The sequence below is a fragment of the Leptosomus discolor genome, chromosome 15 (genome assembly GCF_034619465.1).
Source record: "Leptosomus discolor isolate bLepDis1 chromosome 15, bLepDis1.hap2, whole genome shotgun sequence".
Lineage (NCBI taxonomy): Eukaryota > Metazoa > Chordata > Aves > Leptosomiformes > Leptosomidae > Leptosomus > Leptosomus discolor.
This window is the reverse complement of record NC_141405.1, coordinates 3,491,771-3,563,859: the sequence shown is the minus strand read 5'-3', so window position 1 is coordinate 3,563,859 and position 72,089 is coordinate 3,491,771.

The window sequence follows — 72,089 nt, the reverse complement described above, 5'->3', positions numbered from 1 at the left end:
ACTTTCATGTGGCTTTAATTGTAACTTATTAAACCTATCAAGGCATGATCCTTAATCAAGCACTTTTTTGTTTTCCTCTGTAGCACACAACATTAGCTGTGTTCATAGTCATTATTACCAGTAAGGGAAAATAAAAGGAGCTTGTTGAAAACAGGGAACAACCTATTGATCTCTGGCATTCGGCTGCTATCAGGCTGCCAGTTAACTACACAGTAGCTCACGATGGGGATGAAACGCTGAAATGCAGCGCTTGCTTCTCCCGGGATATGAAGAGAGAGGAATGAAAGGAAAAACAGTCTGGGAACAGGGGTGTTGGCAGCGGCGGCAGAGCGGAACGTGATGAGCTGCCGTTTCTGTGCCTGCCCCTTGTCCACCCCCCAGCCCGTGCACCCTCTCCCCAGACCCACTTGCTCCTCTGGGAACTTGTTCAACCCCTTCTCCACGGCTTAGTTTCATGCACATTGTTTGCCAGATTAATTAAGCAGAATGTGCACTCATTTTCTTCCTTTGCCCGTTGCCATTAACCTGTTTCAATGCAAAGTGTTCCCTGGTTCAGTGTAAAACATACACATCTTCAGTGCTTTTGGGTCTGTCTGCAGCTGACCTGCTTTGACATTGCTCCACTGCCCTCTTCAGATCTACACCAGTTTAACCTACTGCAGGATCTGGCTTTTGTTCCGAGGAAGCCTAAAACAACAGATTAAAATCAGTACAAATATCACACAGAGAGTGATATATCACATCTAATGAGTAAAAACACTGAGGTTTATGAGTAATTCCTGCCTGCAGTTAGCCTAATATATGTGTTGCAATTTTGCTCTCAAATCTCAGGTAAAACCTTACCCATGGTTGAACATTTACTGCAAGAAAAAAATGCGATGGTAGAGGCAGCAATGGGATGTCCGTGCTGCCAGCTCTGTTGAATTCATCCCAAGTTTAATGACATTTCATAGGTGAGTTTCAACTTTCCATTAAAAGGAAAAGCAGGTTTTTTAGTCTGTATAGAGAAGCAAGGCATGAAAACAGAGTCTTTAAAAAAAAAATGCAAGTGTTTCACAATTCCGAACACGGTTCTCAAGTTTCAGCTGACTTGCGAAGCCAACGCCATCCTCGGAGGGAGCCTGCTCCGATTCTTGTTCCTTGCTGTATTAGGAAGGCACTTTCCGTGAACAGGCATGGGAAACCTCCAAATCCAACATCCACCTCATGTATTCTACATGTTTTAAAACGATTATGTAAAATAAAAAAAAAAACAAACCACTCATATTTGAGGCAATTAGCCCCAAAATGACAAACTGCATTACAGACACACAGAGCTCATGGATTACCTCTGCTCTAGCTGGGAAGGGGACATACGAAAAAGAGCTACCTGGGTGGGAATAATAAACATTTGGCTCCTCACTTCATTTTCATTCCTTCTTCCATTTCACGGACGAGTGGTTTCCATGGGCCTGGGAGCGGAGACACCTCCCATGGCGGCAGTGTCACCAAGCAGTGGTGGGGCAGCGCTTGCTTACACCTCCCCACGACGCCTGTGCCAACCCTGTAGCCACCCAAACACACCCTGAAGAAGGTAACCACTACATGGCAAAGTCTCCAGTCCCAGCAAAAGGCCCAACCACCCTTTTCTGCTTCTATTTAGAAGAAAAATCTCCTGCTGGTCAGGATGGTGGTGGGGTCTTTACTGGATATTATGGCCACAAGCCAGTAAAGCACTGCTTGCTGTTGCCTTCCAGTGAAGCAAGAGAGCTGGCAACCCTGTGTTGAAAGCTTCCCAAATTACCTTCTTCAACATCTGTACAGGTCTGGCTCGCTGAATGCTCCCTTGCTCCTGCTTGGGCAGGGGTGATTTACAGTTACCCACCATCCTGGCACGCTCTCCATGCTCTTCCCCACTGCTAGGAGGTTCTGATGCCCCCAGACCCATCTGATGGCAGCACCTGGGTGGGATGGGAATACTTCTTTCCAAGCAGTTCCTCCTCACAGATATGCTCTGCGCATACATGTCTGGCAAGAAGCTTAGCCATTTATTTTTCCTCTCAGTAGGCATGTTTGGAGCTGTGGGTGGCCTCTCCTGTTTAAAATAAAGAAGCCAGGAGGAAGCTTTGTTCTCTGCAGACTGAAAAACAGAGCATCTGTCCTGTACTATGCAGGATAAGAAAGTAGCAGAGCTTGGTCTGCTATACAGCTCCCCACCTTAATTTTTTTTTGCTTGGTTCAAAGGAAACAGGAACACAAGGCAAAAAGAAGGTGAAAACAACCTTGCAGAAGGACAGGCTTAGTTGCTCCGTGTGAAGAAAATGCTGTGATTCTGGATAGTCAACATACAGAAACTCCAGTTTCTACAGACGATCACAAGTTCAAAATATCTGATACCAGCTCACAGCTGCTGAAAGGTCTTGAGCCATGTTTTATTGTATTAAGATTGCCAGAGCTATCAGCCCGGTTAGGTTATAAGAGGCATATCTGCAGGGCCACGTAAGGCAGGACATGCTTCATCTTTAGTCACTTTATATTAAAGGTGATCGTGTTAAAGCTTTGCTCCCAGTTTGCCTCCACTTTTACCTATTCGAGGCATGAAGTAGCTGCTCTAATCATGGCTTCTAGCTCATTAAAAAGACGTGCAAAGGAAGCAGAGCTAGAACAGGATTATTTTATTTTATTTTATTTTTAAATTCAGGGCCTCCTAACATATTGCAAAACCATCTTGGCAAACTTGAAGACACCAAATTCTCTGAAAAATTACTCTAAGCAGCCCAGCCCAGTCCATTAGTCGTGGGCGTACGTACAAGGGCATTACAACACAAAGCATGAAGGACTACGTCACCTCATCGATCCTCCCAGCACAGGACAGGTTGGTTTTCTGCCTTCCCTTTCACCATTCTATACCTTTTAATCTCATAATAAATATTCCCCTTCTGCAATGGAAATTTGTCCACTGTAGGGACATTTATGACTTGTCATCGGATGTTGGACCAACGTAAACACATCAGGAGCAAGCACGCGCATCTCAACCTTTTCACTCACAATTCTTTCTGACATAAATGACTCCTGGATGTTTCTGGTCCGGCATGCCACATCCTGACAACATAAGAAACAGGGTATAGTACCACTAGCCCTTGATTTACATAGTGTTCGTTATATCACTGCTTAACTCAGCTCTGTGCATCCAGCATAAACCCCATTTTTCTCTCCGAAACTTGGCTAAGGAAAGGTAGGAGATGCTTCATTATTGCATGTCTTTAAGTGGAAGAAGAGCCTATTTTTAAACTGGTATTTTGCAGGTCATTAATCCACAACCTGGATGTGAGCCTTTAGCTGTTGACCTCCCCAGTGACCAGGTTATTTACTGCATATGACGAATGACTATTATTCACAGTTGTTTTCAAAAGACGTTGCAAATTTAATAGACATTATGGAGCGTTGTAGCAGCCTTCATGAAACCCAGTGGCTTGTATCCTTAATCCACCCTGAAAGATATACGGGGCACTTTAACAGTGACTCACGCCAGGGTAATAGAATGATTATGTAATGCCCTTAACATGTGATGCATATTATTCTTATTATTTCTTGGATACTTCAGCCTAATAACTCCACATGGTATTAATATTGAGCAATTATCCAAGAGTATTTGAACTGCGTAACATCCACAGAAAATCTGCAAGACTCTTATTGATAGTTCCCGTATCAAGCCCATGTCCATGATTAGCACTAACAACTGGGCAGAACTGAGCTTTTAGGACCAACTTGTAAATTAGATATAAGAGAAAGTATTTGAAGCACATGTAAGTATATCCTGCAACAAATGAACATGGTTTCATTAAATCAAGTCTTAGAAGTGACTTTCTGGCAGTACTGGTTATCGATACAAACAGATAAAAGAGGATGAATGCTGATCCGTACGGACATTGAAATTACTGAGTAGTGATCCCACCAGCTCAGTACCTGGTCCCTCAAAGCAGCCATTTCAGAGGGAGGGGGGAAACTGGAAGCAGGGAGATAAGGAATCACCAGCCCAAGATTAAATTTCCAGTGAAAGGAACCAGGAGGAAATTTATGCACACAAATGTTAGCCCCGAGATCAATTCTCCCTCGTTTTCCACGTCTTCAATTACACCTTCTCCATCTCCATGTCTGTAGGTATTACACAGACCCAGGATGTCTTTACTAGTGTTGTAATAAACCACCGTACTACGCAAGAGACACTTCACCGCCTATCTTGAGACAGAGTGAATTAAAGAGGACATGACAATGAACAGAAGGTCCCCCCAAATGATAATTCTCAGCATAAGTTTCCATGGCTTAATCTGTGTTTTGGGTTAACAGGGAAGAGCTCCATGGTGGCGTGTTGTTTTAGTGGTTGGAGTATGACATAAAGTAAACCCCATAAGTTCAAAGTGTCTAGCTGTTTACGGGAATCCCACCACCCGAGAACTGGCAGGAGCATCCTGGATTACTCATCTGCATTAACTCTTTGGATAAACATTTTCCTGTTGAGTGTAAGGTCGAGCTGCACATTCCCTGACAAAAACCCATGTTCAAAAATAAACACAACATATATCTGAATTATGGGCTTATTTCATACCAAAAAAAAAAAAAAAAAAAGATATATTTACACAAGGGTAGCTCATCATGACATGCTCATTTTCCAAACTAGCAAGTTCTCCTCCTGTGAAGGGATCTGGGAAGAATAATTCTGACAAAACAGAGATCTAAATATTAATGAGTGACAGCCCTTCCAGAAGCAAGAACAGCGTTAAGCCATGCCAGCTACGTGAGATGCGAGTTTGAGGATGGCTTTGTAACTCTTGATCTGCGTGGAAGGCGAAGGAGCTGGCAGACCTGCCAGGTTTGCTGCTGTGCTGCTTCTGAGGCCTGAACTGGGAAAGCGATCTAACGCTCTAATGACAGAAACACCTACGTCTCCCACATATACCATAATAAATTATTGGCATCAATTGAATTTCCATGATGTCAAGTAAGTGTGAAGGAAAACAGACTGCAGCTGAATGGAGGACAGGAGCATGGAGCAAAACCACAGGAAGGCACAGTCGAGCGGTTGGGTTTTTTTTGTTTTCCCCAAAGAAGGAGGCGGCACATTTAAAAGTAAGAATTGAAACAGAAACACAGCTCTCAATGACGACTGTTCAGAGATTCTACTTAAGAGCAGCCCTGCAAGCCCACCACATTTTATCCTGTGTTATTGCTGTAACCATCTGGCACTGAAGGTTAAAGCAAGGTAAGGGTGCATTTATGGTAAATAATAGTCGCAGCAAAATAAATATCAGGGTAATTGTATTTCAGGTCTGGAAATATCTCTATCCTACAAACTGCATTTAAAGGCAACTCATCAACAATTTAGACCCTGCCAAAATGCAACACAGCAATGCAAGCAAACACCCTCTAGCTCCTGCTTCCTCTAAGCCTCTCCCCTTCTTTAACAAGAGATGCTGGCTGCGGACACCAAAAGTTTTACTGCTCTATATATACTTGCTGTCATTTTAAGTCAACTTTGCTAGCTCATAATTAGCAGAATCCCTGATAATATCATCAGGCAGAAACAAAATCCATCATCCTGCTAAATGGGCAGCATCCTGGCCTCACACAGGCCTTTCCACCTCGATCTACCCTCCCTGCTTCTATTTATGCACCCCAGTTTAGGCGTCAGTTGTTAACTAAACACCTGCAAGTGACCTTGACCTTGGCTCACTACAGCCCTTAACCCTTTCGCTTCCAGAGGTGACCCACCCACAGGCTTCCTGCCATGTCTCCTTACGCATCCTCCAGCCCCAAGTGCCAGAGTCGGCATTGGATGTCAAAAATGTGACAAACTTGTTACACACTTCATTTTAAACACACAGGGTTAGGAACCTTTGGGACTAAGAGGGGAAGCCTTGCTTTTATGCAAAAACCATTTCATTTCCACAATATGCAGAAAGATTTTATGCAAATAATCATTTCACTTCTGAACCTCTTGCCTGCAGCACGTGCTGCGGATGACGGACGAGGGGGAAGGTTTGCCTTGCGGTCCTGTGGTCGGCCCCAGCAGACGATAGCTGCAGACAGACATCCTTTTCCAGATTCCCATGTGCCAGGGGAATGGATTACTTCCCCCAGCTGCCTCCTCCTTCCCCTGCCAACAGTTACCATTTTCTGTCACAACAGCTGCTCATAGAAATAAACCCTTCTTACACTGATATTTTCAGGGGCATTTTTGCTGGAAGAGGCTGGGGAGTGCTCACTCAAGCAGTTGTGCTGGGGATGATGAGGGCCAGCCTGGAGGCAGCGCCCAGGAGCATCTCCATCAGCTCACTTGTGCCTGAAGGACCTCAGCCCCCAGGCTGAAGAGGACTCCCCTTCTCCATGGCTCAGTTTCCACATTTGCAAGAAACGAACGCAGCAACGTGCATCCCTCGCCACGCCCCTGCATGGTTTGTGCAAACTGCCTGAGCTCCAGCAGACAGCCAAGAGTTTCTAAAGCAGCAACAAATTTGTGGTGTCGGGCCAGAGATACCTTAAAGACAACTGATACTTAAGGGGTGGATATTCTTAAAAATTTGGCAAGGCATCATTAAACTTCTTGGCTTTGGGAACATGCTGAAAATGATCAGCATCTCAAATGCTGGTCACACCATCTTCTTCTGGGCATAACAGAATTAAAATAAAAAAGAAGTTCAAATACAACTGGAAAAAATAGTCTTATCTTACTGTTGCAACTAATAAGTATTATGTCTAACCTTCAGCTAGAAATGAGATGACAGATAGCCCAGCAAGGCCAAATGAGTTTGGTTTTTTTTCATATTGATTTAAAGCAGAGAAGCCACATTTGGTAGTTCATCAATTCCAGTGGAAACCAGGGATCATGGAACGAAAAGATATTAATCACTGTGGATTAGAGAACCCAAGGCTTCTATTAATTTTCCTGTCCAGTTTCGTTATCTTCTCAGATTTTCCTGTCATTTCTTTTAGACTTTCCTTGTAAATTTTGCATTTAAAGCTGTAAGAAGGCCATTAGAAGATGGCAGGAGTCCTGTACTTTTCTCGTAATGAATTCTCAAGTTACATCAGGTTTTCCTATGCCAAACAAACTGAAGCCACACACAATTATACTTCAGCTGCACTGAATAGACATTCTTCAGTGGGATCTTCTATTTTTAATTCAGCTACTGCAATAAACTGGCTAAGGATTCTGGGCTTTACAGCCCCTTGTTATTTTGTATAAAAATAAAACATTAGGAACAGCTGCAGTGTAAACACGTCCCTGGTACATTATTCATGCAAATAACAATTTTGGTTTTGTTCTAATTGGGAATATAAGAGTTAGGGCACTCTGGAAGTGCTTGCTTTCCACCGATCCAGCCTGTGCAGTTTTTGCTGGTGTTGTACACACCACAGCTTCCCCCTAGGAAGCTCCGTTCGTTTGGTGTCCTTAAATGCATCATAAGCAGAGGTGGTGGAGGTTGGCACAAGGAGAAGACTGCCTTTTCATTTCCCTCTCATGTAGAATAAAAAAAATAATTTGTTAGCCTAAGAAATCTAATCTGGGAAGCGGAATTTCTTCCCTCTTATTTGCAGGGCAAATGGGTGCAGTTATTCCCTTCTGCCTGGGCAGCTGCTGCTCCAGCAAAAACTGAGGAGCTATAACATCTGATGGGGCTGAAGCAGAAGTTACCATCCATTACCCCCATCCAAAGATGACTTCGATAAGTTAGAAGAATGAATTTCACAAGTTTCTAAAGAGAATAGCACTTCTTAGACTTTTCTTACAGGGTCACCATAGTCACGCAAGCATGAGATGAGTAACGTCTTTTAGGCTTAGTCCATGTCCTGAGCAGTCTCATGGCAGATGCTCTAGTGAACATCAATTCAAACCTGAAGCATCCACCTACCTACCCGTGGATGGGTAGGACTACTCAGCCCCAGGTGGAGACAGAAATCCTCCATTACCGCACCAAAACTGCACCAAACAGACCATTTGTTTCTGTCACAACTCCTTGGATTTTATATTATAACAACATGAATTTTCCCCTCCCACCACCCCCCTTACTAATTGAGTCAACTCAGGTCACGTTCATTTAGTCATATTCACTAAAACTGAGCTTCCCATCTCAATAAACACTTGAATACAGTCCATCGATGTCAAGAGCTGGGCCTTGGGCTGGCCAGCAGCATTCCCCTGGGTACACTGACTTCAACTCCCTGCTGTTCAATTTAATGCAAATACTGGTTTTGCAAAGTGGCATGTTCTGGTTGGGCAGCCCTCTAAATGGAGAAAATACTCTATAAAAATTGGAATTATTGTTAGAGATGTTATTACATTTAAACTTTCATACCATTCCATTTGCAGGTTCTACTGAGTATGGCAAAATCAACACATTTTGTTATTTTTCTGTTGTTGTTTTTACTGTAGTTTCGCAACTCAGCAGCTTATAATAAACAGTGGTTTGAGGGAACCTCTGTTTGCAGGACAGAGTGTCTTATTCATCAGTCAGGCAATAGACAACTTTTTACCTTTATTTTATTCTCCTATAGCCAGGAACAGAATCCATTAACAATGTTCAGGCTGGTGACAACCCTTATTTTTCTTGAGAAGTAAAGAGGGATCCAAAACTAGTAACTAACTTACATATGAGGGAGGAAGAGGAGAAGAAAGTAGGAGACGTAGGAAGCATTTCTTTGATTTTATGTGAGAAGTTTGCGCTTCTTAGCGGGAAGCTACTCACTGCTACTGCACTGCAGTATGCCAAAATTATTCAGGAAAAGCTTATCTTCAGATTCCCTAAGTCCTATTTTAAAGTTTTTAAACACATCCACGCTGTCACTTGTTTCATTCACTGCTGAATAACCTCCCCATTTCTATACCTTTTCCCCCCTATCCACAAAGTGAGCATATAATATATTACAGGTTGATTTCCTTTGATATACCCACCACTTACGCAGCGCTCTTTGTAAGCCCTTTTACCCTGCTCCCAAGCCGTCTATTAAACAGCTCCCAGGCAGACCACGGAGCTGGGCAGCAGGATATCTTTGCAATAAGTCTTAAATTGAAAGCTCTGCTACGTCTCCCCACTGTGAGGGCCTGCTGAGATAGGCTTCTTTTAATATTGCCTTAATAGGCTCTTCAAACTCAGTTAATTAAGTTCAGTATATCTAGACAGATTTTCATTGCCTGCAGAGACCATGTGTCTTGGCAAATGGGAGCCTATTCCTGCAACAGTTATTATCAATAGAGGTTTAGAGAAAGTGATTATAGCACTCGTGAGAAAATGTAATCACCTTCTATGATTTTGCTGGCTCTGCACATTTCTGATGAAGATTGTGTACTGCCTGATCCAAGAAAGAGCCCAACCTGGAGCCACAGCCAGCGAGCCTGCTGGGGCCGATGGAGCTGGAAAAATGCATCTTCAGAGGCCAGACCTGGGACCTACAGGGAAATGCTGCTCTTGCTCCTCACATACCCTTAAAGACATGAGCTGCTGGGGCTGTTAATCACTCAATTAGGCCCTAATTATCAACACCCGCTGCATCAAAAGACCTCCCATGGCCAGGGAAAGGTTGCAGCCATTCACTTTGACAGGTGATCCCTTCCCCATGCACAATGGCCACAAAGGGCTTGGTGCGGGGGCTCTGGGGGCTGCCCGGGGGCTCCGGGCAGAGGATCAAAGCCAGGGAAACAGCTGATTGCAGACTGGCTGTGCTTCCTCTGTCCCAGCAAGATGTAGCACGGTTTTATCGATTATTCACCCAGCACTGGGGCTAAAATGAAAGTCCTGGCCTCGGGCAATAGGGCAGGAGGGATGGGGAGTCTACTTCTGCCACTGGCGAGGCAAAGGCAGGCTGAGATTTTGGTGAGCTGGGTCAAAAATCCCTGATGTAAAAAGTATTCACTGCCTCCAAAGTGACCTCTGCAGGTCAGATTCCTCTCTAATTATAACAGTCTCTAATACTGAAAACTGGCATTGAGGCGAGACTTTTCCAGCAGCTTGGGTTATACTGAATATAACCCTATTACCAGGAAGAAGCTTGCTGGAGGGTGCTCTATCTCTTCTAGTACAGGCACGTATACAGAGTAGTAGAAAACAAAGACAAAAGGAAAAATCTGGGCTGGAATTCCCTACTTTGAACAAGATACAAATATAAATACCATCCCTTCAAACACTGCAAGTTAACACTAAGAGCTGGGAAGAGACACCTTTTCTTTCCTTCAGATGTAAATATACAGAAGCTGCCTGCTCCTTCCTTAGTGTTAAATAAAATTTTTTGCACATATTTTGGAATCTTTTGTCCCTCCTTGAAGTTCTCCAATGTAAAGATCACATTTACTAGCTTCTATATTTCCTGACAGGGCTAGAAGATCTTATTATCCATCACTTTGTGTTAAATATAGTTTAATAACACTCAGTCTGTAATGATGGTTCAATTTAGCTAAAATTGAATTAATTATTTCATGAAATTTGTGCTTTTGTAGAGTAATGAAGCTCTTGGAGGGAAACGTCAATGCATCACAAGACTAAATGGTGATCAGGTTGGAGCAAGAATGTTCCAACATTTACAAGGGTGTAAATAGGCAGTGGAAAACTGCTTCCAATAATCTGGCATTATAGGATGCTACAATAATACAATAATTCTCTCAGCCTTTCCAGTCCCAGTCTCATTTCCTGGGTTTTAACATTACTTTGGGTTATATAGGCATGCAGTGAGTCAGCCTGTATCAATTTTCCTAATCCTCACAAAATGTTGATAATTTGTTCAGCTGTTCTTTTTTAACAGAGTGACAGAACAAATGCGTAAGTAGATTTTTAGGTTAGTTTTCTTCTAACAGTTTCAAATTGGCATCCAGTTGAAAGCTTGTGACAAGGAATTTTAATTCCAGTACCCATAGTAAAGGCATTTGATGGCATACTTCTTATCCTCAATAACATGATAAGGGTTGAGATGGAGAAAAAAGGATACTCAAGTCGCCTTAGGGTTCCCTGAATTTGAATTCCTAAACTGCTGCCCAGCTTCAGTCCTCCGTGAGTGGAATAGGAATTAGTCAGCACGGACTAGTATGTGCCGTTTCACACTTCTGACACTCATTTCCAAGGAGGTGAAATGTTGCAGATGAGGGTCATAACAGGACTCCAGCATTCCCAGTGCGGTGTTCAGGAATCCTCACTTCAACCACTGCTACTAAAAGTACAGGGGAATAAAATCCTCAATGGTTATGAAGGAGCAATCCAGAGAGAGAAGAAATGCACCCTCCAGCTCTAGATCTCCAGCTTCTGTACACTTTTTCACCTGCATAATCTTGCTGTCACATGCTAGCTGAAGGTACAACATGCAATCCCTTCCATCCTTCTAGGATTTCTCGTCTAGGTCTGCAAGCAAGTAGTCCGTAAGTGACAGTTTATTTAAAAGAGTATGTAAGAGGTAGTGTATATATTTATAAGTCATATTTATAAGTCTAAGATGCAATAGATTCCTACAGAGAAACTCCTAAGCTGGAAACCCTGAATCTTCCAAAGCCTGAGAATAGTGTCGGCATATCTTACAGATGCGTCATCCATCCTTTCACCACCTAGGATTAAATCTAATCGAAAGTGACGTTCAAGAGAATCCTCGTAGCCAGTTATTTGTTTTCGTAATACAGGCCAGAAGATTTTACCTGCTGATTCCTTATTGCAATTTTGCAAAATATTACAAAATAGTACCTTATGTTCTTCCAAGAGTCCTAGCATTATGTCTTTATGTGAAAGAGTAATGAGTGGATCTGTACTGGAGGAGCTCAAGGGTGAAGAGGTTTAATAGACTCACTTTTTCCTCTAAAGATGTATGTTAGAAATTTTTGAAGCGTGAATAAAATAAATTTACAAAGGTGGCAAAACTGTTTCGAAGAGGAAGAAGATCTGGTCAAAACTGCTGGTTGCCATTCAGATCTAATCAGCTCCCAACTTTTGTCATCTATGCACTTGGATGCCAGAACTCCTAACAGCCCTGTTCACCCTCAGAACTCTTAACAGCCTCAGCTTTACTCACTCCCTTAACTTTAAGAAATACACCCCCCACACACAGACACATACTTTAAGAACTAAAAAAGGTTCCACATGCATCTATCTGGAGGAGCACAGAGGAAGTCTCTTTAAAAAAAAGGTATTTTGCATAGATTTTCATCCCTTGAGCAACTGATGCACTTTTGCAGACTCAGACTAAAAGAGCTGAATTCCAGTCATGACTTCAGGGAACTGGATTTTGGAAAGACCTCTTACAGACAAAATGTACAACTTTCACCGTGGCATTCTTGAAATCCTGGGCCCCTTTAAGTGGAGCACAGAAATCCTGCCAGCTTCAGAGAAGCCAAGACATCTTCCTTAATGACCATAATTTCACGTGCAATCATGGCAATTGTGTGCAGGTGACCAGCTACGTTTTCATGCCCAATTGTAAATGTTGCACAAATCTAGCAGACCGCAATCACAGTGATAGTTGCCTTGAGGTGTAAAATCAAAACCTGACAATATTTGATTGTCCAGACTCCTACATATTTAATGGAGTAAAAATGAATTAAGGTCTCCAAATCTCTGCTTTCATAGCTCAGTATGTCACAGAAAACAATCCTGCAGAAAGCATTCTGTGGTGACTACGCTTCTCATTAACCAGCTACAGGAACCTCACCTCCCTACTGCACAGGACAGCAGAGCTATAAAAGGTCCTTGTGAACACAGGTTATGTACACTAGTTTGAAAACAGGTCCCCAGGAGCTGTGGGGAGAAAGTTCTCCAGCTCCTTGCCTTGAAAAGGCCACTCTGTTGTGTTTAGCAGGCTTTTTCTGTCCCGTTCATAGCTGAGCTTTTAAGGAAAAAGCACGGAATTTAATTCTTCTCTAGGTGAAAGCAGAACAAAGGGCTTGGATATCAGTAGGATCATCCCATTGTTCATGAAAAGAAATATTTGACCTAGAATGAGGATGGGATGCTTGTGTCCCTCAGTGCTCTGTGCTGAACAGTGGCTTTCCTTCAGGTGAGCAGGGCCGGCTTCCCAATGCTGCACCTTGGTCACAATTTACCACTGACGGTTTGCAGTGGAGCTCTTCAATATATCCATAAAGACTAAAGCAATGTACTTCTCCACCCTAGTTAAGACTGGTCCAAAGATGCAATATGCCTCTGTAGACATATGTATGGTGTCATTAACTGAAAGCACAAGATGTGGCAGAGGAGGATGCACAGGGTAGCCAATGGGGCAGGCAATACACGGGAGCAAGAGAGGGGCTCTCCTACAGATGGGACTTAAGGGCTGAGGAACAGCTTGTGACACAGAAACAAGAAAGGTGACTTGGATTCAAACACAAACTCTTGACTCACAGACTAAGCAAGGGAAAAAGTAGTACGTGATTACAGAATGACTAACTCTGGTCTCCGCTGAGCTCTGTGGCTTGGACACTTTGCTAAAGATTTTGTTGTAAGCTGACATTTTTTGCTCTGATTAATCCTTTCCAGTCCCTGGTCTCAGCTGACTCGGCTGAGCCCATTGGAAGCCATTGTTCAGCTCTCTGAACTTTATCTCTTTTTAGTGCTTAAATAGAAGACCCCTTCTCCCCCCACCTCATCCTTCTTGCTAAAAGCCTGTTTGTAAGAATCATAATGAAACTCCAGGTGGCCTGGTGATTTCGAAGTAATCCCCTCAGGGATTTGAAGCACTTGGTTATGCCTCATGCATTGTAACAACCCATGGATGTGATTTTCCTCTTTCTTTCCGCTGTGCTGCGTGATTTAATAAGTGCAGGGCATTAGATGCTAAAGGAGTACTAAAAAAACCAAAAAGTTACAAAATCAAAACAATCCCTTCAAGCACAACAAACTCTGCAGTGTGTGCATATGGACAGTATATCCAGTGGTTCCCCACTGAACATTATATTATCTTCTGAGCCAGCCTCCGCTGAAGAGAACAGCAGATAGCTCTAGAGCGAAGTCCTAATCCAAGCTCCAATACCCAGGCACCCTATCAGGGGCTACATCTGGTCCCAATTGTTCTTTCTCTCTGTCATGTACTGAAACATCTCCCTGGCTGCGCCGCCAAGTCCGAGTACCTTCGAGCTTGGGAAATGGAGAGTCCGGTCTGAAACATTTCACCTGGGCCCCCTCTCTAAAGAAAACAGCAGAAGAGGAACAGAGCGAAATGAGTTTTCAAGGCTGAAATAAAAAGGGGTTTCAGTGTACTTGATGAGTTTCCAGAGGTCTGTTTGCCACATGTGTAAAAGGCCAAGTCAAGCACAACAGATGGGAAAAGCTTGGGAAGGCAACTGCAAGATTATGAGGCTGGGGATGTCACCAGGCTGCCACTGCTACCTGGACACTCCCAGTAACTCATTTCCTAACCTGTGCTCTGGCACCAGAACCTGTTCAGCCTTCAAGTAAAGGCAAGAAAGGTGAGGGAGCCTTTTGCTAAAGACTCCTGAGATCAGTCAATACATTAGCTGAGAGCTTACCCCAGTTTATTAAGTTATTTTGGATATTTCCATGGATTACTGAGAATTGTTAATATTGTTAACAGAACAAAAATATGAGAACTGAAAACAGGGTGCAACTGAGGAGAGGTGGGGCTTAACTACTAACTCTTAATTAGCAATAGCAAAATAGGACCTACATTGCCCTATGCTCTACAACTTGCCATTGTGACCCGTCTCCCCTTAAACATCTGGTGCCGGTCACTGTCAGATGTGGACTACCCGTCTGACGGGATTACACATGTAATTCATTACAGTCATCCTCATCTTCCTCGCAGTGCGTTCCTGGGGTGCAGAGCATTGTGCTCGATTGGTTCCACCAGAAAGGAATTTTCATGGGAGAGCCAGAATGAATAAATTACCAGCAAATTGCTATTGGCAGGGTGAGATCGGGAGCAAGAAGGAGAGAAGGACCTGGAGAAAGGGAAGGAAAGAGAGAAAGGAAGAAAGCATCTTTGGTGCGCGTTGAATTGCTTGTCTAAGTTTTGTCTGAGACTCCCAATCTGGGGCAGCAGCTGCTCCGATGATGTATTACAAACGACTTACTGGTGTAATGCATCATGAAGCTCCATTGCCCTGATGACATGTTACCATAATACATCATCAGAGCATTGCCCAGCAGGAACAGGAGTCCTGGAAACCAAACAGCTCCATAAATTTTAGTACAGTCCCCCCCAAAATTGTTGTGAATTTCTTTTCTGCTCTATTAAAGATTTAAACTTTGAAAAGTGTGGGCCAGAGCAGGCACTCATTAAACAGGCTCCAATGGTTTCATAAGTCCCCTAAGTCATTAAAGGTTTTAATATAAGAGATTAACTATTGCTATTGTTGCTCAGCAAGAATAAATTATCTTTAAATACTTTTTTATGCCTTCCTGGTAGTGAGTCAGGAACTCAAGCTTGCATGTGAGGAGGGCCCTGGCTGTGGATCTGGAGAGAAGCATGGTTCACCCTCGTTAAAACAAAGTACACAGCTTTGAGCAGTGCAGCTGCATTGCCACAGCTCTGCTCCTGGGCTCCATTGCATGCTCCAGAGACGAGTGGAGCTGGTGCTAGGGCCACGTTTACATGTGATTTGGGTGGCTTCCATCTAAGGTAAGTAGGAACCATGGATGCTCAGCCTTTCTGGACATTAAGCCCTAAAAGTCCACAGGCTGTATTGCACATAATAATGAAGACGTTTTGGGATGGATCCAGTGAAGAGTTTAGCAGCACAGAGAGGACTTCTGTGGACTAAATCCAGAGTTGCAACCCAAGAAGTACTGTGTTTGGCTCTGACCAACCCTAACGTCTGACAACCCCAGAGGCTCCTCTAACCGCCAGGTGCCTCAGGGGGTTATGCAGGCCTGCTGGGGATGAAGGGCGCCAGGGCAACATGACCACCCCAAGTCAAGGGCATGGAAAATGCGTTGTGCAAGAAGGTGGTGTAGAAGGGACTGTGCATGACTTCTTTTCCCAGTGCTGAGACCCAAGCGAGCTGCTCCAAGGGTGATGGGGATGTGCCCGCTGTTGCTGCAGAGAAACCATAGCCTTGGAAATGTAACTCCTTGAAGGACAGCTTAGTAATTACATATCACTGGCTCTCTTGGGTAGTGCTACATGAGCTCGCAGAAGGGCAGGTGCAAAGGGAAGGGATGAGCTGAAAATCAGGGGTATAATTTTCCCGGCCCAGCAACCAGATCGTGTTAAGGCACACAAGGTTTTGTAAGACAGACATTCTGCAAGACATTGGTGTTAATATTAGGTATCATTTCTCCTTGTACTTACTGTGTTAGAGAAAAAAGAGGACTTTTCCATACAGAGAGAGGAACACATTGATTCAGAAACAAGAATTAATTAAAAAGAAGGAGAAAAGGAAAAGGAAATAAAAGAGAAAAACAGGAAAAGAGCCAAGCAATTTTACCTGTATTTAGGTTATATGGCAAACATGAGAATGCCCTTCGCACAAACTAACTGGAAGGTTCTCCGTGGCACCATGGGGTGACTCTGAGGAGGCACCCGTGTGCTTTCACCGGGAAGTGCCTTTCGCGGGCAGAGCTGGAAGCTCAAAGAGGGAATTGCCAGCAATTTCTTAGAAGCGCATTTCGCGGTACAGTATCAGCAAGTTGAATTTGCCTTGGAAATGCCACAGCTCGGTCTGGGTGGTGCTGCCTGCTATTTTGTAGTTATTTTTGATCCAAGATTAAGTGTCTTTTTATTTTGTTGAAATGGATTTTAATTGAATGAGCTGCTCGAGGTGCACCAAACTAACGTGATTTGGTGTTTTTCTTTCCCAAATCCTAAGGGAACATGCCCCTAGACCAACATTAGACTGTTTTGTTTTGATTTTTTTTTTTCCCCCCTTGGTCAAAAGATCCAGTGTGTGCTAATTCTGTCGTACTCTCTCTCACTCAATCACTCATATTCAGTGCCCCCTAAAGAAACATTGCAGAAGCCAGAAGGCTAAGAAATTACCCAAATGAACTGCCTGTGCTTTGCCCTCACATATCACACACTGAATTGTTGCCACCTTGCTGGTAAAATTAGCCACGTGTTTCACAGCGTTACCTTTACTTATTGAATAACAGAGAAGGTGCTGTGCTATGCTATGTCAGGTCAAAAGACTACCCAAAATTGGTACCGACCAGCACTTGATGACTTAAGAGAGGGAAAGGTATCTTGCAGAATTTTATTAACTAATCTTTTAAATCAAATTTTGAGAGGTCTCTGCTGAGATGTGGTGGGTATGCTTTCCCCATACAGAAAGTCATCTGAATACATGCTTAATTTAACAATAAATAGTAATTCTAAGTTAGAAAGAAACCAAATGATTTTGTGGCTTTGCAAACTCACGTCTTAACTCGATTGTCCAGAAGCTGAAATGGGTTCAAGAAATAGTTTGACTGAAAAATGCAGTTTTGCAGTGATCTTTCTTTAATTGAACGATTTTTTAAAAGAAAGCACCTTGATTCTTCATTGTTAAAAAGCTCTGTTTCAAAATTTGCCCACATTTTAAAGCATCAAGAATAAAAAGAAAGAGAAAAAGAAAGGATTTTTTTTCTGACTCCTGATTCCTATTTTCTACCTCGCTAAGGAATCCAAAGGCATTCGCTTCAGTTCAACCCAAGTCATAGTAATAACCAAAAAAATTAGTTCAGCCATTGAGCCGAAAAATCAAATTTTCGTACAAATTTATGTGTAAAAAATATCTTTTCTGCCACAGTTAATGAAAGCTGATGATCATTGCATCTATTACCTAGGGGTAAATTATTTTCAATCCAGAACAAGCAGAAGGTTCCGGTGGGAACGGTAGAGGAGGACGTTTGCTGTCCATTGGCTTCCCCAGTTACGGGGGCAAGCACTAAACCCCATTCGCCTCCTGCTGCAGCCAGGTCATCATCCTTTGGAATGTGATGGCATCAGAAATTCTGCTTGGGAACAGGCCTCTTAAAGTCAGATCCAAAGTTTGCTTCCAAGGCCATCTTCATTTTCCTTGGGCTACCTAAAATACAAAGCAAATACAATTCACGCTTATAACCCGAGTTTTCTACAATAGTCAAACCAGAATAACAAACTGAAAGAATAACAAAACTCTAAATGTCGGGAATAACGGAGGTGATGCAAAGTGTGGTAACCTCAGGACAGCCCTGTCTCTTGCCTCCACCATGAATCGCCTGAAGCCTGATCTCTTTCCCACCAAAATTCACCTGCCTCTGATGTGCCTTGTTGTACCCCACCTCATCTTCTGGTTTTGCGTGAATTATCCAGGGATGTACGGTTACCTAAGGCTTAGTTTGAAGCTTCTGTATTTTGAAAGTCACCTGAGTTACCTGAAGGTCAGATTATACATGAGAAAATACGACCCACTGAGGCTGCATTTGCAGCAATATCTCGTGCAGAGCAGCCCTCAATTTTGAATAGAGCAGCAGAAGCTGCAGCACCCTGTCCAGGCACCGACCCTGCCATTCTGCTTACAGCAGAGCAGCACCTTTGTACTCAGTTCTGGGAACACATGAAGCAGCATTCAGTGTTCCACCAAATCTGGTTTATTTTATCAGAGTTTCATCTGCATCACAGTGTTTTGGAGCCTAAACTACGACAACAACAAGGCAGCACACAAATAAGGAGAGTGAAAACTCACAAGATACAGAAGGGGAGGATTGGAGGCACAGCAAGTGCAGCAACTTGCCAATCCTCATACAGGTGATGCAGCAGCAGAGCCAAAAATCACAGGCTCGAGGTCTCCTGAGTTTTCACGCACTGTCCGACCGCTGTCTTTGAGAGTCTCAGCAACAGCTTCTTCGCCAGAACGTGCGAGTCCACAGCCAAAGCCTGTTACGTCACCAGAGCAAGAAAAAACCCCCACCCGTTCAGTTCCCCAGCCTTCTGCAGCCCAATTTATGTCCAATTTGCAGACTTTCAACATAGCAGCCTCACAGTTCATAAAATCAAACTCAGCCAGGGCTAAGTCTCTGGGTAATGGATTTAGGATCACTCGAGGTGTTACCGGCAGTTCATGATGGGTAACTTTCTTGTTAACTAAAGTCCCTTTTACTAAATGAGTTCCAGGTTTAACTCCCCCCCAGCCTTCACTCTCTTTTTTTTTCTTCTTCTTCTTTTTTTTTTCTTCCTTTTTGGCAGCACTGTTCTGGATGGGAGGGGAGGGGGAGAGGAGGTGGCACAGGACTTTTTATTAGCCTGCGCGTGGAGGGCTTTTCATTGCAAGGGCTACGGGGAGCAGAGACAGAGGGAGAGAGAGAGGAGGGGGGGAAAAAGGTGGGATAAGTTAGTCTTTGTGTAAGGGGAAGGTGCTGAAAGGAAGGTTGTGTGCTGGGGCCGGGGGATCAGCCCTCTGGCTCCGCTTGTCTACACAGGGACTATGGAGACAGCCGCCTGCGTAGACCGGTGCTTTTCGGTTTCCGCAGGTAACTGCAAGCACTGTGGGGAGCACGGCCAGGGAGAGAAAAACCACAGATTGCACACGGGGAGGAAAACTCAGCCCTTCCCAGGCACTGCTGGGGTCCTTGGGGCTGGCAGTGCTGCCCACAACCCCGTCCTCGGAGTGGGAAATGGGATGGCTCCCATCAGCCATCAGCCACTGAACCCAGCTCCCATGTATGTCATCTGTGTATTTCTCGTCCTTTAATTTTGGCTTTTCCAGCTGAGAAGCCATGCTATTTATGTGGCAGAGATTAACTGCTGATCATGTTGCAGGAAGGGGATGCATCATTTCCAAGTGCTACCAAGCCTGGGGGACAACCTTCCCAGTGTCCAGAGTGAGCAGCTGGGGGTATTTCTGTTGCTTTAAATTGTCCTCCCCACCTAACAGGTTTGCAGACTTCAAGTAAACGTTGTCAAAAAGCTGGTGGCAAATTTGCTTTTTTCTCCCTTCTCTCCTGTCTTGCTCCCCACTCCAGCCAAGAGAAGGGCGAAGCTGCACTGCGTGTGCTCCTGTGCTCCCTGTTCCCCATCCAACGGGTCAGATCCGAAATCTGCCAAGATGAATGGAGGGATTTTTGTTGAGTCTCAGTGAACGTTGCACCAAGTCCATGTACACTCCTATGGATGAATGTACACTGGTGGGCTGGAACTCCTTTGCAGCAGGAATAGTAAAACACGTGGTAGATAGGGTTGATAACAAATTGTCAACCCTTTCCATGGAGTGAAAGGTGAAGGGAAGGCTGCTTTCACCACCTCCTGGTCCTTGTCTTGGGCCATGATGAGGGAGCATAAAGTGGCCCTCAGCAGCCAAGACACAGTCTGAGGTGGTCCAGTTTACAGTCTGAGGTGGCCCTCTATGGACATGGGGAAAGATAAAATACGATGTTCAACAGCAGATACACCAGCTCCCAATTCCTCACCCCTGATCCCAGTGCACCCTGGATCCACTGTCACAGAGAATGGGAAGACCTGCAGGACTCATGCTGGGCTCTCTGCACACCTCCATCCACCATCACCCTTTTTTTTTTTACCCCCATTTTTTCCAGTTCTTCAGAAACAATCATGGAGTTCTAGAGGCTTCATCGCACATTTCCAGTGCCCACAGGAGCTGAGTCAGGGATCAGACGGTGCAGTTAGAGCAGAGGAACCAGGGCTGCCCCGATGCCCCCAGGCACATGAGGATGGGGCTGTCATGCCACAAACCAGCACACGGTGTTTGGGTCAGGCTCTTGCATGATGGAAATCAGCGCTAGGCCTGTGAACTGCTGCTAAGGATATTTCCATGTGATTTTAGTCAAGCATGTCTGACAAAAAAGCTTTTATATACAGAGGCAGGAAGAGAGCACATTAAAGCAGCTCTTCATGACAGAGTGGCCTTCCTACTCATTTATTATCATCTATCCTCAGATGATTTCTTATCCTTCTTTTTCTCCTTGTCTTTGATTTCTATTTTCTTTTGCTTCCAACTGTTCACTTCTGCCCCTTGGACAGCATTTCTGACAAAAATAAAAAATGTGGCAGTTGTGTTTTGTTTTGTTTTTAACCAAAGCAACCACTTTGTCATTTCTTTTCAGATGACTACTGCTTTCAAACATTTACCTTTGGAGTGTTTTCTTTTGTTGAAAAAATAATCACCCCAGGAGCTCTGTGCCTCCTTACGCCATCCTGCACAGTGGCCCAGAGGACAGGGCTTGGCAGCGCGGTGGCTCGCTGCGGCTCCCTCCAAAGGCTTCTCCCCAAGGCAGAATAGGTCAAAACGAACGAGGACAGGCAAAAGAAAGTGTTTCTCAATGCAAAAATACTGGTTTAGTGGGATCCAACCTATTTGCAGGGGTTTTATTTGCAGCGAGGTTCCTCATCTAAAATACATCCGAGGCGAGGCAGTGTTTCAAAAGTGTCAAAATGCCCCATTTTATCATCTCAATCTAAAAAAATGGTCCTATTTTCTGGTCTAAAGCAGCATTTTATTTTGAATCTGAACCAATGTCAAACACTACCTTTGACTGAAGGGCCCCCAAAAGATCACCACAAGCATGGACCCGACGGTGTAAGGTGCTGTACAGAAAAGTGAGTTTGCAGTCTCAGTTTAGTACATGCTACAACCCTGCTAATGGGTGTATTTTTACATTCTGGCTGCAATAAAATTAGCCCAGTAGTGATTTATTATTGATATCAAATAAAAATCCACTTGATAACCTAGATTCTTTACCTCCAGGAGAATATTTTCTTTCCTTTTTGTAGATGCCAGCCAACATTTTATAATCACAGTCTATGCGAAGCCTGAAACTATAAATGGAACATTATAGCAATTCAAGTGGAGAACTCTCTTCCACTCCATTTCATCGCTATTTGTTTTGAGTAACTTATATTGTCATCTGAGCCTTTTTTCCTCTTGGAAGGGTGCAGCTCCGCTCATTGTGGTTATGCCAGCTGCCTGCATTAGCTCACTGAGCGCACTCCCTGTAGCCCAGCTGGGTATTGTCTTTCAAACTAAACAAATAATTTTATTTAAAAAAGAGAGAGAGAGAGAGAGAAGGAGAAAATGTCAGCCTACCGCCCCAGCTCCCTGTAGCTCTGTTTTCTCTGGCTTTTGTGACAAATGTGGCAGTGGTTATGTGCTCTGTACAAGCAACTGTCTGAGTTTGTTCTCTGGCAAAAACAATGGATGATGTCTTACTAAAAAGCTACATTTAAAAAAAGTAAAGTTAATTTTTTTAAACCAACTCATGAATATTAATTTCAATCTGCCTTTTTTTTCTAGGGAACAACGTAAACAGGCTTCTACTAACTATATTGCAAAAGTGACTTAATTGGAACTAATTCTGCTGGAGACGAAGGCGATAGAAATTCCCAGACTGGATCGGAACAACATCCACCACCCCAGTGTTGTGTCTCAGCGGCGGCCGGCAGCCCATCAGAAAGCACGAGATGCCAGAGAGGAAGCAAGTGTGGAGACCATGGCAACAAGATCATCCAGTTCCTTCCAAGTCAGAGACAGATACTGCAGATTATGAGAGTTTAAGTCCTCGATGCAAATATATGTGTATATGCATATGCATGTGAGATTATAGGTGGTTGTGTTATGAAATCACTGATCACAAAAACAAAAATGATACCGATAGTGGATTATTGGTTCTGATTTTACCACTTCATACTCGACTGCAGTGAAATTCCAAGCATATAAAACCTAACCTTCAAATTAGGATCAGATTTTAATTTTGACTCTTTCTCTCTCGCTTTTAAAAACTGCAAATAACTAATTTGAGCCAGGATAGAGATCTTTTGAATGCGAACGCAATATTAAAATAACAACATAGTTTCATGTTATGCAAGTATCGGTATCCATTGATTAAGGTCTGCTCTTTCAAAAAATAACACGTTATAGTTATTCACTTTAAATGTTAACTACTGTTAACTGGTAGGCATGTTGGCTGCTTTTTAAATAACTTAATTGCTTTTCAAAACATTTGTGGTGAGAAGGAAACTCCAAACGTATGGGACAAAGCTCTATTCATATTAATAGCAGGCGGCACTGTCACAGACCACTGTACACGGCGATGCAGCATGGACTGGGGGATTTATTGAAGAACTAAAAGTTGCAAAGTTTTCATCCTGCATCCTTCCTTGCTTCTTCACCCTAAGCCTGTCCTCTTTGTTTCTCAGTTTCTCCAGCTGTAAAGCATGGATAATAAAACTGACAAATCATCCTAATTCTTAAACACAGAGAGTTCTGCTTTTTCAGATTGTCCAGGAATTTTCGGTTGTGTGTTCTTGTTCGCACAGCGAACATTTTAACTGATCAGATTATTTCTATAATTAATACCAGAAAATGACATGCAATTTCTAGAAAAATAATTGTCCTTTTTTCAAACAGAGCAGTTCCAGGTTCTGAAGCTCTAGTAAATGATCAGGAACTGCATTAATTTCCACTGCATGTCTGAATATAATATTTATAAATGGAAATGCATAGGTGTTTTGGTTCTCCATAAATGCATTTCAGAGAATATAAATAATTCAGTTGAAATTTTTTGAATTAACAATATGCCTGCTATGAGTAAGCTGTAAGTGCATCTAGAAGTGGCGTGGGCACCAAAATGAAATAGATATATATATTCCTAACAGTAGAATCAGGCAAAACTTCCTTTCTTTCAGCTTCTATAAGCAGAATTAGGAAGTATTTCTAGTAATTTGGAAGGCTGTGCAGGTAAAGGGCAGGAACTACAGCAACTGCCCCATCCACCAGACCAGCTTGTAAGGGCTGAAACCCCCCGTAGAGGCTGACACTGCACCAGGGCTGTTCCCCAGCACCGTGCGGGAGGCTGGGGGCTGCAGGGCCACCGCTCAAGTGCTGTTTCCCAGACTGAGCTCACAGTTGCTACACTCTTGGCAGAAATATTTTTCCTCTGTAGCTCGGACACTACAGCAACATTTTCTCTATTTTTTGTTTTACGATATTCGTGTAGTCACATTTGCCAGGCACACCATCACACTTTCCATTCTCTTCAAAGGAAGGAGGAAGGAGAAGTGATGCGACTTGTAAACCTTGTTTCCATCTTTCTTGTTTTGTGTCACTTTATTTCAGCACACCAGTGAAACTCCACCACATCATAACCGACTTTTTAGACCAGCTGACGAATACAGCCTAATAATAGCGTCACAACAAATAACTTCAGAAAGGACAGCCTGTCTTGATATTAAGCAATTTAAAATATCTCCTTTCCCTCTAATTACGAAAAGCAACTAAAAACTAAGGGAAGGTGTGGCACAACCATTAGCAACTTGCCGAAATTTCCGCACGTGGCCTCCCAGGATTCGGCTAGAGTACAAGTAAAATACAAAGTGCCTGAGGTTTTGTTTTATAAGGCAAGTAAGCTAACCAAAGTTTTACAAAACCAAAACCATCTCACAGCTCTTCTGAGTTTGAACGCCAAAGAGGAGGCCTGGACGTACACAGAGAACGTCACCTGCAGCCACCTAAAAAACACCTAAAAAAAATAAATAATGCATTTGTTCTAGGCTGGTGCTGAAGAAAGGCTGATGGGTAAAGGATGGGCTGTGTCACCTTTGGAGCTGGTTTTCCTTGTCTTCACTGAATGCAAGGGTACCTGGGTGTCAGATGGGGACAATGGGTACAATTGCTATTGTACCTTGTCCCAGTGAAATACCAGAAATTATACACGCTGTAGATAGAACTTGAGTTTCCAGTTTTCTTGCAAACGCAGAGTTAAGATGGAGAGAGAGAATGGACGTGACTGGTAAAGAATTACTTAGCAAAAAAATATATTCAGGTGAAATGAAACTTCTTCTGTTTGTAACTTTTTAGTGTTCAAAGGTATTTGCACTAAAATTGCAGGAAATGTCCAGTGAAACTTCTCCCATAAATTGTTGGGATTTCACCTTATAATGTCAACATGAAATGTTTTCACTTCTGAAGGAAATAATTTTCTTTTTGGCTTTTTTTTTTTTTTTCTCCTGACCAAAATATTTTGCCAAAAACCAAAGAGAAGCTGCAAGATGTTTCACGGATCTGATTGGGTGTCTTAATCTCTATCTTTTACAGAGAAAAAACGTTGTTTTCTTACTTGTAAATTTATGTTGGTTTTCCTTCAACGATATTTGAACTATTTATCTACATGTGAGTCAGTCAGGGAGGTCGCAACTTGTGCAACTTTTGGCCAAATCACAATGTACTTATAGGAAGAGAGGATCTGAAATCTCTGGAGGATCCTGGGAAATCAGGGGACTTCAGGGGCATACCCCTCTCTTCCAGTGACAGCCCCCAGATGACTTTTATACATGTCCATACCCCAGCCCCGAGGAGCTCCCTGACGTACTTTTCCACAGGAACCCCCTTGATCCCCCATCGAGGGCCAGGGCAGGTGGGATGGGGACTGGTGCCCAGGTGATGGTCTCAGAAAACACATTCATTTTCAGCAACTCTAACAGCCAGGAAAGAATCTTGACTAAACAAATGGCTCCCCATAAACATGTCTAAGGAAATTAAGATGCTACAACTGATCTGCTTTAATAAAATTACGCAGTCGGCTCAGTTTCCAAAGTTAGTCACTGTATTTTCTGCATCACGCCATGCAATTAATCCTTCCTAAAATAAACGGGCTGATTAAAATTCCATTATCCTGACAGTTCACAATAAACCATGGGACCAATGATCGCCTTTCTTTTTAACCATCTAAACCATTATAATTAATTCTGGATTTATGTCATTTGCTGGTAAATGTTACGATCACCTTACTAACTACTTAAACAATTTCAAACAGTTGCACTCCTTCTCAAACATGTAAGCAATGGACAATAATTGAACTATTTAACCTGATTCACATTTCATGAAGTTTCCTTTGTACACAAAGCTCAGTATTGAGTTGCTGGGGTTTTATTTGTTTGCCTTTTTTTTTTTTTTCACTATCTAATTAAATGCTCATAAAAAAAAAAAAAATTAACACTTTGGAAAAAGACAGGGAAGTATCTGAATTTGCCTTCATGATTATTTCGGTCTTGTATTCAATTTGTGAGTGAAAAGAAACCTTCTGGAGAACATTCTTTTATATTATTTTTTCAAACATACTAAAAAAAGGCCAATATTTTTCTTACCAAGTTTTCTGCAATTCACTTTTGCCCAAAGTCAACCTACCTTAGCATGCCCTGTTTTTTAGGATGACAACCACTAAACTCATAAAAACAGACAAAATCAACCATTTTTCTCAGTGGAATCACTTTTTGCTCAAATGGCTCTAGTTTTTACAGCAAACACACCATGGAAATGAAACTAATCTTACAATCAAGCTTATTCCAGCTGAAAGTGTTTGAGGTTTGCTTCAGTCTCTTTCTGCTGTGCCTCCCAGCTTGGCAGTGCCATAGCCGAGCTCCCCATCATGCTGCCAGACATGGCCATGGTGCTGGGGAGGAGGTGCCCACCTGAGAGCTGGGAGGTTCTGCCTGAACAAGCCCCAGAAGTTGGGCTGCTCATACAAATATTCCTCTACTTTATTTTTCAAAGTCAGTCTCATCTCTGCTATTGTTATTCTCTCTCTTACAGTTCTGCTTTTGTGGTTCTACATCATCAGCTGTAATGATACACCCTCCAGGTTTGTTGGGATGGCACTTGGCCACCACCTCTCTCATGCACCTCTTCTCCAGCTCCTGGTAACCTCCTGGATTTCATAGCAATGGTGTCACACCAGACACAAGGCTTGGCCATGCTGTCAGTCCTTCCCAGCCTGGCTGCTGCATTCATCAACTCATCAAGCACAGGATTGAGGGGCTGCAAGGTCCTCCCTGCCCCAGTCTGTGGCCAAAACCACAAGAGATGCAGTTCTATACACTAAAGCAATCATGCAAAATACAGAGAGATCAGCTAGCTTGGAGGAGGTGGATTTACTAAATCAGCCATTCTTTTGCCTGTATTTTGTGGGTACTTTTTGTTGCCTATATTAAAATTTACAAAAAAATCCAAATAAAAAATGAGGTGATACAATGATAATAAAATTGCCACTTAAAACGATTTGTCTTGATTTTGGAAAAGAGTATAAAAATTTTAGCTTCTCAAAAACAGTGATTACAAACAGAGATATAATCTCCAAATTTTTTAGAAGGTGGAAAATCCATTTCCTAACCAGCCCTACTTACGCCTGGGTAGATGGGTTACTTATCCAAACTAACACTGACCTTCAAAAATGTTTGGGTTGATGTCAGTGTTTGGGCTGAGGTTTGGTTTGGCCAGTTCTTGTTTTTCCATAGCAATTTACCCATCCCTAGAAGAGATGCAGCTCTGAGATGGAATAAAAAGAAGAACGCTAAGCACACATAGGCCAAACTGGGCTACTATTTAATAGAAGTAATTAAAAAAATCCCTTCACCGCACCTTTATCTGACTGGTTGCACACAGTGCGTATGAACACAGCAGCTGATCACATTGTGAAAGCCATCAGCCATAATAGCAGCGCCTAACGAAAAGGAGGCAAGAAAACTGATTTATTAAACAGCTAAACTTTGTTTACATTGATAAATGAGCCTTTCTAGAGAGCCCAAAGTTCATTTAAACCCCCTTTTTTTAGCAGCTATTTAGCCAGCCAGCTGCAGAAGCCTCCCGAGATCTCCCCAGTGTCATTGGCAGAAACCTTCCTTCTAAGTTTCTCCCGAGGTCTCCTGAGTTGTGCCCAGGTGTTGAGATTTAAGGATGTGCTATTCCTCACATCAGCTGCACAGGATGGACTCTCGCCCATACTGTCAGCACCCTGCGAACAAGAAAAGGCCCTCTTTGTGCGCTCGCTCAAGGCCCTGCACTGTGGCTATCTCATTCTGTTTCAAATTAACATTGGTGGTGATTTCCGCTGGCTTTGCTTTGTAGAAAGACCTCTATGTTCTGCAGCCGCTCTCCAGTTGCAGGGCGCCATGGGAGGCTGCAGGCAGATGCAAATAGTGTTGTCTCAGTTTGCTCCCGTGGTTTTGCTTTCCGAGGCGGCTGAGAAGCGAAGAGATGGGGGTTTGGCCATTAGCAGCCAAGGCGGACAGAAAGAACAGAAAACGGGGTTTTAGCCTAAAGCGCAAGCTTTGCACGATGTGCTTCGGGCTCAGGACTGTAACATCGACTGCAAAAATTCTGTCTTCCTCCCGTTGGCCTCCAGAACATGACGAACTGGTTGAGCATATTCGTCAGCGTAGACACAGAAATCAGAAAGTGTGAGGCTAAAGCACATCAGTTAGTGTTACAAAATGCATAGGACAGGATACGGAAGCCCGTTATCTTCCAGAGAAAGAGCTGCAACAAGTATTAGATCACAACCTAGATGTGATAGAAGTTTTAATCCAATATAGAGTGTTTAGAAAAACAGTTCCCCAGTGGCTGCTCTGATCTCGGCGATCCCACGTACTCCAGCTACTGGGGAACGCGCAGAGCGAGCGGCAGTGACTGGCAATGAATGTCGACTTTCTTTGGCTGCTTTTTCCTACACTCAGAACATGATCACAGACAATATATATAGGACTGTGCAAACATACGAGGATGATTAATACTTGCGTGTGATTAATTGCATGTTTACTCCAACAAATGACTCAGTAATTACATGAATGTATTTTCCGAGCCTTTGCTAGATTTTATTACTTTACATCACGTTGTGCCGCAGATACATCATGAGATATGGAACAAAGCCAGGGTCAAAGCTGTGCTCCTAGCGCCGTGCCCTGATCCTGGCCGCAGGAATCCTCTCCCCAGTCTGGATCAGGCTCACGGGCTGTGAACCACCTCACGGTGCCTGAGTTGACAGTCCTGAAAGTACAAAAAGTCTCGTACATATATATACTTGGTAGGAAACCAGTTTCAAAAAGGGAAAGCTATTGTACTGAAATTGTGCCCACAGTCCCAGAATAGATGGGTGTTTTTGCAAAAGCAGGCAGGAGAGTTGACTTGTTGATGCTATACTTTAAACAGTAAGTTTCAAAGTCAACAGGAGAGTGGTGAAAATATCTCTTCAGATTTATTTATTTATTTGCATTAAGCAAAACTTGCCCTTTCCTCCCAATAACCCAACAAACACACCGAAAATGGTGTACAGTCACCAACATGTTCCAGTTTGGCCTTGCAGATTTAATCCCGTTCTTTCAATGTGGCTGTGTGACTAAATATCAGAGGCAAATATTGCATGTCACGTATTTTTCAGGCTTGTATCTGACAGCTCGGTGGAACCATAAGCACTAAGCCCAAGCAGTATTCCTCATTGCTCCCAGGAGCACCATGGAACAAGCAATGCTTGAGACTTGAAACAGGAAACAGCCCCAGCAGCTCCGCAATGGCATTGGACGTGCATAGGTGCACGCACACGCGCTCACATACACACCCTTGCAAATTTTTCCTCCTTCCTTTTCCTTTTTCCTCTCCTCTTCAGCACTGCATTCTGCAAGGCAGTGGGTTTTGCAAAATATCTCTTACAAGCAAACAATTTTTGCAAATACAATTATTACAGCTAATAATGCATTTTCAAGTAGATTGGAATATATAGGCAATGTGGAAACATAGCAGGAAATATATTTTCATTTATTCTTTGTGTATACTCATTTATTAATGAAATGTTAAAAAAGCAAAAGGAACATTAAAAATTTTGCTGTTTATCTTTATGTGACTTGCTAACCTTTTTCTGCATTCCAGACTTTTTGGCCATTGAAAAGAGTTTGCTTAGTGTCCCTTTTTTCTCCCCGACAGTAATAGTCTGTCCAGTTTTGTGCACTAACCCATCCCACACACATTTCACATTGGCAGTGCCACACTGACAAACAGATAGTGAGATAACAGCCATGCTACAGAAAGAGGTGTATGAAAAGAGTTTTCCAAACCGTTCCCATTCCATAAGTTTCCAAATCATGTGACCTTTTAGTTTTTGCAAAACATTAAGAGAAAATGTTAATATTTAATTCTAGTTCCTTTACTTTCTGCATCATGACCATGCCTGCAGATTGTCTAGAAATACCTTAAGGAATGTGACTCATAGGAGGTTCATTCTTTCTGACCCTGTTTTTGGCAGGGCGGGCTGTAAGTGCAGCACTGTGCTTTCCGCACTTTGGGGACACGGGCTGCGTGCGGGTCATGTACATAGTGTCCTGTGTTTATACTAGAAAAAGTAAAGTTGGGAAAGTATGCATTGCACTGGAACAGAAAGTAGTTTTTGGCTCCCGTGGGATTCGTTCCGCCCAGCACACACAGATGGAGAGATAAGCTGTGGAGTGTAGTGAGACTTGTGGGGTTTGTGTTAGCTGGCCACAAGGATGGGTGCCCACATCTCCCCTTTTAGAACAAAACTGCACAAAATACACCACACACACCCCCCAGCCTGAAATACAAATTAAAGTAAAAAATATGTGGAAAATGTACATGGCATTTTGCTTACCTGACAGACAGAAAGCAATGCCAGTGAACTTAGTGGAACGGTACATAAGCACTCAGCAGGGAAAACTTCAGCTTCTGGGCATTATGTGGGTGTATCAGAGAGCAAATAGGTCAGCTTTCTAAATATAACTGTACTTAAAATATAACACTAAACTATTGTTCAGTGGAAATTTGTAGAAACTAACAGATCATATCTCAATTTTATGTAAATAAAATGTTTTAAAATAAAACTTTCCTTCATAGTTTCTTATTCTAATGGCTAATAATCTAGCCTATAGAGTGATCTGGGCAATCAGTACATTTGCCTTATGTAAAGAAAATGCAGGTTTCAAAATTTATACGCTATGTCCAATTGTTTTACAGATAAGAGTTTTTGGTGTAAAGGGGTATTTTCTTAATGACTGCCTAGAGGAAAAAAAAAAATCACTGGAATGATGGATTAGACCTGTCTTATAATATTCATTCAAAACCCCTCTCATCTCTTCTGGACTCCATGGTGAATTGCAATAGGCAGGCCAGACTTCAGAACCACTACAAAAATCCAGGACTTCAGCAGGAAAAGCTTGGATGGGAGAAGATACTGAAAGCAAAGGCAAATGTAAAAAATATAGAAGTTTATTACTGTGTTTTTCACAATAGGTTACCTATTTTATTGTTACAGGAAGAGCCATCCAAGACCTTAGTGCTCTCAGACCCTCATATGAATAAAGTTGATAAGAGTTTTATCATGACTATAACGGTGCTGGGCTTTGTATCTACAATTTAATCCACACCAATATATCTATCTACTTTGAGCAGTAGGGAAAAAATCCTGGGGTGTTTTTTTTTTCTTTGCACACATGAGAATTTACAGTATGAAGTTCCCAATCTTTCCTTTAAATTTGTGTTAGTCCATTCTTGAGCCCTTCAAAATACCATTTCTTTAAATTGTGAAGGCTGTTACTGCTGTGCTTATTATTTTCCCCTTGTGGCTTTTCTTCTTTCCCTCTACCTTTTAAACAGGACTCACTTTTTTTTTTTTTTTATTTTTATTTTTGATATTTGAAGAAGCTGATATCTTCTTATGGGTTTTATCATGCTGCATTTCTTTTTATGTGGTTCTACATCACCCACAATCCACTGGCAGGGGGTAGATGACATATAGAAGTAAAAACAACTGGCTCAAATCCTTCTCTCTATTTCACAGTAAGTTGGCAGACATATTCTGGTACAGGCTGTAAAGCTCAGCAGAAAACAGGAGCAAGACCACTGCATCGTTTGGTGGGGCCACCCTTGGATGTACCAGTCCATGACAGGCCCACTGGTGAGATTTCCCTCTGGGGAAAATCATCCCTGAAGGATGATGCCTACTTTAAAGGATAAATCACCAGACTAATCCATAAATAATTTTACCCTCCTCATAACATATGTAATGTTCCCCAGTTCCTTCCAAGGACAAGAACTTTTCAAGTTTATGTCTGAGAAACCTTTGGGCACCTCACAGGATATTTGGGAATATTCTGAATTCAGGCTTTTTTGAGCTTCTCTGGTGCAAAGACGATTGGATTTATATTTAGTCTGTGTTTCTGTCCCTATTTTATAAACACAGGAGTTCTGAGACAAAATAATAATAGTGTGAAAATGGACCAACCACAGTGATGGCAAATATATGGATGGACCTTTTAGTTTATAGTTAGAAAATGTTTTGCTGAAGTGGTGGTCCCTAATGTAAGATTCACTTTTAATTACCCAGTACACTCATATTTGAGTCAAAAAAATAAACACATTACAGAGATAGAGAGAAGGATATGAATGTCAGTGGTCATGAAATCATTGACTGGAAAACCTAAATGATGTATTTTATTAATTTAACTAAGGCAGTGTAGCCATAGGTTTTCATTGCCAATGTAGTAATTTTGGGGTTTAAGCTTTTATCTTTCCAGAGAATATTTCATTCCCTTAAATCTGTGTGGTTTATTTGTCTAACTCTGCTAAATTTCTAACTGCAGTAGCAAACACTATTTACCATTTTTAAAAGGGTTGTCAAAATTATTAGATACCAGATGAGTGTAATGAATATAGGAAATAAAAATATTTTCTTTTTCATGTCCAGTAAATAATAAATATTTTAGATTTCATCCTTTCACTGTTCAGTTGAATTTCCAGTTGGAAACATTACCACTGTATTAGTAAAGAGTCACTATAGGAAAAGACTAGATGTTAAATTACATTTTCAGCTATCTTGACATGCCATATTTGGCACAGCTTTCTCAGTGAACAAGCTAGTCTATATATTTCTGAGAAATTAAAACCATATGGTAACACCTTAAAAAAAAAAAAATCCTTCTCTGGAAGCATCCTTGGAGTTTTCAAAATGTGTATGAATTAAATGCAGTCATATTTATTTAGAAAGGATCTGTTCGGATTAGACATAGACCCCTGATTGCTGCTCCAAGAATTAAACTGCCAATATGCTACTGCTCTAAGTCACAACAGGAGATAACTTAATGATTGAGTTTCTATGAATAGCCTCTTCGTCTCTACGCTGAGTAATGTACTTAATTTTGGCTAAACTCAGCTTTTGTGAAGACTATCAAATTAGGGCATCGATTAGAGGAGGAGAGCTTTCCTCTGCCATGCCAGATAATTGTTATAATAATATTGTCACTGGAAGGAGTTGCCACTTTTCACTGTCATTTGGAAGACTACAGAAGGCTTTATATGAAGTTAAAAAGTTCTGACAGATATTAGCAAATCAGTACTGAAATGGGCTTTGAACTTCCCGTTGCACGCTGGCCTTCGGAGAGCTGGCATGACCGGGAGGCAGGAGACCCCAGAGCCCGTGAGGCCCAGAGCTCCTTGCAAAGAGTCACATTCGGACACAGGACCAGGCAGATGGAGGACAAGTGGACCCATGGATCTCGCCAACGCCTGCAGATGCCCCTTCTGGCCAGGTGCTATCATATTCCTTAAACGGTTCATCAGGGATTGTTGAATATCAATATTTAGAGAGTCTCTAATTTCTCCAAGGCAGTGAGGCAGAGCTGGGTCACAGTGCCACCTTCTCCTCATGAGCCTGAGCTGGGAAAAGGCGCCTCTCTTCCCGAATTATCTGGTGACATTACAAGCTTTCACAAAAAGAGAAATCTCCTCCAACTCCTACCCAGCCCAATATGCGGTCAAATATATGACTTAAGCGGAAAGCATTTGATTAGATGAATGTACGTATATAAAACCATTCAATTTGGTGTAGATATTTTGATATAGGAAACATATTTTCAATTCTGTATTTTATGTCAGTGAGGAAGCATGTAAAAACTTTTCAGCAACATAATACCCTAAAAACTAAAGCCCTCAATTTTCCCCTGCCTCTGTTCCTATATGCTTCTTGTATATTTGCACATTTGGATATGATGACAATTAGTTCTGTGCTACGGGACTGGATTGATTTCGCTTTCTGGGTCTTGTCCAGCTAAAACGTTACAGGTTCAAATACAGAAGCCTCTGGTTAATGAACTCCAGAAAGTGTAAAATACTGAGGCCCCGCAGTTACACGATCACCCTTCCGAACAGAAGCACTAATATCTAACAAGGCGAGCTACTGTTCTACCCTTTAGAAGAAGCTCATAAAAAGTAGGTTTAATTTGTCTGGGAAAAATAGACTTTAAAAAAAGTGGTATAAGTTCCCTGGTGGAAAAAACATGCTTCTATTATGAAGCCTTCCCACCAAACGTCTTGGAAATTAGGCAAAGTTAACATGTCCAGTTGGAGCAGAGCCAGGAAATGAACAGTGGATGTTCTCTTGTAAAAATCCTGAAAGCTGCAAGTAACCCATAAACAGTTTGCAGAGTGAGTCAAAATGGACCATTTTATGTTCCCTAATGGAAATACAGCTTATTTGTACATGGATTCAAAGTAACAATGTGATGTCATCAAATGATTTAAGGTCAGAAGCATAGCAAGAGTCAATATACAGTGGTGGATGGAAACATCCTATTCTTACTGAAGTATTTTGGAGGAACCACCAACATGAGGGTTTGTCTTGGCCCTTTGGAGCTGGTACAGGAAAACCTCAGCAGCTCTATTCCTGGAATTGCAAGGTGGGAAGTTTACTGTTACCATCAGTCTAGGGAGGGCTTTCAGGAATATTAGTAAAATTTGCATTCCGTTCAGAAAACAGAGACATTTCCTATAGAAAAGCGCACCTTTGGCTGCTGTGGCCAAATAAACGATGTGTGTTCAGTGTTATCTCCAGGATTAACACGGAGGGTTCCAGATCAGATTCAAAGCATAAGCAGCTTTGAATCAGGTATTCCAATACACAGATTTGCTGCAGAAATAGTGCACACCTGAAAAAAGTGTCTCTTGAGGATGAAGCTTCCTCCAAAGTAAGGGGAGTCGAGATGTCCCTCAACCTTTGACTTACAGCCAGAGACCCTTTCCTTGCATTCTGAAATGTGAGATTTGATCCCTTCTTTCACAATATGATTTTAATTTATAAAGTCGTTTTGAGCCTGTGGCAGAAAAACCAGAAGGTTGAAGTGTTATCCAGCACTGATATACAGTTTTTCCAAAGCTTTAGAACCAGATGAGCTAGGATCAGTTCTTCCATTTTTAATTTCAAAGGCAGAATGGAGCAGTGGAAGGTTCAGATGAGGTGCTTGCAGAGAGGTAAAGAAGAAAATTTTTGTCCAGTAATACAACTTCGATAGATTACTGAGAGCAGCAACATCTTGTTCATCAGCAGTTATCTGCAAACAGGCTAAACAATCCTCAAAGCTCAAATTTCACTAAATGATAATTTTTCTGCCTGAAACTATCTTAATGAAAGAATACTTCCTTCTTAGCTTCTTGAAGTAAAGTTTGACAGTGACTTGAGTAATTTCTGTTATTTATGTCACGTCACTTTGTTCATTGCTGTGATAAGAATAGATACACATCATTTTGATGAGGGACGTCTTGCTTCGCACTCAGTTCTAAGCACTACTATCCATTTAGAAACTTAATACAAACTGGTCTAACTCAATTGCTAACAGAAGTAACCGATTCAGAATTAATCTCTAATTAAGGGTGAGTTTTGGAACCTAAACTCCTATTTGAACTACGTGTCCTGGTCTCAGTAGGAATATGAAATCCTCATCAGCAATGGTCTAGCTGACAAGAGGGGATAAATGGACAATATAATTAATTAATATAAAAGACTCTAATTAAATAACAGAACTCAAGATACATACACGGTGCACAGAGCTCGCTTAGGTATCTCTCCGGGACATTGCATTGCTCCGTGCAGACTCAGCTGGATTTCCTTTACTGATGTTTTCCTACATGGTTTGTGGAAGTGAGTAGGATGATCATGATTTTTACAGGCATAGCAAAATGACATGAGATTACTGAGGTCAGCTGGAGGTAAACAGCAGAACATGGTAGATTTCTGTTCCCTGACTTCCAACTCATAGGTCTCTTCTTACTCCATGGATTGTTTGGTCCATTTTCTCTAAGAAAATTTCTGACATAAGATGAGAGCTTACTCTCTGAAAAACATGGGAAATCTTCAGCCATTTATTGAGAAATTGTTGGGGAACATTAACACTCATCATTTATTATTAAAATTAAACCTATGAATTTCAGAGGTTTATTAATTTCGAAGAAAACTTCTAAATCAGTTCTTCTTATTGATATTTGCAAGCACTCATTTGTCTCCAATTTTGGCGGTAGGTTAGCTGCAGATTCAGTGGAACAAGTCACTATTTAACCACCTTTCCGTATTTCATGGCAGCTGCCAATTAGAAGGTGGGAGAGAGGCATGGATAGGCTAGAACCATATGGTGTACTCTAAAAGTAGATAATTTAGGAATGACATTTATTTGTATAAAAAATAGTGCCTTCTCTTACCTACCTGTTAGGCACAGCCCTTTCATGAATTTTGCCCACAGTTGCAAGAAAAGCAAATTGGAATAAAACAGGATGCCAAGAACAGCACTTGCTGGTTGGGAACATTACTGTTTTATTATAGGAAAATACCTGTATCACACTCATAAAGAAACTATTAAAAATGTAGGTAGGCTACCCTTTCTACCTCCTTCCACACACCCACACCTACGCACAAAACCTCCCTTTCTTCTGAGCCCAAATTTCAGCCAATTTCTTTATGAGGGTTGTGCACAACCAAGCATCAGGAAAGTCACAGACAAAGATGGGTATGAGCGGGAGGAATCTTTCTGTTTCCATTATGGTTCCATAAAATTTCAGCCCAAAAGCTTGGGATGCAGCACAAAATCTGCATAGGAGATGGAGTCCCTGCAGACCGAAACACACATAGCAGCATGGGTAGACTTGTATTCTTCGTACTTGTCCTGCAACAAGTAGATATGATTCTAAATAATTAGATACACACTCAAATGTTGCTGAGAAAGAGGAATTCAAGAGGAGAGTTAACAAACTGTCTTCCTCTTCAGCCTTTCTGTTGAGCTGCCTGGAGCTGGAGTTGAGTAGAAGCCACTAAATAAAGCAAGGAATTTAAATGTTGTTTTCTTGCAAGTTGGCTGAAACCAAATATACTTGATAACAGGGCTAAGTCCTTGTGGGAGCTGAGCCGAGCCTTTCACACATTTCCTCAGGTAGGAAACCGCTGTGCAACATTTCAAAGCAAGGTCCCTCCCATTTTTCTTAAAAGAGCTCTTTAGTGACTCCCTACGTTGTGGTTTCTGAGTCCCTCAGGCTGGACACGCTGATGGTTCCTTATAGGACATGGTGTATGGGAGTCTCTCAGGAATGTGTTTCCCTCGTTTACAGATCCATACCCCCACCCTGTGGCATGACCTGGCCTGTAAAGCCAACAGAGCCCCCTTGCTCCAGCCAGCCTCGTAGCCTTCCTCTTGGGACACCCTCCTGCCTCCAAGCTTAGAAAAAAAGGAACAGGATGGGTCAGAGGAAAAACATGGAGGAAAGACAATGCAATTCAAAACTGCTTCACAGTAGCCCTGAGGACAGCAAAACACAGAGCTTGAGTCCTCTCCATGCGCAGTAAAAATCTGAAGTTAAATTCACTGTATCAAGAAAGATCCTCTGGCTTTTCCATCAGAAGGGACAGAGGAATTTAACACCTGGAATTCAACCAAAGGCTGAAAGATCTTACAACTTTAATGTCTGTGCTAGACTTTTTAATTTCACTGCAGCGTTTTCATTTCCAATTAGAATGTACATACACTCAAATCGCTGTGCATATAACTTTCCTACAGCAGCCTCTCAAGGAGGGTGAGCACAGCAGCTCTTGAGTACTGTTATGTCTTCAGCCGACCATGGGTTCTCCACATCCAGAGTCCCAACTTTTATTATGCCATTGTAAATCTAGAAAAACTCCAGTGATTTCACTGAACTTGGTCTCATGGAAAGCCAAAGTAAATACAATGAGCTGTCAAAGAAGTTATATCACATTGGCACTACTGTAACTGAAAGCATAATTTGCACTATTTTTTAATAATATGGTGTCTTAGATCATTAGGAATGAGGTCCTGCAAACACAGACGTGAGTAACTTTCTTCATGTGCGTAGCCCCTGTGCTGGCTATTTATGTGGAGAATGCTAATATGCCAGATGTTGGGACTTCAGCAGAAACTATCTTGACTTACGCCAGCTAAAGCTCTGGTTTACTATGCTCATACAGAAAAATGTCTGCTGGATTGGGCCCTTTTGATAATGTCTCCAGAAGCTGAAAGAAATAATAGCTGAGAAGCCTTGAAACAGGTTTCTGGCAAAACGTGTAGAGTGGAAAATCTTGAAACTTAGGGGTCACAGGGCTTGTAAAAGATTTAAAAATCAGTCTGTGTGACAGTCTGAGAGTCAGATGAGAGATTAAACTTCTGGCTCCTCTGTACTCTTTGGTATTAAAATCATATGAAAGTTTGGAAGGAAGTTACAATTCAGACAGAAATCCTTCATGTTCAGATAATCTTCATGCTAGCAGAGTCTCACCCCCAGTCCTCCTGTGAATCAACAATAAAGATAGCCCCTGCTACAGTCAGTGCTATTGCTACAGAAGAGCAGAAATGTCTTCCCAGACGGCTGTACCACACTGCAGCAACAAACACTCATCACCGCATTGATACTTCAGAAAAATAAAAGACGTTACAACCAGCCTAAAGAGCATGCTCTTAGCTCCAGACCCACTGGGAATGCATGAGCAAAAGGAGAGCAACTGAAAGGAGGAATTGAAAGGAGAGATCCTGATCCCACTGAATTCAGTGGCAACACTCTCAGTGACTTCTAAGTTGTTATGATTTTGCCCCAAATTAGGTTCCAGTGACAAAATTTTCCACGGCAGCGTGGTATGATTGAGGCAAAGCATTGCATTCAGCTCCTTCGGTGTAAACTATTTCTGGGGTATAGGAACGAGGAACGGAGTTTGTTGGGGTGTTTGTTTTCAGTGAAAAGGTATTCCAATATACTTTTAAAAAATACGTTCCAGAGAAAACACAAGGAAATTAAGTTTGAGTATGGCTACACAGTCATTTCCCCCCTCCCCCAGCCCAGATTCACTTCGACACATAAAACAACGTCTTGATATTTCATTCTGAAGGGTCCTTTCTTCAGCCTTTTCAAAACAAAATTTACCTTGCATATAGTTGTAAATTAAAAAGTAACAAAATCAATTCATCACGGACTTTTATGAAGTGAAGAGAAAGTTAGCACACACCATTGGTTATAAATTGATTTCTGAAGGCATAAGGACCAATAAAGCGCATTTCTTATTTGCCCCTGTCTACTTGCGTGGAGTTTCCTACAGGTCAGAAGGCACACGAGCTCAGGTCAACCCCTAGGGTGTATAATTTGCAACACAGTGCCTTCATTGCAGAGCTTCCCTGCCACAAGGCGCAAATATGTTTTCCTTGGCCAGAGGAACTGTATGAAATAAATTATTCTGCAGCCAGTCTGACAGAGCTGGGCATGGGGTACAGAGAACTGGACAATTTCCCAGTGGCCTCTTGCCTAGAATTTGTTCTGAATGCATGAAGCTGAGCGGGATTTGCAGAAGACAGATGTGGATCGTGCGTATTAATTCCCAGTTCAAGTTTATCTCTTCATGTCACCAAAGGACAATGTGTTGCTTCAGCAAATGTCACTTAGCAGAACTCAATGTGACTCCTATCAGAGCTGGAAAACTCAAATGCATGCATCTTAGCATGTTTTAAGGTGATTGCTCTCAAACCTTGTGTCTTATCACATATTTCACGGATGTACAGAAAGACCCTCACGTTAAATTCATTGCTGGTGTAACTCTATCAAAGCCATGTGTGCAGGTCTCTTGAATATTACGTGACGGTGTGAACCTTAAGCAACGGCAGTTACCTGATAAAAGGTGGAAAAAAGACATGCAATGTTCCTGTTGCTATCAAATATATATTTCCATTTTGAACAGGAAAAAAAAAATCCCCTTAGTTTTTGCTTTTAGACATTAAAGGTCAGATTAAAAAAAATATTTTGGCATCTAATACCTATTGAATTCAAGGGCATCCAATGTTAAAAAAAAAAAAAAAGAGAGAGAAAGATGAATTTACGGTGGTTTGCCTTCAAAAATATGACTGTGTATGATCAGGTAAGTAAATATTATGTTTTCTTCTGTTCTATTTGAATGTAGTCATGCACCTCTCCTGCTCTCATTAGGAGAGCATCTGATTTTGCTCCATCATACCTGTGTGTCTCCAAAATCTTTAACATATTTAATATTTATATATCTACATTTAATAAAAGCAAGGAAGACATGGCAGGAGCTTTATACTTCTCTCCGTTCTGCAAACATATTAATGTGATTTCATTGAATCCACATTAGCAGCTTTTGAATTGGCCAAAACAAGAAAACCTTAATAGTTAGCTGAATTCCTGGAGAATTTGTTGGTTAAGAAAGACACTGATTTTTCCATTGAGAAAGCAGTCTGGGATCCATCTCTGTCTCTGAGTTATTCGCACATTTACTGAAAAGGAAAATGCTATCATATGGGAAAAATCACTTCCAGAAGTTGTTTCTTCACTAGGTCATACAGTAGCTGCTTGGAAGGACAAATCCAAATCAGAGGCAATGCAAGGTAGCAGTTTCATAGACTGAAATGTTGACTGTATTGCTCACTATGATTTTTCTCCTGTGTCAAAAGAAACATTTTGACACAACCAAATCTCACATTTTATCTAACAAAGTGGGAAATGTACTCCTGTCGATCTTTAAATTTGCACATCTGAGAACTAATACAGCAAAAGTTTATATCAAATGTGGTAAGGTAAATCCTACATTGTTAAAAGTGAGAGAAAGGGAATTCTTCTACAGTGCTGGTGGATATTTGAGTGTTTTTTCAGAATGTCTGACTGTTATTTCATCTTGAACATCCACACAAAATAACTGGGAAGTCAAAGCACAGCAAATATCTCCTGCCGCTTGTTGGACATAACTGCTGTGTTATTGGATAGTTAAGTGGATAATGGTGTGAAATAAGCCTATAAAAACCAACACACTTCATAGTTAATATTTTTTCAGAGTATAGTTAAGTTACTATGACACATCTGTCATAACTCTTATGGGGAGCTTCATAATGTGTCTGATCTTATATACTCAGAGCTGTAATGTATCTCTTGAACTGCAGTAGACCTATGGAAACCGAATATCCACAGGTCAATGGCAATATACTTTATAGTGTCAATACAGTATATGGTTACAATGGTAGTGGGAAATAATGCCAAGGTCTCATCTCGTTCTGAAGGATCTCCTTTTCCACCTGTGCGCTGGCTTCGAAAGCTTTGCAATTCATTTCCCTGGAGGAGACCAGCACCTAGGTGGGATTCTGGCATCCTGCTGTGTGCTCCCATAGCACGGTGCTCTCAGCCTGATATAAGTCCTGATGCCTGCGTGCATCAGCCCTGCAAGAAACTCTGAGAACTCCTAGACAAGGGAAGGACAGCATCGCAGAGTCCTGTGAAGCTGATGAATGCTTTCATGTGCTGGACTGGACAGTGAGGTAAGAATTTCCAGCCTGAAAGACAGACCTACTATTACATTTTACCTAAAAATGCTCAAACTGAAGGTGAAAAAATAGTTCCAGCATCTCATTTTCCATAGCTAAAAAAAAAAGAAGAAAAAAAAAAATCTGTTGTGAACCTGCTTGAAGTCTAAGCTGGGGTGTCCAGTCCCAGCAGGCTGCAGGGGGAAAGGCGAGCGAGAGAGGACGCAGAGAAGCCAGGCTGTGCGGCTCCATGGTGTCCTGCCTTCGCCAGGAAAACCTCCTCTCTGCGTGTGGACTCGGAGATGAAAAGCATTGAGCAAAACCTCCCCAGAGCCCTGCCTCTTTCCTACATAGTGGCAGACACTGATTTCATGCAATTCTGGCCTCCCACAGACAGCTATTACTCAACTCCTCGCCTTATATTACCACAGCACCCCTACTGCAGCTGAGAAATCGTGCCAGTGGAGGGAGAAGGACGGTGAAACCCCCAGCCTCTCTCCAAACTGCAACACCAAAAGGAGCAGCAGTCAGCTTAGCATGCTGGGAAAACCAGGCTATTTATTTGAGTTCCCAACGACAGACTGCAGAGCCCGACACAAATTGCAATTTAAAAAATTCTGCCTCATTGATCTATTACATTTGGTTTGTAATACTTTATTGACATGAAAAACACTTAATACTAAAAATCTGCTTTCTAGCTGAAAATAAATTTGCATTATTGAGGGGCTCTAGAAAAAGTTGAAGAAATAGGACCCCCACATTAATTATAAACTTTATGATACGGCTCATTATGCCAGGATGCTTGGACAGCTGGTTTTGTGCTGAGTTCCTGCTCTGATTTATCTGAGCACTGGTCTGACGATAACTTCTGCTGTGTTATGAAGAATCACTTTTCTCTGCATCACCCATCAGTGGCTTTTTCTAGAGTTCCTCTAAGCAAAAACAATCGTTTCACTCCCATTTCGGAAGTAACAATTTTCTGTCCTCAAGGTGCTGCCTAAGCTCTCAAAGTAAGAGGAGCAGAGAGGCAAAGGGAGCAATTTGAGTGATGAGCGGGTGTGGGACATCTGGGCCTGGGACATGTAAAGCGATGGGATTCCCATTCAGTACAGCACGAAGTGTGAAATTCAGAAGTCTTCATTCTCACTGGTAAACTATGGGTCTGGGCTGGCTTTGCTTTTTTCATCCATGTAAAAGGAGAAGAATCTAAGGTAGCTACTGAAATTATTCCTGTATTACAAGCAATGGAGGCTGAGTCTTGAAATGCATTGGATTCCCAGACACTTCAAGAACGAGTGGTACTTTATGGGTACCTGTGATTAACTCCTGTAGTTTTAAGTCAAGTTGTCTCACAGACACTAAGCTCTGCTTTGTGTTAAGTGTTGATTTCCAGGATTTTGGCTGAGCTCAGCGAGGAGACGGGATTCATTTCCAAGGAACAGACCTAGCTCTAGATTCTGCTTTCAAAGAAACCTGAGGGTGTCCGAACTCAGAATAATTTCTTCAAACCCAAACCATTCTTCCTGGCTTGGACAAAAAACAAAAACCAACTCCAGTTTGCTCAGTTTACAAAACAGGGTAAAAAGCTGACTCGAATTCTGAGTTCTCAGTTTTCAGCTTTGAAACATCTACTGGTGTTCCTTTTTAATACAGATATTTAACACTACCAAATGATTTGAGGGGGTACTTAAAATGCGGAGCAGACCCCTAATGCTATGGCTACAGGGGCAGTTTTTCAGCTCTGACATTCAGCACATCTCTCTGTACAAAAGCAGGTAATTCAAGAGCCTCTTCTTCAGGTGACCGGGGTATAAACTTCATATACAGCACCAAGTTTATAGATAAAAGGGTTAATGACAAGGTATGTTTCCACCTAGATGCTCTTTAAAAATGGAATGAAATCAAATTAAATCAAATCCTCCCCTCTATCCTTCTGATACAGTGGTGCTAAAAGGTTAACTTACAAAATGGTATTGCTCTTGGGCCGATCCTGTGGTGGCTCTGCGGTTTCCGCCTATATAAATTTGATAATATTTTACAAATGCAGTATATGAAATATATTCTTAACATGTGTTTAATACATTTACAATCTATTAAAATGAAAAACAGAATATGCTTCAAATACTGCTTGGGTATTTGCTTAATGCAGTATGTCTGGAACATGTTAAACATTATTTTAGAGGTAATTGAAACATTTCACACACATTCACCCTGCGTGCTGTATGTGTGCACTGCATGCAATTTGGGGCCAAATCTTGCCCCAGGCACACCGCCTGAATATCCAGGCTGGGGACTGAGAGGTTCTGTCAGCCTGGCATTGCCCTGCCTGCAGAGGTGCTTTGGTCCCCGTGGCTCTCCTAAGGAAGCGCAATTCCTCTCTTCCTTCACCCCACTGGCACATGACCCGGGGGTCCTCAGAGCATCAGTCTCTCTGCATCTCTCAGCTCCATTTTTGCTAAATAAATTAGATCCAAATTTACCCTGGGCAACCGGTTACCAAGTTACAGGGTATTATTTCAGCTCATTTCAGCACATAGCCTGTCAAAGCGGCCATTAAATACTTCTCAAATGAATATTTATGTAAATACACATGGTACAGGAATATTCCTATGTAAGTATTTGCTTAGTTTCACAACATGTTCCTCTCACTCATGCCAATGTTCCCAAAAAGTGAACAAGGTGTATAGAATAATGATGGAGAGAAGTCCTTGTTCTTGCTCAAATAAACGGACACAAAGACTTGATTATAGTATTTTCCTCATTATGTCTATATAAGCATTTCATGTCCCTGGACAAGACAGGAAGATTAATAAATTATACATACCTATTTAAAGTGATAAAGTGGCTACCATTGCTCCTAAGAAGCAGTACAGGAGAAGAGTGAAAAACATGTTTCCTTCCAACTTGGAAACAAAACTGTGATGTGTCCCACACATCTGACTTCTCTATCCCATTTCCTTCTCATTATTAGACTGTGCAGAGTGCATACTTTTCAGACGAGGAACCTAGTCTGGCTTAACATGCCATAAAGCTTTATATTTTCCCATCCTTGAAACCTCAATCAACAAATTGTATAATAAATATTGAGGGAGATATTAGTTACACTTCTAGCTGGCTGTCAGAAAAGCTGTACTTTGTGCTGAGACATTTGCTGCTTGGAAGAAGGGCATTTGTGTACTCCTAAAGTGAAAAAGTCAGGATTTTCTTTGCTCACATGGGGATGTTTTGCTTTGTCCTTGGGATCCAACCTCTTTGGAGCTAGGAAAGAAAAATAATTTTGGAAAAAAGCATGAGAGATGAAAAGGGAGAAGATCTCTGTACTCATCAAAATGAGATAACACCAATACTCAGTGGTTTTCCATCTCACTCTTAGTTGGCAGTTTCAAACAATATGGACCTTGATATCTCAACTTCTTTTTCCCAGTGGAGCTTTTACTCCATCTACTGCCGCTTCCCAGCTTTTTTAATCCTTCTAGAATCCTTTCCCTTTGCCAAGTAATGTGGGCAGCTATAAATTTGTCCTGGTGGTGGTACACTACAAGCTATTTATCATTTCAACTTTGGTTGAGACACAAATTTTAGCTGGGAGCCATTAGAAGAAAAAAAAAAATTCATCAACTCTTAAAATAGACTATATTAGGTCTCATTAGAGTGGTTTGCAGATGTTTAATAATTTCTGTATGATCCTTTTTCTATAGCTCTTTCAGTGAGTTATCTTAGTATACACAGTCAGATAAGATGCCTCTTCCAATTAATTCATATGAGAAAATAGATTAATCATTTTCTAAGGACAGCTCAAGCCAGAGAGCATATATTTAATGTATCATATTACCGTCCCTCTTTGCATTTGGGCTCTATCTCAGGCAAAGAGCTAATGGAAAGGAGAGACTGTACTCTGTATTCCAGTTCCTTCAAAGGAAATAGCTTTTTTTTCCCAATGCAAGGTTGTGCTCTGCATTTACTTTTTAAAATAAGAATTATCCCACACTGTTTATTTATAAATAAATTTTAAAACCCCTCTCCTTTACAGTTGCATTAATGTGCTCTATTCATGCAGTCTTGATGCTCTAAGATATTTTGTAGGAAATTCACCTGGGAGAGGGTTGCAGGCAAGCAGTACTTATGGAAGGTTCTTGCTAAAAGAACTAATTTTACTAATTTTAGTCACAAATGTCCTATATACCTCACCAAGACTTGAAAGATCATCTCGATGGCAAGGGCATCTCTACCAGATTCTGAACACCCCCATAAAGTTCTTATTTGAAGATGTCTTTCATGCTCATGGTAGATCTTAAAGGTAAATCTTGTCATTGATACCAGTCTAATCTGAATAAATCAATAAATAAATAAATCATACTGAGTTGAAAGAGGCCAACATGGTGAAAGCCCCAATACTGAATGTCTTTGAAGAGTGCACAGTGGGTGAAACAAACCTTTGTCCAGAGATACAGAAGCAAAGATTACACATTTGGTGTATGAGAGAAAAGGAGCAGCTGTATTGCTCAAATTTACAGTGATTGTTTCTGTACTTTGTACTGATAGGAGCCGAAATCTGAACTGGGTTACAGAATATTTAGGAATTTCAGGAATACTTTCTAGTCCCCTGGATAATGCACATTATTTAACTCTTTCTGCTTAGGTTACAGACTTTTTTGTAATCTCTGATCTTCTGAGAAGTTTTCCTGAGCATTTTTCAACATTACCTGAGGGGCAAAGGGAAAAATCTACCTAATTTAATTTGCTTCTCATTTTAAAATACTCAGTATCCACACCACTGTGAAATGGAGACAGGACCAGCAAAGAAACTTGGTTTATGTGCCTTACATTTTTGGCAAGTCAGGTTTTATTCCTTGCCTCCTCCTTTTCCTTTCATCTCTTCTTCTCCTCCTTCAACCCACTCCATCCAAACCCAACGTGCCCTTTTCAGCCCCAAAGCCTAAAGGAAAGTTTGTAGATTACAAATTTGAATAAACTTCATTTCAACAGTAAACAAGCAAAAAATGACCACATTGGTGTCAGGTTCCTGATAAATATTAGGCCTGACGTAGGTTGGGGTTTTTTCTTGGACTTCTGCTTGTTGTTTGCATTCCAGGAATCCATTTTTTATAGTAGGTCTTTTTCTTTTTTTCTTTTTTTCTTTTTTTTTTTAATTTTAATGAGTTGAAAACCTGATGTCATTTTACAGCCTGTAACCATGAAGTGCATTGTACTCACTACTAAATGACACGGTCAGAAGCAGAAACCTGGCTGGTCTGCCTTAAACCATGTCTTCACCAGACAATTCTCTCTATCTCAAGGTATTTATTTTTCACAACGTAAGTGGAGATGTAAACAAGGGCTATTGTTGGTGGGTCATAGTGGCAGCTAATTTTACAGTAAAGAATATACCTGGGCATTATTTTATTTTATTTATTTTATTTTATTTTGTTTTGGTTTATTTTGTTGGGTTTGGTTTTTTTTTTTTTAATTTTTTTTCAACATTGTGTCCTACGGAGTTCTCAAAAAGTAGACTTTGTATCTGAATAACAACCAGCATGCATTTGCAAAGCAATGAAGAAATTTCCACATGAAAAGTAATGAAAGTTGCCAGTGCAGGAATTATGTAGCTCAAGCAGAACTTATTAACCACAAGACATTTCTGAAATATTAACCAGATTCTTTGCCCCATCCTATGCTGAGTTTTAACTTCATACATGAATCAGCTCAAGTAATTTTTAAAACACAGACTGGCAAAAGAGGGACAGGAGGCAGGAGTCATTATATGAAAAAAATGGGCAAAAATTGATTTTCTATAAGGTACAGAAAGAAGGACAATAAAATAAGAGTCTCAGAGAAAATGATAGTTCTTCAAAAAGGGGTGAGATTATGACAAATTACACTTTCCAGGTCTAAGAAGCCTCAAAATTTTTCAGAGCAGTGTTTCAAATATAGGAGTGGCTGAACCGCAAAGAAATCTGACTGCCCACATTTTCCAGTGAGTGTCTTTCTGAAAACAGGTGACTTTGCTGGTGTGGAATGAGAGGTTTTAAAAATCTGTTCAGTTGCTGAATCTAAAATAAAGTTTAATCAGGACATGGGATTCCTGAATACCTTCCTCTACTCAAAGGTTCAGCTTCTGAAACCTTTACACAATACAATTAATTTCAGCAGACCCCAAATAAATCTCGCATGGTAGAATCCAAATAAATTAGGATTTATGAGCCTAATCCTCCACATTCCACTGAAAATGTTTGCTTGGGCCAGTGGTCCTGTCTACTGTCAGAGAGATACTGCCTCGTGTGTCTAGTCCACAGCTCACCGAAGAGTATACAATATTTTTCTTTAACTTGAGGAGGACAGGATCAATGCATAGGTGGATTAAAGCCACTCAGAGGAGTAAAAGAGCAGTCAGGGAGTTCATTGCACTGTGGGATCAGATGAAAACAATGGGCAGTGCTGAGCAACCAACCTGGAATTTGGGAGATTTGTAACACATCTCTGAGGAGACTTGCCACATCTTCATCAGTGACACAGCATCCTTGTTACATTTAACTGGTGATTATTTTTAGTGTCTTTGTGAATATTCAAATGAATTTTAGTGATAGTCAGTTATGTTTTGTCTCTCTTGTTCTCAGTCTAATCACCTTTCTCAGCCTTGTTTTGCCTTTTTTTTTTCTCACATGTGGATTGTCTGTTGTTCTCTCAGATTGAAAAGTATCTGAGGCAAGTCCAGCTTCGATTCTGTCTTTAGCACAGTAGTGTCCTGTCTGAGCTCTCCATGTACTCCTAAAAAGCAATAAAGCTGATGGTGATGTTTCATGGCATCCATATCTTGTTTGTGAATATTTCTGAAAATATTGTAGTAGCTGAATTTATAATACCTAGTCATGACAAGCAAGTTCTGAACTAATAAATACCAGAAGATTGAATAAGCATTGCAGTCACGTTGTCAGGCAGCAAGTGCATTCATTCGATCTCTGTGGCCAGCAAAAATAAACAAACAAATCTGAGTGTTAAATATCGTTAATCAACTGATCAAAAATAATGTATACTTATTTAAGGATTAATTTATTCCAATTATTCAGAAATATTTGCCTTAGTTGTGGGGTTTTTTTCTTTTTCACTGCTGTATGTCTCTTACCAGCATTGCATTATCTTTAAGAAATCTGCAGCTGCTCCACCTAAGGCTGTGGTCTAAGATGGGCTGGGTATGTTTATTTGTACTTAGACTGGAAACCTCCAAAAATAAATTAAAGACCAGGTGTATCGAGAAGTGATGCTAAGTGACTCAAGAGGTGGCATCTAGCCCATTGAGTCAATACTGCATTGATGATCTGGCACTGAGTGAGGACACGATGTCTTCTTGCTGGTGCCTTCTGCAAGACAAGGCATAAAACTTCCAGTTGTTCATACATAATATAGCATATTGTTTTCTTTCACTTTTCTTAGATTCCACTCTGTAAGCTTGCACTTGTTAAAATGAGTCTTGGTTTTCTCAATAAGAGAGGAGGCCTGATGGAAGAAGAAAATATGAGTTGCCCTGAACATGTAGCTACTCAACATTTCATCAGAGTCCAAGAAGACTGTAGTGCTGAAACATCTCAAACTGGGTGTTACCTACTTCCAGACAGCCTTAAATCTTGAGGACTTGCCTGGAATTTTAAGCCTGGAGTTTCTTTTCCCTGATGAGTAGCAGCAGCAGGAACTGTCTCTGTCCTTCCCAGCAGGATGCATTTCACTCCCAGCGTCACAAGCCTTGCTGGTGGAGGGAACAGAAATCACACACGTTCTGCAGCTACCAAGATGAGTCAAGAGGACTGCCAATAGTGTTTGTTGGACAAATATTGCTCAGACAAAATAAACAAAATAATCCCTGGTTGGCAGTCTCCCTTAGCCACCACAGAAATGGAAGTGTCCTCTGTCTTGGTGATCAAGCTGCGAACGGGCCAATGTGACCTCAGCTTAACCCTGGTATTGACAGTGACACCACACACTATGGCAGCCAGGAACAGAAACATCAGGGAGCCAGGCCAGCACTGGTTTTACATCCAAAACCTAAAGGCAACTAGGTTGCAACATGCTGTGAGAGCAGCGTTGGCATTTATGTCTCCTGAATGAACCAGTCTTACCCAAATCGATACGGCAGGGACGTGGTGACAGTCATGCTGTTGCAAAATGGAGAGCCACTGGTGTGGCCCAAGGCACACACCTCCCGCAGTGACAGAGGCGCTTCATGGCAGCCCAGCTACACAACTTTATGAACCCATTGTCTGACTTGCCATTACATAATTTCCACCAGCATCAATCAGTGTGTGTTCAGAAATCAAATTTGGTTGGCAGGGTCCTAGTGCTTTCCATGTTTTATGGCTTGTTAGCTCAATATTACTTACAAAAACGCCCCTATCTTTACACTTGTAGAAAATATCCACTGCTCCTAAAGAAGTTTCCAGTCTCATTCTAAATGACTTATTCCTTTTTCTATTTTTTTTTTTTCTCTAAGAAAGTAAAACCCGTGTGCTTTCTTATTAAGCCACTTTATTCTTGGCAGACTTTAAAAAAAGCCCTACTTCAGCAATTTAAGCTTTTCTTCCTGGAGGCACAATACTCAGACACGAGGAAAAGTAAGTCAAGAAGACAAAATAAACATGTTTTTCAGGAAGACTGTAAGCCAACTGGAACTTTCAATGAATGACTGAGAGACTAGCTGCTTTTGATATGCACAAATACATCCCAGTAATGCATACCCCGTGCAGGCACTCACTACATCGCTGGATACTGCAGAGTTGTAAAGGCAGAGGAGGAAAACTATAATAGATATTGCAGTCTGTCCCCTGCGATGGCTTTGAAATACATGTACAGCTCAGGAAAGGCTGTACAAGTCCATGAATGAGGAAATTGAATTCGTATTGCCCAGACAAAAAGGAAGAAAGGAAAGAATCACTGGTTTTCAGTCTTCCATAAAACGTTCCAGAATACCTTTAGATCTAAAGTGTTTCACAAAATCCTAAAGCTTGTATTCACTTTATACTACTCTCCATTTATTTGCTGAAATAAGAGGAGATAAAGATGACTGGATTTATATTTTGGTCTTATTCACACGAAATTTATTAAAAATTAGGGCAGATACACAGGTGGCATGAACTGCCATTCTCTAAGGAGGTTAAAGGTGCTGACTGCTGAATACCAGCCAGGTCCATGGCTCTTGACAATAATTATAGTTTTATCTGTAAGCTTTAAATTAGTGGATTCAGGATCTTTAGTAGTATATTGCACTCCTGTCTTCTTCAAATGGAAGCATTTTTATCTAGCAAAGAGAATCCAAATGCCTATTTGGAAGACTGAATCAAAATAAATGGTGGGAAATCAGTGGGAAAGTGATTCACACAGATAAATACAAAAAAATAATACTAACATATCTTGCCAAAGAGTTCTGGGCATATAAGAAATCATTGCCATGAAATGTCCTCGGGCACCTTGAGCTGAAGACACCCACATATCTGTCATATGTCTTAGAACTCTTGTTCAAATTGACTCATGAATTTTCTCATGGATTTCAAGGCAGCTTCTTGCTCCTAATTACTTCTTTTATGGAAGACAAAAAAGCAAAACCTCCCACATAGGGGTGGAAAAACCCCACATTTCATCCATGGCACTGCCAGACTGTACAAGGTTTATGTATCTAGCACAGCTTCAGGACTTTACCCTCAATGTGATCAGGGAGGACAGTCTGGGTAAGGGGAATTCTGGAACCACTCCAAGCAAGTTCACGCTAGTTTTGTTCACGGTGATGAAGAAAACCAGGGGATTAAAACAAACTCCAAAATGCTGGACTCTTCAAAAACAACTCAATGCCAACAGTCCATCCTCTTATTACCCCTGTAGGCAGCAGTTTAAGTCACAACAGTGGCAGAACCACCTAAGGCACAAAAGCAAGCCATGATAGGATGGAACGGAAACTTGTGCCACCAGTATTAGTTACTTTGATTGCAAGTATCACCTTCTATGTGTTTAATGTCCCTGAAATTCATTCCACCATCAAGTGATTAATATGGGAGAGAGAAATACAGTTCAAGCCCAGTTCAACATGACCTGTGAAACCTTCTCTATTCAGATGGCCTTATAAACGAACAGAGAAAAAGAAACCTAGCTCTGCATCACTTCTACTCCACTATAACTGAAATTGAATTTGAAGTTCAGGTTATGCAACAACATAGCATTGTCTCATTTTATTAAGGCCACCAGCTTCTGGAGGTCTTCGGCATGTTATTGTTCTCAATTAACACACTTCTCCTCTTTCTCTCTGGAATCTTTCCCGCTGGTTTGCATTGTAATAATACCTCCAACTCATAGTCTCCAAGATAGATTTCAATTTGTGAGGCCAGTTTCACTTCATAACCCACTAAAGACTATTCACAACGTCCATTCTAACATGCTGCATTAATTAGAAGGAAATTCGTGGAAACAAACAAACAAACAACAATTTCTTTGCGTTTTTTTTAATAGGTTGCTTTTGTGTGTGGAATAAATCTTTACATTAGAAAAAACAGTCAGCAAATGAAGCCAGACAGTAGCTGTGTCTTTTGGCAACGAGAATAATCTAATAAAACATCACCTTTCAAAGACAAAAAGAAAAAAAAGTTTCTCTGGACACTCAGTAACGTCACCTCGGCACGAAATATATTCCACTCTTGGTTTGTGTTTTTTGGACCAATGCAGCTTAGGATGGTTGTTATCCCAAGACCATGCCACCAGAGTTGGAATTAATAATATAAACGGTGAACCCAAGCTCTGATTGACAGCTCTGATTCTGTTAATACCTTCTAGTTGGTCTTCTACTACGGTCAGAAGTTAAAATTTATTTTGACAAGCTTTCTGCTGGTTATGGAGGCTAGAAGCTTTATACTGGGGTATCCAGTGATTAAATATCTGGCATAGATTATCAAAAACTATAGGGAAAGGCAAGGAAGGCCTCTTGATGACAAACTAGATCCTGCGGTGCATAGAACTTGGTTTTAATTAAGTTATTACCTTCCTTAATAGGAAGTAGCTGTTCCTTTGTTCTTTTGCAAGTCAGCAGACAGTAACTGAGCGTGGAATGTAAGCAACTCAATTAAGGAAAGGCTGCCTTGACAGATGCTTGCATGTACACGGAGGTCGCCCTGCTAAAGTACCTGCTGGTTTCTGTTTCACCCAGTGGCGACTGCCTCTCCAATGAACAGCACAGGATTTCTGGGGTGATGGTGTCATGGCTCAGGCATATAAACTCTGCGAGGGTCAAAATGAGTAATTCAGGATTAAGAGGAGAGCTCCTGGGCTTAATCAGTGGATTCATAGTAATTAAAGGCAGAAAGCTCTGTGAGTCAACCCGTTTGTTTCCCAGGGCAGTGGCAGGATTGTCTCCATTGTTCATTTTCCATAATACCTCAGTATACTGGATGAGTATTTCAAAGATGTTTTGTAAAACAGACCTCTTAATGTCTTTTTGATCACCTGTACCAATAACATTCATTATCCATAACAGAGAAGGCAAGAGAAGCCTATTTCTTCTTTCAGTTCCACTCATAGCAGCATAGCTTATAAATCTGCAGCCACCACAGCTCAAAGTATCATTATGATTCAGTCCAATTTGGATTTCAGTGACAGCAATTACAGTAACATCAGCATCAAAAGCAAAACCAGACCCATTAGTTTTCAGCTTTAATTTCATAAAAATTAATCTAGTTGCAGCTGGAAAGATATGAGGTACCAAGTCTGCAAGCAGGATTTGAGTCAGCAGAGAAGTACTGCGTATCTCACAGAGGGATGCCTGAAATAACGCAATTTTTATCCTTTACGCCTCTGGAACATCTTTCCTGGGAATTAAATATTCCCTGTGGAGTAAAATCTGATATCACACTCACTCCAGTCAGCCAGTGACACCTTATAGACTAGTATTATTTGATGTAGGGTAAGATTATAAAAGCCCCACAGAATACTCTAAGAACCCGCTATGTAGACCATTCTTGTACAAAATCAATCAACAGCAGCAAACATCCCATACCATACCCTGCTGGTGACGGTTTGTATGAAAGTGCAGTCAAGCACAGATGCTACATATGGTCACGAGAATCTCTCGTATAGAGGGAGTAGCCACCCAAAACTAACTTCAGACTATACACTTTACAAAGAGGCAATACCCGTGAAGGGTTTATTAGGAAAAAAGAGACAGAAAGAATTTTTTTAAAAAAAGAGAGCAAGGCTATTTTCAATAGTCTAAACTTTTTTGGTGAGAGGCTACATGTGAAGCTGTCAGTCATTGCTCTGTCTTTACGGATTACTGAACTCGTGTGCAAAGGCAGTTCCACTGTGCAATGTTTAAGCAACTGATATTTAATGTCTTTAAATAGTGAGAATGGCGAAATTAATTTCAATAGCAAAGGTACACTGAAGAAATGCACATTCCTTACCATGCTGCCTGATATACTACTACACCATAGACTGCTCAGCGTGCCCTGCCCTGCACACGTAGCTAATGAGAAGAGGTATTGAACTGACATCTCACTTAAGACAGAGACACGGGCTATAAAGATACCATGGTGCCCAGCAGATCTCCCAGTCAAAATCTGGAACACTACTAGAAGGTCAAGGGGAGGAAAAATTAAAAGTCTCATTTGCTGAGAGGGAATGGGAATATTTACTATAATAAAACTGTAATTTTAATATAATGTTATTACAGCCCTGATGACAATAATGTAATTATTGCTCTGTTCTATGTTAACCATACTCATCACTGTAAGAGCTGATAGAGACAAGATGAACACCAGCATGCAGTGCAAATCTCTTTTCTTTGCACAAACTGTCCTTGCTGCTTAAATGAAAGGTATTCTGAAACCCGTTGATTATACTTCTATACCTGAAGGATGATGGCTTTTTTTTCAGTGAACTTGTAAGAATTTTGGGGACCTCAACTGTTCAGTCCAAAGTATTTTCACTCTGGAATAAAGGACACATTTTATTGAGGAGCAACAACTGATTTATCAGCAGGAGAAGTAACAGATTGGAGAGTTAGGACTTTGGGGAAGCTCCTGCAGGGTTGGGGTCCTCATTAAACATCTTAGTCAATCAAAGAGCTAGAGCTTGCCTTGAGAAAGCGTTCAGAGAAAGCAATAAATGTAGAACAGCTGCTCTTGTGCTAAGCTAGAGTGTTCCCAAATTGAGATATGGGAGATATGGTTGCATAAAACATTGGCTGCACATAAATCAGGCATGCTCCTGTGAGGCAAGCCTCATGGTGACATATCAAGTATCACTGAAGAAAAAGCTAATCTCATGTTGGAGGATGACCTGGTTGAACAGTCTTTATCATCTCGGATAGCATCAACTATAACAGCACAAAGTGTAACTGAGATTTAAAATATAAACATTTGTTCCTTGAGAAGAGACTTAACTAATAGATGGTTCAAGATTGCTCCCAAACTCCTTGAGGCAACAGGCACAAAATGTTTTAGCAGTTTTCATTTGTTAATGGACACCAGCAGATTCAATTGCCATGCAGGGACCTGGAAAAATCCTACCTTGCTGACACATTACGGATTATTTTATTTCCGCATTATGCCTTTTTGTTTCATGAACGCACTGGAGCCATTTCAAGGGGGCAGTAACGATGTAGCTCAGGTTTTCAGCATGGAAGACATGCTTTTTTATGAAAATAACTCTCCCCCAAATTCTTGCATATTGAGCTAGCCAAATACATTTCATTGCAAATTAGTTCAGCATGAAACTTCATCTTCTTATGGTGCCTTCTGAGAGTTACTGTTCTAGAAACGTCAATCCTCACCGACTATCCACGTAGTTCCTGCTGATGTGCACCCCAGCCAGACTATGACGCAGTGTCACCCTGGACAGATGTGTGTAGTCACTTGGGAATCACAAAAGTCTAGCTACATCATGGGAGAAGTTGTGGACAGGATGCATATCCAGCAGGAACTTTCCCAGATGGACCTTCTTGCAGGCTCGTATTCATCAAATCGTAGTTTCTCTGCATAAGTTTTTCCGCACACTGCTCTCCGGTTTCCCTTCAGATCCTATAAATCTTTTGTCTTTTACAAACAATGTCCACGGAGAGAAGCTCATGGGTTTCATTGCTTATTGGTACATGACTCCCAGTACAGCTAACTCTAAGCAAAGTGATTCTTTTCTCTTTTTTTTTTTTTTTTTTTTTTCAGGCACTGTACTTGATATTTTACTTGGAGGTTGGTTAATATCCAGGCATCCTTTAGACAATTATGAAGCTTTTGTATCGGAAATGAACACCTAATCCCTAGATCCCATGAGACTATGCACCCTTATAGAAGGAATATGTTTTTTAAGAAAATCCTTTGCCCTTTGCTTTAAGAAAATCCTTTGCCCTAAGTCTCATAAAACAAAGCAGCTTAGGGATCCTTGCAATAGCAGGGCTGAACTAAACACGCTTAACAAAGTTTCCCTTTGTGAACAGCATTTTGGTGAGGTTCCCTCCTGCAGGATGAGTGTCAGGCTTCAGGCTAATCTCTGTAATTCTTTAACTAGAGATTTGCAGGTTATTAAGTGGTAGTTTTCTCAGTGGGTAGAAAGCTATCATGCAGTGGAACGATGGAAAGTGCAAATGCTCCATTCTTCACTTAAAAGGCCAATGATGTGTGTCTCAGCTGAATGACAAAAATGGCAAATGAAATCAGAATAAAATGCCTATTGAAATACTTTTATTCACCACATCTACCCATAGGCTGTGGGCAAGCAGAGATTTCTTAAGTTAGCCCCAACTTCTTTGCTAACAATTACTTAGTCTCTACAGGTAATTAAAGACCTTGAACGATCACTGATGTGCGAGGTCAGCAATCACAGCCTGGACTATACAGGACAAACCAGGAGTTAGCCTGACCCTGTGACAAATTACTGAAGGAGCTAGCAAACCTCAGAGCCTGTCTACCTTCAGTATCCTCAACAAAGACTCTCTTTTACTGTCATTTCAGCTGAATCTTGATTCTCTTCTACTGGGAGACAGGTCACATAGCTTTTAAAATATTGTAAGCTCTTTTAGGTTTTGGCTAATACTATCCTTTTATAGACAGTGAGAAAAATATATTCACTTTTTGAAATAGGGTACCAAACACTTAAAGGTAAGCTCAGACCTTTATGTCTGACATACAGTCCCTACCTATAACAAACGAGGTCCATGCATGACAGGCCAGCGCTGCATCAGTACACACAGTGGGAAAAGTGAGAGACCTGCAGGGAGTGGCACATTAAGCTCTATAAGAATTTGCAAGGTGGGAAATCAGAAGGAATTTGTGGTTCGTTGAAGAGTCATTTTGGTGAATAACCCACCTAGCCTTTGGCAAAGCAGTGTGACTTCTCTGAAACAATCTATCCCATTGTAATTTATTTTAAGATTGCTTCCACATCCAACTTTCACCTCCTTCCCTTAACAAACATAGGGCCAAACTCCCCTGAGGTCTTTACAATGGCTTTGCTGGGTCCCTGTGCAGGCAAACTCCTGTTGGCACCGAGATTTGATCCTCAAGCTTCATCTTGAATTCATTTGCGTGTGGCATTTGCATGCTGATTTCTTTGACGCCCTAATGGTTCAATTTCAAAGCACATCTTTTCCCTTTTATCTCTAGCTGAATGAGATGTCTCAATAAGCGCCAGATAAAGACGGAAGTCTTTTGTCTGAAATCACACAGGCATGGCCAGCTGTGATGAAAACTGGCTGAAGTTTCACAGGCTGCTTGTCTGCCTTCAAACTGGAGCTCCAGCTCCTTTCAGTCTGGAGGAACAGAGCAGGGGGAAAAGGCCTTTCTCGCACACATGGTTGCCAAAACAGCTGAGTGTCTTCCAGTGTTTATTTTTCCTTCCAGAAGTTACTTTTGATAAAGGGGTTGGGGGGAACAAAAGGGAAGCGATCAAGAGAAAAGAAAGAAAGAAAACGAGAGCAGAGACAGTACCAGCTAAATCTATGATTTGCATCATACGGGTTATTAGATGGTAGACTATCTTTACACTGAGAGTAGACGTCGTCTTTTGCATTTAAGCTTCTGAGTCAGACATTATTCAGTTGTTTAACAGTGGGATGCCCTTGTGCTATTTCTCTGATTTTAAAAAGACTTGCTTTTGTGCTTTTGGGTTAGTTGACCTGACAGTCTGGCACTGATAAGTAAACGCTATTTTTTCAGCCAGTTAATAGTGAGCAAAATTTTGTCTATCTTAAAAGAATTGTCAGTCTTAAAAAATTGCCAATAAGTCTACAAGATGGCATAATTAAGGAAGGATTATTACAAAACCAAGGATAGCTGTAAGGAGTGCATTTTGAATAATACGTTTAAGGGCTTTAAGAGATCTACCAAATACGAAGCCTCCTGCACAGTATTCAACACTGGTTACATACCAATCAGATTTGCTCAGGGTGGTGCATTAGAAATGCCAAAAAAAAATCTAGATGGTGAGTGTGTTCCCCAAATGATCTGCCCTGAAGCTAAAGCAAGCTTATGCGTTTTTCATGGAGTTATTGAAAACATATTGAGTTTAAGCTCGAGAGGTCTTGACACATGGAGAACAGCTTAAAATCTGCAAGGCCATGATGCTTATTAGGATTACACATGGTGGAGACTGACTAGCAGTTGCTGATTTTGGTCTCATTACAGCCTGTAATGCGGTTTGTGCAGATTGTAGCTTGGCAGAAGCTGCTCTCCATAAAACCAAGGCGTGAGAGCCACCGGCGCATCTCTGACCACATTTTGCACAAAGACTTGGGTGTCAACCTGAATTCGTAACAATCCTGCCAAACCAGCGCCATTTTATTAGGCTTTCAGTAGAATGACAAGGAAACACAGCTTCCCCATAAGAGCTCCAAGGGGTTAAATTCCCTTGGAGAAAGGAAAGTCAGATGGGCTAGTCTCAAATAAGCCGCCCATCTGGGAAATGTCAAGATTTCTCACAATGTTTTTAAGGGTTTGTAATGTGGCTGATCGTTTGCATGCATGAAAACAGCATGGGAATGCAATATTTCCTACTCTATGTGTGGTGGAGCCCTCCAGTCCAGCTGTATTTTGCTTGTCATGTTCTTGAATTCTGACACCGTTTAGAACATGCCAGTTACTACCGTAGAAAATGCATTTTCATTCTGTTCCCTGGATGAAAAGCACATTAAGGCAGAAGAGAAAAACCAGCAGATTCTGGAGCTATCAGTGAGGTCCCTTATTTATTTATTTATTTATTTATTTATTTATAACATATAATTTCATCAGGGGGTTGAATGGGTGGGGGTAAAACTCAGTTTGACACCATCCTAAAAATAAGAATGTTAAAGTCTGGGCTTGATGCCACAGAGGAAGAGAGAGAATGATGACAACATTACTGTCACTATATTACCACACGCTGTAAATTAAAGTTAGTGGTAAGCAGTTTAAGCACTATTCCTGCCTGATTCATTAAAAAAATACAGTAGCTGTATGGGCACAAAAGTCTGGTTCTTCATGTATCTGATATATGATTGGAAAGTTGCATTATGTCCTGTCTTGAGGAGAGGTGTGTATTTTCAGTGTCCCAAGTGGAACAGCAGATGTGTAGCCATTGACTTCTGTGGATAGCACCCCCCGCCTGATGTGTTGGCTAAGTCTGAGGAGAATTGTTGTTGAAATATGTGAGCCAGATCCTCCGTAGGTGTAAACTGGCAAATCCCTATTAAAGTTAATGATTTACTGATTTAGTCCAGCTGAGGCCTGGCACTCTGTGTGCGAGTGTCAAGAAGAGGAACTATTTATTTCTAAGTGAACCATTAACTTCGGGTCCTTTATGTTCATCTCTGCAGTTAAAATTCCTACTGCATTTCTTCAAAAGAAGAAGAGAGATATATACATGAGTCATATGTCCACATGCCACGCACCATGCCCAGCAGAAGCTGTAATTAGTACTTCTCAATAGAGCTGTGTAAGTAACTGGCTTTTCCTTTTACTGCCAAGTCAAGTGTAGACCTTTTGGATCAGATCACTACAAAAATACTTTAATGCAAATCGATACATCAAAACGTGTTTCTTGGGGGTAAAACAATGCTCAGCATTTCATTCTGATTCAGGCTTGCTTAGTTATATTTCAATAGAATTACAGGCAACCTTGAAAGGCAACGACAGGAAGAAAAGTAAAAACATTTAAGTGTCAAATATCAAAGCTAAATTTTCTGAATACTCCCTATACACACACAGGCACACACATATATATTAATCCAATTAATAATTCATCAAAATCAAGGTAAGTACATAATCTAGATGTACCTTTAAATGACCGTATTTTTCACCAAAATATGTTTTATCAGAACACTGTCACCCAGCTCAATTATTTTCTGCAGAAATGTCTAGAAGAAAACATTTACTTTCCAGGATAACATTATCTACACCGGGTGGTGTTTGCATTACCATGTCTGTCTCCTTATCCATGCATCCAGCCAGGACAGTATTTACAGACAAGACGAAAGGAGATCGAGGTCTGCACATGATCACAACTGGTACAGTAGGTCCTTTTGTAGTGAAGGTTGGGTTATCCATCCACACAGGTAGCAGAGATGGATGCATTGCTCTCTCTGCTTCGTTTGCAGACAACCATGACACTGTCTGAGCCAACAGGGTTTGATACCAGCACGTCTTTTATTCCGTTTTCCTAAATCTAAACCCTCTATCTGTCTGTGTGACTACAACACATAGGACTAATGGAGCTGCTGAAAGGAGAAAGAGCAACGAAGCTGAGAGCTGCCGGCTCAGCCTCGTTTCTGTTCCTGTATTTTATGCACGGATGGTTGCTGCTTCATTGTTACCACGTGTGAAGCTAAGAAGATGCAGAAATGGGAAGGAAAGCAAACTATAGAAAATATTGTTGTTTTACTTGATTAATGATAAGAAACACACAGTATTTAGTGGCCACGTCTACCTGTTCAATATTCCTTGATCTGCTCAGAGTGGAGGAGAAATCTCATTTGACAGCAAAGTTTCACAGTTCAGGTTAAAAAGCACTTGGCTTTTCCCTCCAAGGTAGCAGTAACAGCCCATAACGTGCAGAACTCCACGCCTTACGGCCTGCTCCTGCAGTCAGCTGGGGCTGATTCTGGGGCCACAGCAAGCTGCAGTGGCAGGCATGGGAGAGCTGAGCTCTGCAGAGGGTAGCTCTCACTGTTTGATGTGTGTTGGCCACATAGAGATGGCAGGAGAAAGCAACTTCTTTGAACAAAAATGGACAAAACCCCAGGAAACAAACCTCCCCTCCCTAATGTGACCAACATACACCGACTTCTGTTCCTTGTTGCAGTGATGAAACAGCAGGTTTCCACCAGATGAGCTATATGAGAACATAATTTGTCTCACTGCCTTATTTTGTGGTTGAGATGGGCAATTAAAAACCCATACACACGCAATACTTAAATCCCAGACTCACACCTAATAACTGTACTGTACATCATCATGGCTTCAGACAAAACAAATACATGCAAGAACAGTAAGACAGACCTATTACTAATCCCACCAAAGATTTGCGCAATCAGATACTTCCAAGAAATAGGACTGAATTGCCTGAAGTGTCTTACAGTTATCTTTCACGTTACATGAGATTTTCCAAACACACTCTGGCTGGAATATCATTCTTGGTGACTTCCAGTTCTTGATGAGTCACCTCTTAACAATCACAAAAGAACAATGAGATTGTAACTGATCTCAGTGGGCCAAAATTTTAATCTGAGAAGACTTCTTGATTGAAAGAAGACATTGTTGTTAATTCCAGTGACACAGAAGAAAACAGAAGTCTTTGCTTTTACCACCTACAGTCCTAAAGATATAGCAATGCCTAGTGGCTTGAGCCAATATTATTACTTAGAACTTTCATCCAAAAAATATCATTTTAGGTCGGTCAAAACTACTTGCAAATTTAAGACAACCAGAAAGGTAAAATGTATTAAAAAGCCAAAATTTTTATCTTGATGCTTCAGAATGAAATGACTGAAGTGATGCAAACAACATGAGCTTTAAAATTTTGCTAAAAGCAGAAAATATTTTCTCCTGTTGTGGATATTGGAACACCTCTTATTTCCATTTGCTGGTTTGGTTTATTTATTGCTTTGGTGCTCAGAGGCAGAGCAGACTGGTTGGAAAGCAACCTAGGTACAAGCTGTGAAAACTCCCCTCACTTAACGCCCATTTCAACATTTTGAAACTTCAGATAAGCTTCTAGCTACCTGAAAACAAAATGGAGATGAGAATTATGAAAAAGATTATTTTTTATTTCTGGAAGATCACTAACTCTTTACTACGTTGGTGATTAATTTTGTCCACAGAAAACAAAGCCTCTGTCACTGGATATGAACTTTTCTTCCTTTATCTTTTGTGTGTTTATATCGATATCACTGTGAAAACAACCGTACATGCCCATGCACACTGCAAAGACGAGCCATGCACAAACCGTGGCACAAGACTGAGCAGCAATCTGAAGCAGAACATTCTGGTGAAGCTAAAATTAGAAAATGATTATTCAAAACTTGTGCTAGTTCCAGCTCTTAAAGCTGATTCTACTCAGAACTGTGCTGTTATGAACTCTTGGCCAGGATTAATAAATCAGCTATTTTTCTCAGATTCGATTTCATCAAATGTCATTTGACAAACTCCTATGGAATGTTTAACATGACATTGCTCTTATCTAGCTGCCCAGCATGGGACTGCTTTTTGGAATCATCTGATATATTTATTAAAAGTTTTCAGAAGGTCACGCACACTGCAAACTGAGGTCAGCCATAATAACATCTGTATTTAGATGGATGAACTGCTCTGGGCTCCCCCACCTGCTGAAGGGTCTAATGAGCCAGCTGAGAGTTCCTGTCATAGCAAACATACCCCCTCTCAATTATAACCTGTAGAGCGGGTTGAAAACGCGTGAGCATGTAGAGCTTTAGGAGTAGGCATTTGATGGCGATGAAAGAAATAAAAACAGGCCCAGAGAGAACACTGACGTGCAGCTGAAAAAAAAAGTTTGCCTATACTACGGCGAAAGACATAATGCGTTTCACTCTGAACTCTGGGCACGGACCTTATTTATGTCTCTTTTAAACCAGATTGCTACTGAGTGATACGGTTTGTTTCTACAAGAATCCTGCGGTAATAGTCACAGAGAGTGAAACAGCCTCAGGTGCAGACAGGCCACCGTAAAGCCTTCCACACCGCTCAGCCTCCTCCAAGATGCTGTGTTACCGCGCAGACAGCCCATCCATTATATCCTGTAAGCGGAGCTGATAGGGATACAGGGCTCAGGGAAGGATTCTGCTTCGTGTTCCGGGGAAAGGAGCCTAAATTCAGTACAGAATACATGCGCTGTTGACCCATCTGTTTCAGAGCAAGTTGCCTACCTACCTAGCAGGGAGAATTTAGGGAAAAATGTCTAGGAGCCAGCGTTGATCAGATGATGGTGGGGAGGGTATGACTACAGCCAGAGGAGCTGTGTTACCTCCCCAGACGACAGAGATCTCACATCACCGTGACCAACCTCATACGGTCAAACACAGGCACGCATTTTTCTAAAGGCAGAAAACGGAGCGACACAAGAGGGATTTGGTGTACGGAGCTGCGGTGGGGCAGGCCAGTCACCTACAGGCTCCCCCGCAGGCCGGCAATGTCGATGCCACAGAGGTGCCCGTGTAAAACCCGAGGCCACCCTCGCTCCCCACGGCGAGGGACGGCGGTCGGCCAAGGCCCCGCACAGCCCCGGGGCCCGCAGTCTCCGCCCGGCACCCTCGGGAGGACCGCCCGCTGCCCGCCTTCCCCTCAGGGCACCCGGCCCCGCGGGAGCAGCGCTCCCCGCTGACAGCAGCGTGGTTCTCTCTCTCCCTCCCTCAAATCATCGAAAATCGTTCGAAATTAAGCGAAAACATTTATTTATATAAACGCGAGCGCCAGGGAAAAATCTGGCTCCGCCGCTGAGGCAGAAAACGCCGGCGGCCCCGCCGCGCGGGCAGCAGCGGCCCGCCGCTGCCATCTGCAGGGCGGAGCTGGAACCGCCGCCCGGGGCCGGCCGCCGCGCCCCGCGGGCCGGGCCAGGCCAGGCCGGGGAGCGGGGGGACCGGCCGGGCAGGGCAGGCCGCGACAGGCAGGGGCAGGCTGCGGCAGGGGCTGGTAGAGACGGGCAGGCAGGTCAGGGCCCGAACAGGCTGATGGAGAAGGTGGGGCTGTTGGTGCCTGTGGGAGCGGGCCTGGGCCGTGATGGAGCAGCCCAGTGCCGCTGAAGAGCAGGCTGCGGCCCTGATCAAGTGCTCCGTTGCCGATACTGGATCTGAATGGAACGTATTCCGTATTCATAGAATAAAATAGCTCCGTTGGAAGGAAGCCAAAACGACCAACGGCAGTACCTTAAAGTAACAGGACAGGCAGGAGTTAAACCCTGGTGCAATGACAGGATCATATTGAGATGTTATTTTGATATCTGTGACTTATTCAGCATTGTTCTGAACTCACCAGCGGGAAGCTCAGGCACAACTTGGACTTTTCAGGACTGAGGGATAGGGAAATTGTTCAAAAGGCCCCAGGTATGGGAGACCCTAAATACAGAGAGGACATTTTGGTACAACTTCAATTACGAATGCATTACAGCTCTTCATCCAGTGTGAACAGTCAAGCCTCTTTCCTTTTGTGATCTGTTGGGGGTACTCTGATTATCCTTACCTATGATCTGCCCGATTCACTGCTCTCTGATGAGGCTTAGCAGTGATTTCTGCAGGTGACGTGATGATGTGACGGGGCAAAGGTACTTCTGAAGCTCAGATGGTAAAATTCAACCAATTTGCAAACTGCTGACTAACCCTAGATTAATGCAGAGAAATGAATGGTATATCAGCTAGCCTCTGTTCACAGTGGAGTCAACCCCAGTCATCACAAATTACAAAAAGAGTGAGGCATGATATTTTATCTTGGTGATGAGGCAGCTCTCAGTTTCAGGCTTCTGAGAGGTTTATAAGAAACGTACAGAAATATTTCAAGTTAGAAACAAAGAAAGAAAAAATATCCTGTAGAAGTTATTCGTTGCTTGAAGCATATATAGCATATATATTTTATTTATTCCACTGGAGTGGTAATAAACAAAAACTACCTTTCTTCTGAGGGTGGACAGCAGACGGGTCAGGTTCAGCACAAATAGCTGGGTTTTAGGCAACTGTACAGCTTTGGTGCCTTGGCTTTGCTATTGTAAACTGTCTGCTTAGCTTCATTTCAAAACATGGGTTTGAAATCAATCATAGTTTTCTTTTGGTTGATACTTGTTTGCTCTACTTCTCAGCTTTTAATACTTCACGGCGCTGACTCAGAAGTCTGTGCCAAGAACTGCATCACATTGATATGAACAAAACTCTTGCAAATTTAAGCTGGCCCTCAAAATCCATTAGTGCCCTAGGAAATTCTGGAGTTGGAACCGTCGCAATAGAAAGGTATAGATTTGGTTTACATATGTTGACATGAGGATCTCAGTTGCACCCGTTATGAGAGTAACCGCACTTGGTGATGAGTGAGTGGGTTCTCCAAGGGGGAATGAAAAAATCAGAAATGGACCCTGTGTGGGAGCAATACGCTAAGGTGCTGACAGCTTAATGAATAACTTGACTGTTATGACAGTAGGACACCTTGCAGTTCCAAGAGCAAATATTTGAAATCATATGCAATGCAGGAAATGTATATATGTATGTAGAGAATACATGGCTTACCCGTATCACTAACAGATGGTCTGTGTTTTCACTTCAGAGGTTTTCTTCTGCGCGATCATGAGTTACTGGGGGTGAGAGTGAATCCATAGCTTGCAACTGATGACATAAAATGGAACAGTGTATTAAAGTCCCCTTTTTATGGTGGCCATATGGCTCAGAGGTTTTGGTAACAGCTAATTAAGATATTTGCTGTAGGCCCCCCCCCCCCAATAAACCTACTTCTTCTACTACTGCTCCAAAAGCTCTAGCTGGTCTATATGGTAAAAAAAGATGATGATGAGAGGATGGGTCTTTAAGGATATAGCTACCTTTAAAAAAAAAATAAAGCAAACCAAACTGTGATCTTCTACATTGTCATTTACATTCTCCTATAGCTTCAGAGGACTATGGAGACAAAACCTACCTTTTGTCTAAGGGTTTTGCCTAAAGCAAGTTTTAGGGGCGCACATTAAAGAGGGGAATTTGTGAGAATCTGGAAATACCAGTTTCTGCCATGTATCAGTTTCAGGGACCTGAAGACTCTCTCATCCAGATTTATGCATCTTGAGCCTTTCTTACACTGTTGTTCCCTGACACAGGTAAAACCAGGTGCCTCTTTTCTATAGATGTTCTGTACAGTTGGTCCCATCAAGATTTTTTTTAATGCTCTCTTGAGAATGGATTGGAATTCTTGAAATCCATGGGGTTTGTGATTTTCCCAGGTTACTCATGGGTGATTATTAACTTTGCAGACTGCTCAGATTTTGAACACCATTTTTTTTCCTTAAACTTAGTGTCTTACTATGTAAAGAAGCTGTTATACTATCATTAAGAAATTCATGCTCTTTTCAGCATTCTGTTCAAGAAAATTACATTTATTTCTAGTTTAGCAATTCGTACTATGTATCAGGAATATGACATTTTCTCTGTTCACAGTAAACAGGTCTTTATGAGAGCTATGCTAGTGTTATCTGCAAAAAAAACCCCAAACCCACCAAACCCAACCAACCAAACCCAAGACTTTAGAAGCTGAAGACAGCTGATTATTTAAAGCAGCAGATCAAATAGGCTGGTTGACAGCAGAAAAGTAAGATGATGGAACTCCTGTAAAAGTCAAGGTGCTCCTACAGTGGGAAGAAAAGTCAGTTGCTGCTTGTAAACATAATACTGAAGGGATTTAGTACTGCTGAAATTGAAGTGAATACATTTTCAGAATAGACTTTTATGATTAAGTGAAATTCACCAAAATTTTATACTGACTACTAGCAAAGAGAATTAGCGCATGAAGTTTTCTTAAAGCAAGCAGATCATGCCCGCTACTGGTTTAGCTTTAATTTTCTGATTGTTACACACATCTCACAGTTCATCTTCTGGGAGTCAACTTTCCAGTGCCACATACAGGATTTGGTAGGGCTCAGTCCTTGGGGAAAGAACAGTCCAACACAAGCATTTCATGTGAGCCTGGCGAGGTAATTGTCTCCTGCAGCTGTCAGGACTAATCACTCAATGGAAACCAGGCCTCAGCATTTGTGGTAGCCTGAGGGCAAGCAAAATATCAATTGGGCTACAAATCAAGAGTGCAGCATCCTCTTGCACCATGAATCAGTTAAATGAGACAAGCAATTCAAGTGCTAAGTCAACATGGTCTGTATAAACAGGAGTTTGGAAACTGTATTTCAGTGATTTGCTTCGCCTAATTTTTAAAAGGCAGCTAAAAGAGAGAGAGAGAGAACATGAATAAACTACTTGAGTTGGACAAACTAATTTGGGTAAAATAACCACAATTCTGACATCTTCACAGACATTCCGGCTCAATATAGAATCTGTTTTGGTTGGAAAAAGTGATCATTTTTTTTTTTAAAAAAAAACCCCTCTATACTTTGTTCTTGTTCATTTAATTGCAAGCCCGAAGCAGGACTATAATATACTAGTTTGAAATCTCATTCATCTGCAAGCAAACATTGGGTGTCCCTCTGCACTTGTGATTTGCAGACTAAAGAAACTGGAATGAGCTTTGCAAAGAAGAGCCTCCTAAAGGAGGCAAATCCTTATGACAATAAGCTGACAGATGAGACTTGGCAATTTTGCCTGAATTTTTCACTTCATCCCAAATTCACATTTAAGGATGTGGATCCAAACCAGAAGAAAGCTGTGATGTAAATCCTGGGAATTACTAATAGCAGAATGGTGATGACTACATGATGGTTGTTTTGTGCAAAGGCAGCAGTGAAGAATTCCCAACGGGTTCAATGGACGGTACTGGTCATAAAAAGAATAAAAGGCAAGGCAAAATGGGCAAAATCAAAATCAGCTGTAGCAATCTCCCCTCCGAGTACAAACATCTCCTAAGGTGTGGGTACACACGCCATCATCCAGACACTTTGCAGATGGTCCTTGAGGCAGTGACATGGTCAGGAGGAGGACAGCATGGGCCGTGCCATGGTCACTGCCACTTTAATTTACAGCCCTTTCAGTTCAGCATAGACAGGCATGGCTGAGTGGAGTTTCAGCTCTGAACACAGAATTGGAGAAAAAAACCCCAAAAATTAAAAAAAAAAAAAAAATTAAAAGGCGAGCCAAAAATGCCGTTATATGTATAAGTGGGTTTCTGTTTAGACTAGGACACCACTGAGCTGGGCATGGAGTGTAATGGTGGGCTGATAAGGGGCAGCTCCTGCCTGAGTCTCCTCCCACAGTCTCCATCTGAAGCAAATCATTCGCGTCTACCGTCTGTCTGGCATCACTGGTTTTCTTTCAAGGTAAATATTTTCCTTCACTAACAGGTCCGGTAATGGGAACCTGGCCCATTCGCACCATCTTAAGTAGGTGATACCCGTGTGTTTCTGTAATATCCATTTGTAACACACATCAGTGCTCAAAGCGCATTCTCCTCTCACTTACACAGCTTCTGCACTGATGTAACTCCAATACCCCTGCTAATCCTTTTTTACACGAAGGGGAGAGTAAGAGTCCTGGCGTTTCTAAATATGATGCTACCAACATATTACAGATCCTTGATTGTGAGTGCTAGCTGTGCAGAGCGCGGCCTTGAACACCAGTTATGACTCATCACATGTGGAGTTAAATAATCATAAACATCCACATCTCATTTGCAACTGAAGATGGAAGAGAGTTCAACATGATGGAATAAAGGAATGGGTTTTGGGAGGATTATACCAAGTCAAGATGGAGAACAGGCTCAAAGTTGAGCATTAGTCTAGACTCGTAACAAATGAATATTTCTGTTTGCAACAGGAATGAAAGAATATGAAAATATTGTGGCATGGAAATGAATAAAGGTATTGACTAACATCACTTTGGAATTGAATCGATCTTCAATGATATAGGGAAGCTTTGTACCTGACATTTTGTTTTCAAGGTGCCTAAAGCTGTCTAAAATAAAAAAAGGTTTTAATATGTACCTTTGTGAATGAAAAAAAAAAAAAGGGGGGGGGTGTGTCATGATTTTCAATGGAATTAAAAAAAAAATGAAGTTGTTACTTCTGTAATTTTTTCTCCTTGCATTGCTCTGGGCTTTGCAGAAAGGCAGTCAAATTCACCAGAATTTGTAAGGGTCTGAAATGCCTATATTCCACTTCTGAAAGCATTCTACTAATGTTTCCTATGAGGCATGCTTGTGCTCACTTGTGCTGTAAAATATATAGCATCTTGAAAAAAGGAAGAAGGAAGTCAATCTGTGTGCTTTGCATCATCCACAGAAGCAGAAAACCTGTATGAAGATCATCTGTCAGGTCTTGAAACTGCAAAACTGATGCAAGGAGGTCAGCCTCTGCTGCCACAGAATGGGGTGGAAGAAGATGTCAGGCAAACATCGCCTTTATCAGAAGGGAGGAGAACTATGAGGTTATTGCTCGCAGCTTGTTCAAAGTTCTGGGAAAGGGGTAAGGCTCATTAGAGCCGGATATCTGTGCCGCCTTCCCTCTCCCCCTGACTGCCACTTGATTCTAGACGTGAAGAACAGACAAAAACTTATCACTGCCAGTGTCTTTAAAGATGCCCACACATGATCCCTGCAGACCAGAGAGAGGGAAAAAAAAGTCCATTTTGTCTGGACAGGTATCAGTTTTAAGCTTGTCTTATCTTCACACACCCACCAACCTCCCCATGTGGGAGCGGGACTATCGCTGTACAGTGTGCAGGGTGAACTCCAGCTCTCCCTTCTGAGAACTGATAAGAAGGGATGCATGAATTGCCCTTTTCAGCCAAGCTCACGGTGTGCAGCCAATCTTTATCTCCAGTCTTAAGGAAGGAAAAGCAGAAACCAGCTAAAAGCCTTTCTTTCCCCTATTCTCTGATATTCTATAAGTCGCATTGGGAGATTAATATTGCAACCCGTCCCTCCTCCTCCTCCCCCTACCCCAAAAATCCCTGTTGTGACTAAGCAGGCTGATAAACTTCAAAATAAAAACAGATGTGGCAGGAAGAATGATTTATGGACTCCCGCACGCATTTCAGTTTCTACATAATGCCAGGGTTTGGGGCTTTTTTATTTTATTGTCCACCTAGTATTATTCAACCGATTTCTACTTCCAAATTTGGACAGGAAGGGAGGTGGGAACAATACCCAGACCCAGAAACACCAGCATGAGAAGAGGAGTGAAGCACTGCTGCAATGTGGTAGAAACTGCCAGAGATCCAAACTGATGGTTGAATTTCACAGATGCAAAAGACAAGTGGAAAAAAAGTTGTATGGAAAGGAAAGGAGGAGAAAGGAAAAAACAAATATCCTCCCTTCCCCTAGTGGAAAGTCAACAAAAGAAAGTTGCAATAACTAAACTCTTTATTGGTCAATGAGCAGAAAGTGAGTGGAACTGAGACAAGTGGAAATGAGGGCGATGAATGTTATAGTGAAAAAAAAAATTGGAGATGTGAAAGAAAGAGAAGAAATGCTCAAATGCCTTCTGAAGAACAGTGAATGCCTCTGAAATGAATTCCAGGATCTTCCAGCTATTCCCAGTCAGAGGTGAGGGAGGACAGATGAAGACATACATAAATGCACGTGTTTGGAGAAGCTTGGAGCCCAAACTCTGATAGCAGGGAAATGTGGTTCAGTGGCATAGATTCACCTTTGCAGCATGTATTGTTATGATGAGTGACTGGCAGTCTTGGGATACGTGTAGCTTTGAAAGCTTCACTTCGGATGCCTTAAACGGGAGCTGATAATACTAATGACTGATATCTGATCATTAAAATCCCCATTGAATGACTAGGTCTGCAAAAGAGGACGTGCAAATTATCTTGCTGCTGCATTGCTGCACTCAAGGCCTTGTGTAACAGAGAGAAATCCGTTCAACTAATTATTAATTATTTTCTTTTTTCTAATTTCATTTCATATTAAGCATCCACACGTATTTAGCATTCATATTTAGCATTCAAGTCAAAACCAGACATGTGCAAATGTCCCTATCAGCGTATAGGTAAATAACCAACAAACTGTACAAAACCAGACTTTACTGAGCAACAGCCAGGAGAGGAGGCGCTTGAACTTGAGGCGATTGCTTTGCATTAGTTGCTGGTACCTGTGTGCTGGTTCAGATCACATGCTATCTAGATTTCTTTGCTGGCTTTCTAGCATTTCATGCCTGTTTTCACTCAAGTGTTTATTTCTATAAACAGACCTAACCTTAGAAAACAATATAATGACATCCTTCCTGGGGGAGGAGGGGGAGAGAAGTTTCCTCAAATTACTCAGGAGGGTTTCCGCTGGCTTTTTATTTTCAATAATCCAAGAGGTAAATGGCCGCTTTTGAACTCTGCCCTCTGCCCTTTTTATTTTGCAACTTGGGCAAAGATCAAGCCCAGAGTCAAAAGTGTCAGCAAAAATGGCTGTGTTATGCGTGTGCTTTCCTTTATGAAAGTCCTCATGATTATGTTTACAGGATTCATTATAAACTCAAGGTCCAGATTAAAAGCAAATGTCTAAGTGTCCTGTGGGGAATTACAGGGTTGAGGATGCAGCTTCTAAGAGATGCGTGGGATCAGTACCAGGTTATGAGCATTACCAGGGAAGAGGGAGCAGAGTTATGCTAGAGGTGAAATGTGGGCATGGGGGTCACCAAGAGGACTAGAGGTAAAGGTGGGAAGAAACAAACAACAACAAAAAAAGTCAGAAAGACAAAGTACTTCACCACATCAAAACCAAGACAAAACAATACAGGATGTGTCTGTTCAAAGTGGATACCCAGTTCTAGCAATATCTGATCATGGCAGAATCCCTGGTGAAGAAAAAAAAAATAAATCTTTCCGGACATAAAATTGAAACAGTTCAAGACAGAGTTTACCAGACCATGTTGAAAACAGCAGTCTATCAAACTCTGGACTGCTAGGCTCCTCCTGAGCATGTGAAAGAGGCATTTAATAGCATGAGCTGCAGAGAAAGGCAGCATATGCTAGGGGAAGACACCTATCTGCCTATTTATTCACTATTCATACTGCTCTGTCCCCAAGCAGCAGAGGAACGGTGGCGTTCCATCTTCTGTTACTTACTGCGTCAGGACCTCTGTGCCACAGATCCAAGGGATAATAACGCCCTTGGCTGAAATAGGTGGTCTAACAGTGGCACGTCCTTTTCGATTGTCGAATGACATTTTTCATTTTGAAGAAGGATCTGGGAACACCGGAGAGGCAAATAGTCTAAATAGGTCCCTTTTCTTCTGAAAGAGCTTCACGGTAATTGCTGCTGACAGGACTACTCTATAGCAGTGAGGTCTCAGGAAGAACTGGAAACCATCTTAGAGCTGATTAACGCTAGGTGTTATCCCTGACCCCTGTCACGGAGAGACCCTCTCTACGTCCAGCATCAGTGATAGGGAAGTAGTGGATATTAGTTGATTTAGGATAGGATTGGGAGGAAGTGAATGAAAAGTTGTTTTAAGTTATTTCCTGAAATGACTCTAGATAACTTGTTCACTTTTTTTTTGTTATAACTATTTTGAGGCTGTCAGTGCAACTGTTCAGAGGGTCATTCGTGACAGGGCTCAGAGAATCACATGGTTTTTAAACTTTTACTGTTGTTAGCAGGAGATGTCAGTGGTGAAGGCGGGGCTGTCCACAGCACTCGGAGTCCTCCAGAACAAAACTGCTTTGGATACCCCTGCCTTCTCTGCAGACAGGCAAA